Genomic DNA, 72,089 nt, shown 5'->3' with positions numbered 1-72,089 from the left:
TTGTAACAAGGTTTGACATAATTAAGCCACATAAAAATATACACTAAATATCTACAGACCTAAAATTATCCCATACCTATAACTGTACTATGTATAATTGTACAACCTGTTTTATTTCTATATATTTCTATATTATATTCCTATATTTACATAATCACACATTATGCATTTTCCCACAATATTTTAAGGGCTCTGCATGGCTGCTTTTATCAGAAGCCACCTCTACAGTGAAAGGAATACAGGGAGAGGTAGCAAGTATTTCTTGATTTCACATGCCAAACCTCCTTGCCTTGATGCTGAGGCCACCTGGATCCCCTGGGATAATGGGAATCTCACCACATCATCTTTTTCCACCTAACCTGGGCCAGAGGGAGCTGTTGGACGTAGCCCAAAATTGCAGCAACCTCAGCTGTAAACAGAGTGGATGGGAAGGAGAAGGGTTACAAGCAGGGGGTAGCACTGCCTGGCCCAGGGTGCAACAACACAACAGCATTGGAAGAGTGGGCAAACTTCCCCGCAGCTTCATCCTTTGGGTCAGGGCAGAGGTGACTGCCTTGTCCCCAGGATCACTTGGGACATGCTGCTGAAAGACAGGGCCAATCTACTCTCCCAAATCAGAGGGGAGAAGCGCACCCTGAGGATCTGCATGTTTTTCTCTCTGTTCTCTGATCTCTGGGGAGATGGAGGAATGTGGAGAAGGCCTGGTTCAGAAGATACTCAGCAGAAAGCGGCCAAGGGGCCAGGGTTTGCAGGAGAGCTCTTGCAGGTGGAGAAATGGCAAAACCAGAACTGAAGGCACAGCAAGGTGAAAGAGAAAGAAAAAAGAAAGAGGGCAGCTTGAAAACCCTCTGATTATAAGATTATAAGAGCGCTTACGCTGCATCCTGCCCTCACGCCGTCTCCACCCGCACAGATCATGGTCTCCTTTGCCTGGGATCCCCACCAGTCTGGCTGGGAGCAGATCTCGTGGTCCACCACGGGCACCACCACCTCCTGCAGCCTGTCCGGGCTGTCACCATTCACTACACAGAAAAGGGGACACAAGAAAGGGTGACATCTTAGCCCAGCAGCTTCAGGGGTTGAGGAAAGAGGCTTTATCTGAATGGTGGTCCCCCTGGACACTCCTCCTTCCCCTTTACTCACCACTGATCACTCCCCAGCCGGTAATATAGCAGGGATAGTCATTGGGCAAAATTTGTCCATTAGGCGGAAGTGTTCCAATCTCAACGAATCCATTGTCATAGGCATGAGATTTGAGGCGCAGGAGGGCAATGTCGTAGCTGAAACAGGCCACAGGTGAAAGATTCCTTACTGAAAATCCTGGATGAGGCATGAATCAGACATCCTCAGTCCAATTTCAGCACTCACACAGGGCTCTAGCCTCTGCACAACAGACAAGCACCTTGCAAACATAATTAATTATTCCTTACAGCTATCACAGGTGACAGGAAAATAAAAGCAATTAAGAAAGAAGAGGCTATGGTACAGGCTGATAAGGGGATAACAGTCCCCAAAAGTCTCCTATAGGTTTGAGGTGAATTTTGGTGGACCCTGGGTGGACAGGCATGTCTCTGAGGGGGGTTTGAGACAGTCCTTCAGCATTTTCTTGTTGGCTTTCCTTCATCAGATGCACACAGTGCTGTGATTTATGGCAAGTCCACTAATCTTCTGTACATCCTGGATTCATCTGTTTTTCCCATAGATGGGTAAAACAGGCCCATCTTTTCCCCACCTTGGGCAAAACAGGACTGAGATCATCCATGTGGACACCATGGAACACCTCCAAGAGAGGAAGCCATTTGGGGAATCTCCTTTGCAGCATCTCCCAGTGCTTCCCACAAATCCAGCCTCACTGGGAGCTGGACTGAACATGCATATAAACCCTAGTGGGACAGGAAGCTCAGTGTCATTCAAACACCCGATGTCATTAAAAATAATTACCCGTTGGCAATGGCATTGGGATTCCAGCCCTCATGAGTGAAGATTGCATCCACATCAATGTAGTACTCAGTGCCATCCACCTGCATGAGGTTGTGCTCGCCCAGAGCCACCCGGTAGGATACATCTGGGGGCCTGCAAAGGAATCACAGAGTAATTGATGCAAAATCTACTCCCCACTGAGTGGTTTGCAGTGCAAGTCCTGCACCACCCAGACCTTCTACCAGTGTCATCATTTCCAAAGCACCTTCCATCAGAGGATTTCCAATAGACTGTAGCCAAATCTGCTGTGAGTGGGTCTGGAGAAGGGCAGGGAAGCTGGTGAAGGAGCACAAGTCTGATGAGGAGTGGCTGAGGGAGCTGGGGGTGTTTAGCCTGGGAAAAAGGAGGCTCAGAGGGGACCTTGTTGCTCCCTGCAACTACCTGAAAAGAGGGTTCTGGCAAGGTGGGAGTCGGTCTCTTCTCCCACGTAAAAAGTACAAAATGAGAGGAAATGTCCAATAGATATTGGGAAAAATTTCTTCACTGAAAGGGTGGTCAGGTACTGGAACAGGCTGCCCGGGGCAGTGGTGGAGTGGTTTTAAATCCCTGGAGGGATGTGTAGGTGTGGCACTTGTCCACAAGGTTTAATGATGGGCTTGGCAGAGTTGGGTTAATGGCTGGACTTTTAGTGGCCTTTTAGTTAGTGGCCTTTAGTTAGTGGCCTTTTCTAACCTAAATTATGATTCTAAGTGGTTTTACAAATCAGGCACATGCTGTCTGCAGTTTGCTGATGAAGAAACTGAAGGTGAAGCATCAGCTACCACAATGCTGAGCTTGGTCTTGAACAAGAAGATTCATTTTGCATCTCTGCACCTTTCTGGAGCAGTGTGAAGGACCAGCTGGTCACACTTTGTAAGTGCAATCACTAAAGGCAGGAACAATTAAAGGGGACTGTTGGCTTTCTGGTGTCCCACGGCATTGTTGGAGGCGTGCATGTCAGACTTGTACAGCACGGCCTGAGAGCAAGCAAACACCCCTTTTGTTCCATCTTCCCATCTCTCTGCAGGCCCTCGGGATGCAAACCCATGAGCAATGCTCACACTCATGCAAATGCACCTCCTCTTATGCAAATCAGCAATCAGCTTGATTTCCACTCCCAGGAAGTTAGCCATTAATATGTAAAATCAAGGCTAAAGCAGAGTTTTCCAGCGCCCCTGATTAAGTGAGCAGGGAGACGTCCAGCTGTGCAAGGCAGGGCACAACTGGGGAGCTCTGAGGAGGAAAAGGGTCTGGCTCCCATCTGCAGCAAGAATGAGGAGCAGAACAGGAGTTTTAACACTTTTTATCCTACTCACATGCTGACACAGTGGGCTGCAGTCATGACCCATTTGCTGCTGATAAGGGTTCCACCACAAATGTGGCCGTAGTATCCCATGTCCTCGGGGTAGGAAATCTGAAGTGACACCTGGATCAAACAACAACATATTTTACACCCAAGCCATGCCATGCCTCTGCACAAACAGTGTGTGTGGCTTTGGACAGTGGAAGCTGTTATTTTCTCACTGGTTTTTTTTTTCAAATTTAAGGCTTTTTTTCAAATATAAGACACCAGTTTTACCTGCCACTTCCAGCTGTTTGGTTGGGCTTCATGGCCTCCAATTATTCGCTCTGCCAGTGCATCTTTCTGAAGAGCATCCCTCAGGGGAGTCCCAGAGATTGCCCCTAACACAAATAAGGAAGGAGAGCAGTTTGTTGTGTGGATTCCTAAAGAGAAATAGTCACCACAGCCAGCCGGGTCTGAAAGATGGAGTGGTTGATGTTTGCACGTGGTGACACTGTGGTCACTCTCCATCCTGGAGGCTTCTTTAAGCCTCCATGAGTGAAAAAGACCATAAACAGGCTTCAAGATACAGAGCTCTGATATAAATTGAGTTGTTTCCCATACTCCGACCCCACCCTGATGCACCAACCTACATCCTCTTTCTTTCAGGTTGCAGGTTTTTGCTCCCTCAGAGAACTCCCAAACCTTTCCCATGGAGATAATGCTTCCATAATAGAGGAAAACCCTTCCACATTAGGTTTTGCCCTAGCACAGAAACTGCAGAGAAAAAAAAAATCTAATCTTTACCACTTAGAGGCTGAGAGGTTCACCCTTCCCCAGCTCAAATAAATTGCTACTTACCCAGGCAGCCGAGAAGAACCAGAAGCTGAAACATCTTTAATGAAATGGTCACACTGTTCCAGGAAAACGTCTTTTTATACTAAAATATCTGCTAAGCAGCTGTGTCTAAATTTGGGATCAATACAGCTTATCTATACCCATAATTTATTAAACTGATAAAAAATGTTGCCTTGGGAAAAAAACCCGACTGCTCAATGTGGAGCCAAGGCTACACAAACACCTCCACATTGTATGGTTCCCCCAGAGCCACGAGGCAGAAAAATTCTGAGAAATTTGGAGTTCTTTCAGATCAAGTAAAAACAAGGTAGGGCAGATCCAGGCTGGAGAGGCCAATGCTTCAGACCAGCAATTGTGGGTGCACGTGTTGTATTAGTCCCTTGTAAGAGATTTATGTGTCAGTCCAGCTTTGTGCTACTCCATGTGACATGAACTGATCTTTGTAAAATAGATAAACAAAACCACAGCTTTTTTCATATCCTCATTAACTGCAGTCCCTTATATTTTGTGCTGGTGGAACGTCATGATTTATATCCATGTAATGGTTAAAGGTGCAATCAGGGAGCATATTAGATGCATAAGTTCTTCAGATAAATATAAATATAAATATAAATATAAATATAAATATAAATATAAATATAAATATAAACACAGCTCTGCTTTTTGTGTCCAGACAGGAAGAAAACAAGAAATGCCTGCAGCTGATGGAAACCCAGAGATTTGGGTTCATGATCAGGGGAAATCCCCTTGGGACACACAGGTCATCAATGGGTGGGAAGTAAAGCTCACCTTGAACTGCAGTCAGAGAGTAGCTGTCAAGTAAAAAAAGGGAGAGTTAAGGAAATGAACCAGAGAAGACAGCAAGGGTCACCCACCCAGTTGTGTTAATGGGATCCACTCTCCATGGAATGCACGAGCAAGGACCTTTCCCATATAACCCCTACAGACCTCTTTCACAAATCATTTTTATTTTAGTGGGAGCCATAAAAAGTTCAGTGTGGTATTTCAGCACTGAGACCCTCTTTTAGTCATTGAGCACATTTTCCCCCTCACATCACAGACCACTTTTAGCTTCCAGTTGTTTTTGGTAGGAGGTCAGAAAGCAGCCTCCTACCCAAGCAGTCTCTTCCCTCACCTTCACTGCACTCATCATCCCAGTTAGGCCTGGCCAGCTCACTCGTTTTCCACCACTAATTTATTTTTCCAAAGGCTTTATGTGTTCCCTACAAACAACCGTGTTTAAGAATGCAGTGGCTTATTCTCCTTTTGGACACCAGGCATTTATCTCGAGCAGTTGTTTGTCTGTAATCTGTCCTCCACAGCCACGCACATGCTATCATCGCTGTGGCTTTGATGCTGGGCTGTGTTGTAATGCCCAGAGGAGAAATAAATTACACTGGGGATGATGAATTACAGCTGTTTTCAGAATTCCTCCACTCCAGGCATTGTTTCAGTGCAGAGCTCTTGAGGGATGTCTGCGTTTCCCCTTGGCACCCACAAGGATCATCATGTCCAACTCCAACACCACAAAACCAACTCAAGTGGTCCCTTTTTGTGTCCATACACTAAAACTCTTTTATCTCTGAAACAGAAAGGTCTCATCCATGCTGCTTATGCATCCTTATCCATACTGGCTTTCCAAACCGTGTGTAAAAGTTGCTATGAAGAGCATGGGCTGGTGCAAACCAGTGTTATGCCAGAGTGTGTGTGAGCATTTTTCTGTCCAAAAAAAAGCAGAACATCTGAGTTGGTGCTCTAGCACTGTTCAGTTAATTGGACTTCTGGCACTGTTTCATTAATTAGTGATCTAGCACTCTTTAATTAGTATACAGCCTTTTGTCCTTGTTCACACAGGATCAGAATTAAATATTTTGATGACAGAAAAATTTTCTGGATGAGTAGAATATTTCAGGAGTGATGGGAAGCATAAGGGGTGGTAGCATGTGGGATAGGATGGATGATGGGAAAAGATTCTGCGACTGTACAAGCAAATAAGGATATTTGGGTGGACTTGATGTGATCCAGTGAGAGTTACTGAGCACAGAAAAAAAGTTGTCTTTCAGGGAGCCCTTAAAGCACAAGCTGAATTCCAGACATACATATGTATATATACTCACTTTAATGGTAAAAATGTTTATCAGACTTAAAGTTGGTCTCAGGAAATACAGACACTTAATCCACATTTACTGATGTTTCACATGGTGATGTCTGATGGAAAGGGAAATGGGCTGAACAGCATCCCAGTTTAGCACACACTGGGACGTACACATTCATGAGAAATGCTGCCTGATAAATTTATAGGGCAGCTGAGGTGCAGGGAAGTTCTAATGCACACAGAAATTCTAGTCTGAGAGCAATTTTTAAAACAAGTTTGATATACAGACTGTCAGAGGCACATGGAACACGAGAACATGACTCGCTAAAGTTACAAGATCAACGGCTTTTTTAGTACCCAGGGGATAACAAGTAAAAGGGAAAGGGATAAACAAAACACAGGGACACAAGGGATAAACAGGGTGGGGATGAAGAACAAAATCTCCAGACCAGAACTGAGCTTTGGAGGGAGCTAATTGGGAAGGTGCTACTGATAAGAAGGGGAAAAAAAAGGTGAACTTGAGGATTTGAGGTCTTCAAGGGGGATATGCAAGACAAGTGGATGGACTTGATGATCTTAAAGGTCTTTTCCAACCTTAATGATTCCATGATTCTCTGACTAGGAGGTAAGTAAGAGATCCCACAGGCTGAGGGCATGCCAGGCTGGGTTCCAGCAGCTGGGTAGGAGAAATCCCAGGTCCTGGGGGTTGCTGGAGATGTCAGGCCTTATATAATGTTCCCAACATAGACTACTGCATATGACAGTGCGGGAGCTTTGGTGTGTCAGTGGTTGGACGGTCGGGATGGACGGAGACGAGAGATTTCTGAAGTCAGATCTTGGAACATGCGGTTTATTGCAAAGGGCGTGGGTACAGGGGCACTGCTTAGAGCTGCCAGACTCAGCTCGGAGCAGGCCCAGGAGAGCAAGAGAGTAAGCGGGTAAGTAAAGAGAGAGAGAGAGCGAGAGGAATGAGAGTGAAGAAGTGAGAGTGTAGTAAGAGTGTCTGAAGTCCTGGTTACAATACAATAAATCATCTTCTGTACTGAATATTCTAATTGTCACTAACCAATCTAATACAAGATACAAATCCTATAGCATTTACATACAGCCTATAAGAGTTCTTATATTACCATAGAGTGTTACATCTTAACTTCTAAAAACTACTCTTTGGACCCCTTCTGCTGAGCTTATAGGGTCTGCTCTGACCCTTGGACCTGCCTGCAAGCAGAGGGTATTGTTCAATCAAGAGGGGATTACCTTCAGTTGGCCATACCATTGTTTTCCAGTTGTTCCGTAACTAAGACTTGGTATCTCAAAAGGTGGCTTTCATTTCGATGTTGCTTATAGTTTTCATATTCCCAAAATCTTTCGTCAGGCAATCATATTTATAAGGCTTTCCTGTTTCATCTTCCCCAACATGACAGAGTTACTGGTTTTATTTAAAACCTTTCTGCACCATCTGGGGAGGTGATGGATTCAGGACCATCTTTGGCACATGTTCTACTCAGAGAGTAAACCAGTGCATAAGGATCAGTGAACGGGGAGATGAGTAACAACAACCAACACCCCACTTTTTTATCAGCAGCAGCATCTGACAACACCCAGTTTACTTTTGCTAATGGTTTGACTTGAATTCTGGCCTTGGCATTCTGTTTTAAGTATCACACGGACTTGGGTCACTGTCAAAATAATTTGAATGCTTTCCTTCCAAGGAAATAGCAGCCTAGAGCACCTTCCAGCACCTAAAGGAGCTACAGGAGAGCTGGAGAGGGACTTCTGACAAGGACATGGAGTGGTGGGACAAGGGGAAATGGCTTCAAACTGACAGAGGGCAGGTTTGGATTAGATATTTAGGAAGAAATTCTTCCCTGTGAGGGTAGTGAGGCAGTGGCACAGCTTGCACCTGAATTCCTACAGACAGAATCTCATAATATAAATGAATTTATGTATTAAATATTAAATCTCTATATTAAAACTTTATATTAGGGCAACATATTATTGACAAACTAGATGGAATAGATGAATCAAAAGTTCTTGTCATTAAACTCCCTGTAGAAGCTTTTCAGCTTGTCTGAGCACAGAGGATACAAAAAGAAAACCATCTCCCCTGGTACAGGCAGTGATAAAATTTTCAGGAATAACATTTTACAGTTGGGTGCTGTCAGTGTGACAATGTTTACTCAGTGCAGTATGAAGAATTTGGATGGTTAGACTCTTAATTATCCAAAACACTGCTCATCAAACCAAGGTCAAAGGGCTCCTTTAAGCAGCAAAACTTGCTACCTGCTTTAATATGTTTAATGATTGATGATTAATTTTGAGCATTCATAAAGCCCCATTAAAATCATTAAGTGTTCATTTGCAGCTCGTAATGAAATGTTTTGTTGGGTCAGACCAAAGTGCTCAGTTAGCTGCAATTTCGCACTGTTATTTCCCAATATTGATTTGATTACATTGAAAAATCTAAAGAGAGAAGCAAAACATCAGTAATTCATATTGTTTAAGCACCACACAGAACTGAAAGAAAAGTCTTGAGAAATAATGTCTTATTTATTTACTTCTAACAGCAGAGTAACTTGACTGTGCTCCAAATTCTGCAGAACCTTCAGTCCATAACTCAACCTCCTGTTTCAGTATTTAAGTAACCATTGCACTAGAAAGCAGTTTACTGAAATCCATAGATTTCAGTCCCATAACTCTTAAGAGTTATGTGTGTGGTTTTTCTATAAGAAAATAAATTGCATGCTTTAGAAAAAGTACTCTGTGGAACATTATAAACACTCCTAACTCCACTGAAATGAAAGGAAAACTTTAGTATTAATGACATCAGAATCTTGCCCACTGTGCTTACTGGAAAGGTTCACTTTGACTTTAAGTAAAGAGGAAAAAGTACAAGATAAACAGCTTACATTCTGCCTCCGAGTCCTTACTCAACATGGAAAAAATAGTAAAAACATTCATATATAGTATTTTAATATGCTTATTAATTTAATTTCAGTGTTTTTCATTTAAAGTGAAAAAGAAAATGCTATTCACTGTGAAGAAAAAAGTGGAAAAGCAAATCAGGAGCTTATGTGTAATTTGTAACAGAAAGGAATGTGCATGAAAAGATCTAAAGACTATTTTAAGTAATGTTTTTTTCAATTTCTACAAGTAGACTGAGAGCTACATCTTTTCTGTCTGTAGTAGCCATTACATAATATTCCTGTAATGTCTTTAGATGATTTGGGCCCTCTTGCAAACAAGAACAAAACTCCTTTAATAACTTTTCTGCTGTTCTTACAGCCTGTTGCCCCTTTTCATTCTATTTATCTCAATTACTGCAGTGTTAAATTCTCAATGGCATTTCCCGGTTTCTCAAATAGTGACTAATATAAAGCAAAATGCAGCTTTTGTCTATAAATCCTGACTGCCACACGTGTAAACAGGGTGGTTACGCATTTGGTTTTCTAATTATCTCATAAATCACACTGTGCCCCAGACTGGAAATTCATCACCTTAAACTGCTACAACCTGCACATCTGCTCTGTAGATGGTGCCATCCTGGTCTTGCAGCATGGAGGTTTTTAGAAGTGCTGCGTTTTCCTGTATTTTTTAAAGTGAAAAGATGTTAAAAAAAAGAAAGAAATTAATATTCTGTATCTAAGTGGGTTGTCAGTATGTATATTTGTGCTTTTCCTCCATGTATATTCATGCACTCAAGACTGACAAATTTTTATCTCAGTTGTATGCTTAGGGAATAACATCAAGGCACCTTTCTCTTATCTTCCCTCCTCTCTTCTTTCTGACATCGCTCATGCTGGTGTAAAAAGAAAGGCACACACCCTGCCATACCTGTTTTTCTCAACATCAGAATTTCTGGAATATAAAACCCAACTCATGGCCTCAAAGCATGGATGTAGGAACATACACACAAAAACATATCTGAAAGAACAAAATTTCAGCCAGTTTCAGGAAGTTCAGCATAAAGAGCAGAAAAAGGCTGAGTGCCTCCACATGTGGATGTGGCTCAGTTTCCTCTGGTTGGTGTAGTTTAGCTGCAGTTTAACTGTGTTTGCAGTGCCACACGTTCCAGCCAAACCAACAAGAGCCCCCGAGAAGACAGCAGCAGAGGAACACCTGTACCTGGATACCTGCTGAAGTTATTTTTGGCTGAGGATCAGGATTTCCCTTGCTAGGAAATTGCAGGTGTGGTCTAATCCAGCAGAAAAACCAACACCAGCACACTGAACAGGGATGGCAGGGCCAGGGATGGCAAGCCTGGCCTGAAACAAGTACAAGGGCTGGAAGGAAGGCCAGGCCTCTTGGACTCACTGGGTACCCCCAAACCAGTAGGTCCTCAGCCAGGCTAGGACCAGATGAATTCCTGCTGGCAAACCCCATTTGGCAAGGGTTGTGAGTGCACCAGCAGGTGCTGCAGCCCTGCCTTCCCAGCCCTCGGTGCTCAGCTGCCTGTGGAAACTGCTCCATTGGAGGAAATGCTAAATGAGGAGGAAAAGCACCTGAGAAGCCTCATCTGGGTCTGTACCCTGGGACAGCTGCTCAGGTCCTTGCACTTGGTCCTGCTTGAGCTATGTTGTTTAGGATGCAGCTCGCCATCCCTTCTTCCCCCACTCCCCATTTCATGGCCAGCACTTTAAATCAGCACTTTTCACTTGGAACTCTTGGAAAATGAGCTCCTTGCTGTTTAACTTGATGGCAAGTGCTTGCTGGCAAAGAAGATGGGAACCTTTGCAGTACCTTATCTGTTGATGTCACAGCAGTGGGATTACCTGTTATTGTGTAGGGTTGATGGATTTTCTCCATGTAGGCCCTTGTGATATTCCCAAACATGACAAACTTTGAGCTTTCAGATCACTGAGATGAACCTTCCAACCAGACAAAGAGGCAAACATGACTGTTAACTCGAGTAGCAAAGGTAAGATGAAAGGCATTCTGATACACCCTTTCTCCACATTTGCCATGGAGAAATAAAACCCCAGGGCTTTGTACAAAGAGGGATATTCAAGCTGATGAACTGATGAAGTGCTCAGGAGAGCTGCTACACTGACCAACTCCATGCTCTGCATCTTCAACATCACCAATCCAAAACCAAACGTTTAATCCAGAGGTTTAGTTGGCTCAAAGGGAACTTTTCCACACATATCTTCAGACCCAGATCTCTTTCTACACCAAGAACTAAACTTTACCAGAGCCAAGGGCTTGGCATTTCTTTTTGCTGCCTATGTTGTGAAACTATTTGCACAATTCCTGGTGTGGTTTTGCCCCATGTCAGCCACCACAATCCCAGACAATACCTGGTCTAATTTTAGTGCATAATATGGGCCAGGAATGATTCCAGTGGGCAACTGGGTTGCACACACTCATGTTTAGAGAAAAAAGAGTTTAACCACATGGATGTGAGATGTGTCTTGCCAGCTGGACTCAGGAATAAATAATGTGTGGCGCCCATTTGGTTACTAATAGAGTCAGAATTATTTTTTTCATCAGCTGAAACCCTGTTCAGATTCCTCCTTTGTAAGGCTGATGTTGATGCAGTGTTGCAGTTAATCTTTTGACCCTCAAAGTGTATGATGAGCAATATCACCTTTTAAAAAAGTCTGGATGCTGCAAAGCAGTTGAGCAACAGAGCTCTCTACTCATGGTCATGGTTCTGATCCATGGTAAACAACATAATTCAACCTGACTGAGATCAGAAGGCAGTAAACCAATATCCTAGTGGGGATTTCCAATGGCAAACTTTAACAGCAGTTTTTGAATCAGTGTCCAAGTTCCTCAAATCCTGAGTGGTCTCCCAGCCTCCTTTATTCTTTAATAGTAGCAAAAAGCTGTTAGGAATTCTGCACTTATATATTTTTAGACGGGTTTTGATATTTTAGGGTAAGATGTTCACCTGCAGCTGTGGCAAGTCCTGATTGGAATCTCCTTCCTGCCCTGATAAATCCAAGGCAAAGGACTGCAGGAGAACTGAATTGTGCAGCTCCAGGGTAGGATTCTGAACACTTATGGGTCTGGACTGACAGAGCTGACAGCTTTGCACTGAACATGTGCTGATGCAGAGAGGTGGGAATGGAAAAGAAAGAAAAGATTGCTTTGACACCTGGAATAAGAACTCAAAATGCCTGTTCTGGTGCTAAAGGCCATGGCAAGGTACTCAAGGACAAAGCACAGGGTACTGCCAGTACTGCCAGCTTCTAAAAGGTTCATGCTGTTCTTGAATGGCTCACGGTGACTGAAGCAAAGAGAACATTGTGAGCTTTAAAGGAGTTGAGGACGTGGTGGCACATTGTGTTCTCCCTGGAGATTAACAGGATAACTTCTTGGAAGCGGTGAAACAAATTAGTCCTTTTCAAAGGGTCAGAACTTGGCTCAAGCACTGAAAAAGGACCGCACAAATGAGTTCTGTACTTCACAGTTAAATGAAAATGCACAGGAAAACCTGAGGATAGCAGCCAACGTTCCTTATAGACAGCCCTGCATGTACAAGTCTTGGATTTGATAGAGACAAAGCTTGGGAATGTGGTCTTATCCCAAACAATGGAAGGGGTGGTTGAGTTCACCAGAGCAGAAAGATCACTTCCAGAAGTTACAAACGATCTGTCAGCGAAGCTGTGGTCCTGTGCCACATGAAGAGCCAAAGCCCCAGAGGATCTGGATGAATCTGAATCATACTCTTCATAGCTTTCTGTTCTTTCCAGTTTTCCCAAATTATCCCAGAGCTTGACTAAATTGTCCATGTGCCTATTTGGAAAAAGCAGAGGCTGACCAATCTTCTCAATGTGAAGTTTCCATATTTACCTATATAAAGCACCATGAAATAGAAAAGTTGTTTTACAAAAAAGAGAATTCTGAAATATTTGCAGTAAGCATATATCTGCATATAATTTTATAAACAATAAGTGGATGGTTTTCTTTCCGATAGATGTCTAACTTTTTATAATATACTGATGAATGTACAGGTTTTTTCATACATATGCCATCCTTCATATGCCATTTATAGCTTCACAGTTCTTGCAGTTTTACAGATCATGTGTTTGCCAGTTCTGATGCACAGATTAATGCAAAATCAACCACTTTAAAAAGAGACAAATCAGGCACCAAGCACATAAACTCTGCCAAGGAAGAAGTCAGCCTTGGAGGAAAATGAGTTTGTTTACTTTTCCCCAAGTACCGTGACTCTTGCATTGAATCATGACAGCTTAAGTGCCTTGTTTCTGATTATATGCTTAGACAAGGAGTGCTGCTGCAATTAATGAAGTACTTCTGCCAGGCACTAAATAAATTTAAACTCTGTCAAAGGCATGCGTTGCTGGAAATCAGCCAGTTCAAATCTCTCCCTGGGACATAAATGACTGCATTTCTCTAAACTTCTCCGTTAAATCTCCAAGCTGATGCTCCCACTCACCCTGAAATCGCGGCAAACCCCTGAGTTCTGCTAAAGGCACAAAGCTCCCTTTGTTGAGCAAGAGAATCGATGAGTCGCGCCAGGTGTTAACTGAGCTGCTTGACACCATTCACAAAGAGACACCTGCACTACGGTGATGATGACAAATAAAATCAAGAGCAGTGTTGATAAAGAGCAGCATTTCCTTCAACAACCGTGCTCCGGAAGGAACAATCCCTTCGAGCAGCTGGGGAGGATAATTTATCTAGCAGAGGAGCGCAGAGCATTAGGGCACTGACTCGTGGCTCTCCAGTTACAGGCACTCACACAGCTCAGAAGCGATGATCAGCTGTGCCAGGGGTAATGTTACAGGCACGGCTGAACTGCTCTAACAGCTTGTTGCTGCAAAAAGAAGTGACTTGTTATCACTCTATTCCTGGCAACAGATCCCTCACTTGCCTTGAGCTCTGGAACCTTTCCTCTCATGGGGTGAAATGGTTTGATTCACTAAGCCAGGGAAAATGTATTCCTGTTTTTGCTGGTCGTTTTCCTGTTGTTTCAGACAGCTGAATCAGGTGCAGAATTAAAGAGGCAGGTGAGACCCTGCGGCAAGAATTAAGACTGGAGGAGGAGCAGGACTTTCCCATCTCAGTACAGCAAGCTCTTGAGGGGTAGCTGGATTTGTAGCTGGACACCAATGCTCAGAAGTAAAAAAATTGCACATCTAAATAATGACCATTTTACTGTGCTTTTCATCCAGTGCTGCAGGCACAGTCCCGTGCAGGATGGAAGATCTGTGCCATCCACTCTCATACATCCCAGGCCTGTAGAAACCCACCCTGAGCAAACATCCCTACAATCACTAAAGATGGGAAGAGACTCCAGCTACAAACAATCTGGGTTACAAACTGAGCCTTAGAGCAGTCACATAAACTGCACAGAGGTGTTGCTCTGAAAATCCCAAATCCACAAATATTCCCTTGTATGCCTGACCAGCAGTAGAGTCCCTTGAAGTAGTTATAGCCAGATTACAAAATTTATCTTTTCTTCAACATTCCAAAGAATTTATTTTAAAATTTTAAATATTTTTTTTCTAGTTTTATTAAGGTTACTACTTACCAGCAATTTTAATATTTCCAGTGCTGAAAAGTTACCTAAAAATGATAAAGCATTAAAGTACATTTTATCTCTACCTTACAATAACTCAGATGATATCAGATCTGGAAAAATTTAAATATTGACTTAAATCATGCACACTTAATTTTGTTTTGGTTTGTGCCTGTAATTAATCAGATACAGCAATGCTGTTTATCTCTTGGGAAAAGGGTCAGATTTTTAAAAGAAATAATGGCAAAGTCACAGAGCCAAGAGGAATTCAGATGCTGGTGACGTCTCCATGTTCCAGAAGCAGAAAGCTCTTCCAAACCTGTCGGATCTATTAATTCTCCATGTCACACTACAGACACTCCTGTGAAATCCTGGATTTTACCCAGAAGGGGAAAATTTTGTAGGTGAAATTAAGAAAACAGAGTTTTCATATTTTCACGAGTTGTTTTTTTAAAACTTGGGATGGAAATCTGAATGAAATCAAAATTTTTAATCTTATTTAACATTATATACCTATGATTTTTCTACAACATTCTGGTAAAGGTTTTGTCTTGGTTTGAAAGACAGGTGTCTGCCAAGGAAGGCAGGAGCCTCCCTTGAAATGAAAAATGCAACCCCCTTCCCTCTGAATTATTGTAATTTTGAAATCAAGGGGCTTTAAGGCAAAGATGTGGAAAATAGGAATAACAGTTCTTTACTATTATATATCTATATGTGTATAACCAGTCAAACAAACAACAGTAACTATGGCAGTAACAGCAAACACAAACCCAGTCCCAGCCTTCTCGGCTGTCAGGCCCTTTCCCCTCGGGTGCAGTTCCGCTCGCAGCCGGCAGGGGCGCTGGCGGCTCCCGGTGAGCAGGGCAGGTGCGATGGTTCCCCCGCGGCTGCAGGGGGCGCTCCGGAGCGAGCTCAGGGAGCACGCGGCACCGGTGCCCTGGGATCCCGGGAGGGGATGGGACAAAGGAGCTTCACAAACCTCTGGGCAGCCGATCCCGGTGTCCGGCCGGACCCTCGGGAACAGCAGGCTGGAACGGCAGGGACGAGCACAAATCCCAGGTGGCAGACGAGATGTATCGAACTCCAGAGCTGCAGCGGGAACCCCCAGAGGTCTGGGCAGGCAGGGTGAGCGGGGCTACAGAGCAGCGAAGGCTCCAAGCAACAGCAGAGGCAGGGCGGCTGCAGCCCAGCTCCCAGCGGGGCAGGGAAAGGCGGGCTTGGGAATCCCGGGGTTTCTCCCTGAGGCACCCCAGCAGATGGTGAAAAGGTTCCTCTTTTAGTGAGATGGGGTGTTAGGGTCCTGGTGCAACAGCTGCTCCAGTGAGCAGGCTCCACTCACGGTAGAAGGAAGGCAGCCGAAAGCAGACGCCTGCAGTGCTGACGAATTCCCTCCACCATGATGGCAGCCTCTCTCTCCGTCAGAACGCCGAGAACAACACCCCACAGGCCCAGGTGAAAGAGAGCAGCCCGTTGGACCCCTCCATCTATGGCCAGGTCTTTTGTTTCTCCCAAGCACCCAGCAATTTGTCGCCTCAGCAACATATATGGGAAAAATTCCTCAAGAGAAAAGAGAAAACAGAGGGGGACCTCCCAAAACCCCAACAGGTTTATTGCCTGTTCATATTTTTGTCTCCTGAACATGAGATCACTCCTCATCTAGAAGACAAAAACTTGTGAAAATAAAAGGAGATGCGCAAATAAAAAGCCCTACACATGAACTGGCATTAAACAATATTCCAAATTTGCTTACTTTAAATACTATCAGAATAGATAACAAAAGAACTAGTATTACCATCCCCAAAAGCATGTAGAACATTTCCCCTGTTTAGGAAGAGTTCCAAACCTATCATTAGATGTCACACAAGAAAGGATGGATGGATCAGTGTCACCACTTTGGTGACAATTACCCACAAAACCCAAACATTTCTTCTATTTTCAGGTGTGCGTATTGAATAAGTATTTTTTCTGTCCTACAGAGACAGTATTTAGGGGATACCGATCTCTCATTTTCATAATTTCATTCCTTTACTCCTTTTCTCTGACTTTCTCTGGAAAAAAAATTTAGTGATGCCAACCTAACTCATGGAGCAATTTCCTGCTTACTGCTTTTATGTAAAAACAGTGTGCTGGTGTGTAGACTGGAGAAACAGTTATTGCATCTTGACAATCAATCACCCAAATTAAAATAAGCCAACTTCATTATTGTCTGAGAAAATAACAAGTAATTAAAAATGAAGTATTTAGATAACAATTGTAGTAAGTATCAAGAGCCTCTTATTTTCCTTCTACTGAGTTCTATCATAAAAGAAACAGAGTAGATCAATTTTTTTCCCAAAACAATTTCAATCTAGTTTTATAATTAAATCAAAGATAGATTTCCCCATTAGCACAACTATTGCAGTATCTGAGTAATTATGAATAATCAGCCAAGGGTATTCTTTACTGATTTTTCCTGTGCATCATTAATTATCTGAAGTGACAGGCCTAACATAATTTCTATCATGAATAAACAAGTAGAGGAAACACGGAGGAAGTCAAGTACAAATAACAAGGAGATGGCCTCTCTTTGAAAATCAGAGCAATCCTGCAAAATGTTAATGGCTGTTCTATTTAAATGAAGCTGCAAGACATTAAAGCTTGTGATATGTTGCATATCATTAATTCTCAGGAAAAGAGTAGATGGAATTCATACTTAATTCAATGCAATTTTCTGCCAGTTAATGGCCCTGAGAATCAAACATTCACAAACGTAAATGAGAGTTTTTCCAAACCAATACTTCATGGGCTTTAAGAAGTGGCTTTTACTGTGAGTAGAAAACTATACCTGAGCAATTTTCCTTTTTGTTGAGTTTGACCTTATTTTTATATTTGTAATATGATGCTCTCTTCTGATGATTTACTGTACTACATAGGAATTTTAAAATATTTTTCAATTTGATGCAGTTTATTTAATGGATAAATAAGCACAAAAATTGCTAACGTGGCTGGATTTCCTTTTTATGTTCATGTTCCTTTTTGGTTTTTATTCCATTTCAATGTCAGAAATACTATTTTAAAATTCCACCATGATAATTCCATGGTTTTGAAAAATTAAGCAGTATTTCCTTTTCTATATTTTTGAGGATGTGACACCAAAAGAACAATTTCTCTCACCTTGTATAGGGAGATGCCGACTGAGATTTTAAAAAATACTTTCTTTATGATCTGTTGGAGTAGAGGTTAATGCATCTTTATAGCTTTCAGCAGCTCGTACATGGTCCTGGTGCTGATGGTGCTGGACATTAATCACTGCTGCCAAATTCTGCCGGGAAGAAATTGGTCTTGGCTCCTTCAAAGGATCAGGGTTTTGTGTCCTCTGCTGTGTTTCAGAAACCTGCAGCAATGATGAAGAGTGCAAGAAAATGAAGTAACCATCACAACAATTTCTGAAAGTTTTTCAGAGCAGTTTCATGTGTGTCTGTGTGTCCTTTGGAAGGGAACCTTGTGATCACTTTTTCTGGTCCAAACCAGAGGACTGAAGTCAATGACTGGCTGGAAAGCAGCTCTGCAGAAGAGGATCTGGGAGTCCTGGTGAACAACTAATTGGACATGAGTCAATGAGCCCCCGTAGCAAATAAAGCCAACCATATGTTGGGCTGGATCAGCTGGAGCATAGCCAGCAGGTCAGGGGAAGAAATTCCCACTCTGTGTTCAGCAGCTGTTGGACAGAATTCCTGCAGAACTGCGCCCAGTTCTGGGCTCCCCAGTGCAAGGAAAAATACTCATCTACTGGAACAAGTCCAGCAAAGCTACAATCATCATAAAGGGGCTGGAGCCTGAAGAGTTAATCAGCTCAGACTCTTTAAAAGTCCCCTGGGAGTGACTCAGCCACTTGAGCACGGTCTCACGAAGCCTTTGAAGTGCCTTTCTAGGGAAGAGTGCCTGACACATCCTCACTGGGCTGGCAGGCTGACTCTGCCCTGGAGAGTTGGCTCCAGGCAGCTTGGACCAGGTGACCTCCGAGGTCTCTTCCAACTTCAACCATTCCATGGGAGACCCCTTCACTCCCAAAGCTCTGAGGTGACTTATCCCAAAATCCCAGTTATTCCAGTGTGCTGATGGCTGCATTACTGGCTGCTACTAACCCAGCTGAGCTGTTCCTGCATCCAGCAGTGCTGCTTAAATGCTGGAACATTTCCAAGAGCTCCGTTTGCACAGGAAATACCTTTGCCTACCTACCCGAGCAGGTCTGATAGCACTGGAACAGTGGTACAGTAAAGGAGACAAAAGAATGAGCTGTGTAGTTTCTGCAAAGCTTAGTAATAAATAAAATCAGGCTGTTAAAACTCATATTATGCTCCATACAGCTGTACTGAATGTAGCTGCACTCCATAGATTTGGAAGCACCAACTTCCTTTACCATCAATATCTTATTTATAAGAAATAGAAATTCTCTTTTGTGAGTACAAGAGGGAGGCTTGAAACACACTAGTACAACAAAATCAACAAAACTGGATACAGCTGAATCTTTGCCCCTGCCTGGCAACTCTTAAATGTAGAATTATCTTTCTTTATGCTTCTCCAAGGTTAAAAGATTCAATGCTTTAGAAGTTCTGAAGGGTGATACTGTTAACAATATGATGATCATTTAAATTGTTTATGTATGATGCAAATATGAAAATGTTGTCTAATCACTGTTAGAATTCCCATTCATGAGCATCCTGTGCCTGCCTTCCAAGAGGTATAAATAAATATGACTGAAGATCGTGACAGATTTATTAATATTTGCCAGTGAAGTGGATAATCCTGTCGGATACATAATTGTTCAGGATTAAATTCAATTGTTCACATGATAAAGGTCCTGCACATCATCTGCACAAGTGGAAGATGAAATGAATTTCCTTAAGAAAATGTAATTTAAACTGGTTTGATCTACGAGATGCTCTTCCTTTTGATTTTGAATAACCACTTTCTGTAAACATTATTGTCCTCAGTAATGTTTAGTTCCTACTCCCAATTATTTTGACCAAAACATTGTTTAGGGTCAGCTTCTTTGATAATCTTGAAATTTATTATAGGCCTATTACTACACAAATATTTTGCATTGATAATGAGGGAAGAACTAATATTCTGTTAATACTTTTCATCATTCTTAACTAATTAAATTCATTCACAGAATTTCCTCTGCATTGCAAGCTTACTTCTGAAGCTTGCTGATTTTAGACAGTCAATATTTGAAAACATTAATTCTTTGAGATTTTGAATGGTTATACCTTTATTCCTTAATTTCTGGTGAGTTCTACAGTAAAACAGTTCTGAAAGAGGCCAAAGATCTTTATTCATGCTACACAGTCCTTCTGCTATACTGAAAAATTACTTGTACAACAGCTTTGAGAAGTCTTTAAAAACAGCTACAGCCAAGAATTGCCTGAAACTTTCTCCACCGACTGAAAAAAGAAACCTACAACTAACTCAGCTGCAGCTTTTTATACTGTATCTACATATCTAAATGTAGAGCAGTCAGCACACATCTTACATTTACAGAGGAACATTTAGAAAAGACTGATATTTGAGAAAATAATGGTACAGTCAAGATGAAATTGCTAAGCACACAAAGAGCTTTGAAAAATAAGCATCTAAAGTGTTCAGTTCTCTGCAGGATCTGCCAGTTCTGGATTACATTGTTTTAGTTCCATTGCCATGAATGATAAATGACATTTCCTTCAAAATTCGGTATCTGCAAAAGCAAAGACCTGATGCAGATATCATTGTGTGGAAATGTCATAACACTGCAGTATTTGTAGTGGCTTAAAGCCCTGTAACAACCACAATAAATTTCTGATGACCTACCAGTTGTTATGGTTTTAACCTTGCATTACCAGTTTGCTGGTTTTTATCATGGACTGACTTTACTATAACAGGAAAATCCTCCGTTGACAAACGGTTTTGGAGAATACCTAAAATATTAATCCTAGCTATTTATTAACACTAATTCAATCCTATTTCCACTGTCTAATACACAATTAACATAATAAAATTTTAAAAAGTAAAATTTCAATAAGAGTTTGCTCAGAAATTTGACAACAGTTTTCATCCACCATTTATGGATTTACCAGTTTTGATGACATGAAGATGCCACCTTTGTTTAGTGCCACATGGGACCAAAAAATCTCCTTTGCCCGTTTTCAGAAACTATTTTAAATGCAGAAACTTAAACTTTTAAATGCAGACTGTTTCCTGTACAACACGACTAATGAGGAAAGAATAATCACAGAAAAAAAAAAAAAACCCACAGGGAGAAGAGGCTGGAAAATCTTCCTAAAGTCCTCGTATCTTTTTGTCACTAGGTTGGGATTTGCCTCTTAATGGAACAGTCAGTAAGACCTGTTCAGAAAGCTCTTTGATTCCAGTCTCCTTGCCTCTGGCATATAATTACATCAAAGCAATTCCAAAGTTACAACCAAATCAAAGTAGACACAATAAAACAGTGTTAACCCCAAAGATTATTTTATTTTCCCTCCGTAGAAACAAATAAACATTCTTTTTCATCTGAAAAAGTTTTTGAATAATATAGAAATATTCACTAAAAAAAACCAAACAAAACAATGAGTTATTCCAGATTTTATAGTAAACAAGAAATGTAATCTAGATAATTATAAACTTAGGTACAGTATGCATTAGTTTTTACATATTTATACTTATTCATATTTGGCTAAAAGTCTAATGATCTCATTTTACTTTTTAAATAGCGAGGCCTTCTGCCTTGCTATGGATGAACTACCATTGATACACTCCCTCTAAGATCCAGGAGATGTTTCCAGCCTTCTGTTGAGTCCTTCATAATTTTTATCCATTAGCTATAAAAACATTCTTGCATAATATAATTAATTATCCATGTATTCTTCTGGTTTCTTTGATTTTCCAGCTCTAAACCAGCATCACAATCCAAAAACTAAAATATTCAGATTCTAAAGACTAAACCAAAAATGTGCTAAATGTGTAAAATTTTGAAAAGTGATGTAACAGCAACAACATTCAAACGAAGTGAAACCCTTCCAATGCTTGAAACAGACATGCAGGGCTCCTCGGACTGTGGTGCTGAAACCAAAATTACTCAACATTTGCCAGATTGGAAAGCAGAGCAGTAAGTTTTCTCTTTTAGAAAGTATATTTTAAAAAAATTAAATATTTTTGCAAAATGTCGCATTGACTATATAACATATATATTCATACACACACTATATATATAATTCTCCACTGACAGACCTTTGTTTTCCTAAAATTTATCGCCTCTAATCGAATAAATAACTTTCTTTTTTAGTGTCTGAAACAGTTTTGTGCTGATGCTCCCGAAGCACCCATGCAACCATTTAAAGCAAATCTCTGTGCAGCACAGAATCATCCTCAAGGGAGCTACATGAAAATAAAGCTTGATTTCTCTCTGTGAGAAGACACAATGTGTCACTACAAATCCTGCTACACAATGCTGTTCTTTAATAATTTATTGGAGTCTCTGGGCTCTGGGTAAGCTGACAAATTTAATATGGGAGTGCTGCTCAAGTGTTGAATAAATATGAGCTAAAGTATTTTTCCAAACAAAACTGCTGCAAAAAAGTGGCCCAGTGCGGACTAGATTTTTTTTCAGTAATTTATTGACAGCAGCACTACTTTTGGTACCGGTTTCTTTAGTAAATTAGATAAAATAGTAATTAAAACATGCCTACATTTACCAAATCTCTCCTAGATTTCTTTTATTCTACAACTCCTAATTTAACCTGTAGAGATGGATGAAACACTGGAATAAGGGATCACCAAGTTTCAGACTGCTGAAACTTGTGACAAGCAAAATGTGAAAGCATAAGTTAAAAAAAAGACCACCTTATCTATATTTTTACACCTTTTGTCATCTCACTGCATATCTCTCTTTTAGATTATGAGGCAAACCAACCTTTGTTTTTTTTGATAGGTCTTTGGATGATCTTTCAGTGATCATTCACTCCCATTATCTATTTCTTCTATTTTAGCCACTCATTGAAATAAATATAACTCAAAGCATTGCTGCTTAGTTTCCTTAGAAAAACCTTGATAATGCTTTGATGAGGGAGTTGTGAAATCCAAGCAAGCAGATCACTCTTTTCTGTGTATTTCCACAGGACAGCCCTTTGTCAGAGCCATGTTGGCTCTTCCCAGGGATGTAATACTCAGGTACCCACTAAAACTGTTATTTACTGTAGTTTCTATTACTTTATTAAGGCTTACAGACCTCCCCTTCAGATCTCTGCTAGAATTCCTTTTTAAAAATTGTGTTTGGCACTTCCCAGTCCCCTGCAGCCAAAGTGCTTTGAGCAAACGGTACAAAACATGTGCTTGTGGTGTGCCAGCTCCTTCCCCTGCTCCTCCAGAAAGATGGGGCAAGTACCACCTATTCCTGCAAATTGACTGTTTTCTCTGTTCATGGGCTCTTTCACCTCCACCTTAACATAAGAGAATGCAAAGAAAGGTTTGGGAATGGAAACCTCTTCACTGCCTTCTGTGATAAACACAAATGCGAAGAATTCCTCTAGATTTTCCTTTTTTTTGTTGTTATGGTCTTGTATTTCCTAATTTAGTACTGGCATCAGACTCTCTTCTCTGGCATCTACTTTTGGTACGTCTGAAGAAAGGTTTCTCATTTCTATTGTTTGTAGAAATACAATTACACGGCCAGCACTGCAGCTCCTCATTGGCTCACCTGTTACAAAAAACATTCTGAAGAAAAGCAGTTTCATAAAAAACACAACTATGAGATGAGGTTCCCAAATATACACAGCAAAAAACCCCACAGATGAATGCTAGGCATAATTTTATTTTTTTTTCTGAATACTTTTACTTCCCATCTGCTCAATGAACGTGATGCACGGATCTGCAGTCACAGCATAGAGACAACTCCAGGGAAAAGTTACTTAAAAATGCTTCTGAGACTATCCCATGCTTTCTTTGGATAAATATGAACCAATGTCTGTGGATTTTCAAGCATAAATAGCTGCTGAAGTGACAGGGAATGCAAGAATTTCACTTGGAAGCAAAGGCAGAGGATGAAAAAAGCAGCTTTTTTTTTCTCTTCTCTTTTTACACATCGGACTTGAACCAGAGAGATTATGTGGATGGATCCTTTGGAAAAATGAGATCTTGGAGGTGAGAGCAGTACTGCCACGGAGTTTTAATGAAACCAATACTTCTATATGGAAATGAAAATGCTCATGCAGAAAATATAACTAGCATTTTAACGATATTAATATAGTAACATTTCAAATTAATTCTGCTACTTTAAAAACTTTCAGAACTTTTCCCTTCATGAGTTAAGGCAGAATCAGAAAGATCCATCTTAAGTAGAACACAATGGGGAAGACATGAAATACCACATCTTCGTAGTGATCACCTACACCTTGGAAAACAGCAACATTGGACTATTGATTTGCTTCTTCAGCTATTAATGCTAAAAATTGTCTCAGCTGGTAGAAACACTGCTCTTGAGCACAATTCTCTGCCTACAGAGAGGAACAGAAACACAATATTGGTAAAAAAAATAGCAATAATCTCTTTCTGGATTATACTATCAGGGGAATAATTGTTAAAGGCTGTTAAAATGAGAACAGTAGTGGACAGGTTTTGGGTTTTTTTCCATAGTCTTAAGCTGTACCCAGGGAGTTTTAGGTTAGACATAAGGAGGAATTTCTTCACTGAAAGGGTGATTAGATATTGTAATGGGCTGCCCAGGGAGGTGGTGGAGCCACCATCCCTGGAGGTGTCTGAGGGAAGACTGGATGTGGCACATGTGGCATTTAAGTAAAACCTTATAAAATGAAGGCCTTGCTGTCTTTGTAAAACTATGGCTCAGGCCTGTTACTTCGGCTAGAGAAGGACTGTAAGAAAAGTCCATGAGAAGAAAAACAATTAGTTTTTACCCGTGAGAATGTAGTACTAACAGAAGCATGACATTTAAACAACAGAAGGAGAAAACAGCAACATATCCGCACCCGTTATTTTTCTGAATGCTTGAACGCTTATGCCACAGGTAGCCAATGGTAATATGCTGTAGTTAATAACAGCCAATGAGTCTACTGTAGTAGTGTAGCAGCCACCGAATCTGTAACACAAATGATAACATACAAAAGGCGTATAAAAGAGGCTGCTTTGTTTAATAAAGGGCTTTTTGGCCCTTGAAAGAGGCACTGTCCGTGTGTGTCGTGACCGCCCCAACAGCGACAGGCACTCAGTGCCATGGTCTGTCGCCACGGTGGGGCTCGTTGAGAGGTTGGATGCAGTGATCCCAGAGCTCTTTTCCACCCTGAACAACCCCGTGGTTCAGCGAATTTCGGGGATTCAGCGCCGGCCCCGCCCCTCGCCCCTGACCCCGCCCCCTCAGCACTGACCCCGCCCCCTCAGCACTGACCCCGCCCCCTCAGCACTGACCACGCCCCTCAGCACTGACCCCGCCCCCTCCTCGCCCCCCGCAGCAACGCCTCGCTCCTCCCGCCCCGCCCCCGTCGCTAGGGGGCGTTCCCCGCCGGTCACGCGCCAGGACGCGGAGCCGAGCCGCGCTCCCACATCGCTCCGCTGTGTCCCGGCGCTGCGCTCGGCGCTCCGCTGCTCGGGCCTGCGGGAGCGGCGTGAGGGCGATGCTCGGGGCCGGCGCCGCCTGAGGGCCGGGTCCGCTCGGGTCCCGGCGGGGCGGTGGCGGGGCGGCCGCCATGGGGCTGGGATCCAGCTCCGAGGGCCCCGGCGGCGGCGCCGAGGGCTTCCACGTGCACGGGGTGAGGCGGCCGGCACCGGGCCCGCGGGGAGAGGGAGAGAGGGAGGCGGGAGGGCGGCGAGGGGTGGCGGGCGCTGAGGCGGGTCCGGCGGGGTTTCGCTCCCGCATCCCGCCCGCGCTGGCTGGGCCGCCCTGGCTCCCACCTGTTGGCTCCTTCCCGGAGCTGCCACGCCGGCAGGGGCGGGGCGGCCGCGCCGCTCCCGGTACCAGCGGGTGCCCATCCCGGCGGCTGCAGCGGGCTCGAGGCCGGGACTTGAGTGCCGAACAGCCCGGGGGAGCCTGTAGGGCTGCTCTCGGGGAACTGGAAGTAGTTTAAGAGTAGAACAGCCTTTCTTCCCTCCCTGCTCCCCTCCTTTTCTCCCTGCTCGCCTCCCGGTGCCCCTTCTCTTTCTGCTCCCCTCTATCTCTCCCTGTTCTCTCTTTCTGCTCTTCTTCTTCTCTCCCTGTTCTTCTCTCTACCTATTCCCTTTCTTCCCTCCCTGCTCCCTTCCTTTCCCTACGCCCTTCTCTGTTGATCTTCACAGCATCTTGTTAGGGAGTTAATTCCCGCTCCAGCGGTGTTTTCCTCCGTGGCTGCCTCTCCCAGATGTAGATGCAAGTTTGTTGTAACTGCTCTCTTTAGCAGATTCCCTGCACGTACAGTGGTGTAAATGCATATCTGGAAGTTTAAGGATAGGCAGAGCTGTTGCTGATAACAGCTGTTGCATGAGTTATCGTTTCTTTCGTGGCTATTTTCCCTCCCTGGAATAAGAATGGGAGCTTTACTGCCACGTGCTGCTTTCCACTTCATCTGCATTTTGTGTTTCTCAGCATCAGTACAAAGCTGCCTGTTTGTTTTTGATGCAGTTCAGGGTTGTGATAAAAGTTAATACTTCTACTCCAGCTGTGGTTACAGTGCTCAGTCTTGACTGTTTAATAATAAAGCATGATTTTTATTCTTATTTTTGCTTTAGAAGGTTTTGCTGAAGTAGCTATGCTATTAAATAGATAACTTTTATAGACAATTCTGCCAGCAAAAGCACCAATACAACTTTATCTATTAAAAAAAAGTAAAATTACATATCTAGCATTTTGGTAACACCAGACCAAATATAAGATGTATCAATGAACTTCCTTTAGGTGAAGCGTGGGTTGTAATTTTGTGCTTAAATTCTGAGGTAGCCCTCAGGAGTCAAATATATCCAAGGTTAAGGGCTGCTGAGTTAACAAAAAGTGAAGTTAAGAGCAAACTGTCAGTAGGTTTGCAGTGATTCCCTAATACCATCTTGCTTTGTTGGTTTACCTTGAAGTGGGTGGACTCTCATGTAATCTGTGAACTTTTGGTGGGGGTTTTCCTGGTATGAATGTGTTTTAATGAGTATTGTCTATATTTATGACATCTCTCCTACGACAACTTTGGTTATAATGAAATTGAGGTGTCCCAACTCTGATTTCTTAGGAATCTTTTGTAAGTGGTGGCAGTTTTCTTGACCTGAACTTGTGAGCAGGCGTGTGTTTGTAGTGCTCTTGTGTAAGTGTTCCTGTTCCAATGGACTCGAAAGGTGGGAACCCATCTGTCAGTTGTGTTCATGGAAAAATGGCTCTGATGCAAGTGGGGACTCTCACTGTGCTCAGGTTGTTAGAATCAAGGAAGAAAATCCTGAAGCAGCACATTGAAAACCAAGCCTTTCTCCAAAGCATTCAGTATTTAATAATTCCAGGCTGTGAACTCTGAATCACAACATTTGTGTCTGATATGGGGTTCAAAACCTGCTTTTTACAGCTTGATTTGGACATCTGTTGTTCATAGTTTTATAAAAGTGAGGTCCTAATTATGGACTGCTTCTTGAGGGCAGTCATTTGGTGCCTTATCTCTGGCTCAGCTCAAAAGTAAATATTGAATCAAGTGGAAAGATTAACACTTTCACTTACGTAACTGGAGATCAATGTAGAATAACGATAAAATGTATGTTCTGCAGGTTCAAGAAAACTCCCCAGCCCAACAAGGAGGACTGGAACCTTTCTTTGATTTCATCATTGCCATAGGACACACAAGGCTTGTAAGTCTCAAATGATTTCAATGTTGTTTTTTTCCACCCTACATGAAATGTGGGCGTGGTAGCGATGAAAGGTAAAACCCAAAACTGTCGCAAGTAGAGAAACTTTTCACATTGGACGTTAAAAGTAGAGTAAAACTTGCAGGTGTTCAAAGTCTCTTTGGTTAGATCCAAATTTGAGGAAAAGGTTTTGTTTATGCCTTTACTCACCTTAACTTCTTAACAGGTCAGCACAGTGTTTTTTATTGCTTATTCATAGGTATTTTCTACCACGAGGTGAATACTGAACTGGTGAGTCAATAATCAGAGCTCAACATTTGTTTAAACAAGCTTGTTTCAACATTTGATAAAACATGAAAAAGAATCATACTTTTGAGACCAAGAACACAGTTCCTGTGTGTTGGGTTAGGAGAGGAGAGTTGAGTTTTGGTTTGATGGGGTTTTTTTTGGTTTTGGCTGGGGTTTTGTTTCTTTATTTAAAAGGCTCAAAGCTTTGCCTGGTATGCTCCACCCTAACCACATACCAGCTGAATTCATTAAGTTTGTCTTGGTTTTATGAGTGGAGATATCTTTTTTGGAAGTGGTCATTATAAGGGCAGATTTGGGGGAAGATCATTTAATCTTCTAACATGACAGAAATAAAGATATTATTTCACAGTCAGTTTGCAGTGACTTTGAAGGGCTGTTGAAGAGGGATGGGGCTCAGAGACATGAAGTGAAACGTTGCTGCTCATGGTTAGACTACACAGTTGGCATCTGATACTGCTGGTATTATTTAATAGTAGTTGTGAAGGACAGGAATGCCAGTGATGAAATGGAATAATAGGAAGTATTTATGGAAAGGGACGTGTGTTGACAGAACTAACTGCTTTCTAGTAAAAGAAAATGGAACTGTGTTTGTGAACCACAGAGCCTAAACACTGATGGTTTTGGTTCTTTGTATTCAAATTCTGCCACAGATGTGACATGTTACAGGTGCAATTGGAAATAATGCTAGTCCTGTATCTCTGCTCTACAGAACAAGGAAAACAATATGTTGAAAGACCTGCTGAAGGCAAATGCTGAGAAAGCAGTGAAGCTGGAGGTGTATAACATCAAAACAATGAAAATACGAGAGGTGGAGGTGATCCCCAGTAACATGTGGGGAGGACAAGGCCTCCTTGGAGCCAGTGTGAGGTTCTGCAGCTTCCAGGGAGCCAATGAACACGTCTGGCATGTTCTGGTGAGGAGGAGTTCTTGGGTGGCTCGTTATTGTTCATGTAACCTTGTTTTACACTGTGATGTTTAGCAGTAGCTGTTATGTAAAGTACAGTGCTGCAGTCACACACAGGAAGGGAACACAGTCCTGAAGGTTTGTCTGAGCTATTTGAGTAGGAGTGGGTGGTGTTAGTGTTGCCAGTGACAGTGACAAAAATAACTCCATCCCAACTGGACCAAACAGTGTAGGTGGGAAGGGTTTTTTTGTTTTATGTTGAAGACTCAATGGCAAAAGCAAAAAAATTCCAGCCTGATTGGTGTCTCTGTATTGGCTAAACTTCATTAAATTAATACTAATGTTACAAAAAGCATCACAAAATAGCTGACAGAGTAGAACTGAATAAGAAAGAATGTTTATGTTTCTGGTTGTTTAAGTAGATGCAATTTCTCAACATCTTCAGAGGATGTTATTTTAAATTGGTAGCATCCTCATCTTTCTTACTCAGCATGTTTTACAGGATATCACACACAGATGTAGACTATTCAAGAACTTTTTTATCCCATTAACAAAATGTTCTTTCCTTCTTTGCTCTGGAAGTTAGCTTTTCTTTTGGATCTTGGTAGTTTATCCTGCTGTGGGTGCAGATGACTCGTGTCATTCTTTCACAGGACGTTGAGCCTTCATCTCCTGCAGCTCTGGCTGGTCTCCAGCCATACACTGACTACGTTGTTGGATCTGATCAGATTCTCCAGGAGGTAGGGTGCATGTTCCTTCCAGTGGGGAGTGATTATCTTTGTGCCTGCCAAGTGTATGTTGTAGGATTTGTTTTTTTATAAATCTAATCAAATGTATAGGGATGGTGTTGGGGGATTTTGGAAGGTTGATTTTATGACAGAAGCTTTATTGTTAAGGTAAACATTATCTTTCTTTTTAGTGTGACAATAAAAAGAAGTTGCCACTAAAGATCAAACTACATTGGTGATTTTTCTGTCTCTGGGTGTTTAATATCTCACATTGAGTAAATAACTATGTAAAATGTTGACTTGCACATTTGGGTTTATTAACTACTACTTTCTTTTATTTTTTTCATAGTCAGAGGATTTCTTTTCCCTGATTGAATCCCATGAGGGGAAGCCGCTGAAGCTGATGGTTTATAACACTGAAGCAGATTCCATCCGAGAGGTAGTTGTGACTCCCAATGGAGCTTGGGGTGGAGAAGGAAGGTACTGATCTCTGTCGATGACAGGTTACACACTTGCTGTAAATAAGCTCCTGTTAAGAGTATTACTGCTATCAATTATTGGTGTTTCTGATTTAAGCCTTGTTTCCTCACACTTGTCACATAAAACTGTTAATCTTTCCATAAAAAAAATTAGCTTAGAACTAGGAATTGGGCACATTCTGGATCTAATCCTTTTCGAGTTGAATCAAATGGCAAAACCCCTATGTTGAGTTCCCCATTAGCAGATTCATTATCTGCATTCTCATAGTCAAAATATTCAGCTAAAGCAAGAACAAAACCCACATCAGGTCAGGTGAAATATTTTGTAAAGATATAAAATAATTCACTGAAAGCTAAGCTGTGCATGTCTAAAAGTTGATGGCAGAGTGTTCCTTCAGTGCTCTAAGTGGAAATTCTTGCAGGTAGGTATTTCCTGCTATAGATAAAAGACTCAAACTCTTCTTCTTTAAAAGAGTCAAAATTAAAAATATTAGCTTTGTTAAGAGCACCTTTTTTATGTCATTTTACTTCTCTTGTACAGTTTAGGATGTGGTATTGGATATGGCTATTTGCACAGAATTCCAACACAGTCCATAACATCAAAGAAAAAGCCAGAAAGCAAATCACCTTCACCCTCGCCAGAAGCTGGAACTCCTGTGCCATCCACTAATGGTTACACAGAGGTAGGAAAGAAGTAAATTCCTATCTCTGCCATGTTCTCTAGAGTTTCAAAATTTTCTGCTTTTTGGGACATTGGTAAGAGTGTATTTTAATACAGCATTCAATTTTGCTTGAATGAAATGGAGTTGGGTAAAGGGAAAATGAGAGCTGATGCTGCTGAGCAGGTACCAGATCACCAGTGGTGGCTGATGAAAGTTTTTGCCAGATATTCTCTCCCTATTTTCAAGTCTTGCATCCTACAGCTGTGCCAGTCAATGAGGATCATGTTAGAACACCTACCTCTCTAGGAGAAAGATACACCTCCAAGAACCAAGTTCTGAGAACAGACTGGCTTTAAAGGGCTGAACTGGAACATGTCCTAATTGGTGTTTGACTTTCAGCATCACAGCTTCTCTCTGAACTGGTTTATATGGAGACAGGCAGGATGCTTTCTTGGGAAGGTTGGCTTCAGGTGAAACTTCTGATGTAAAAAGATGTTTTTCCTTCTTACTGTCTTATTCCAGACTCCATTATTGGCAGCTACCTCTCAGAATGACAGCTCTGAAACAGTTATGAACTTGGATCATGCCACAGATCAAGAAATAAGTGGTTATTCACCAGAAAGCTCCCTTTCTCCTCCTCCCCCTCTCCAGAGAGTTATGGATCCAGGTATGTTTTCTTAGGTGCTTTTTTCACAAATTCTTTAGAGGACATCTAAAGAAACTAATACGGTCTTAAACGAGCTGGAGATTTAAATTCAGAACTGTGAGCACTTAGTGGTAGTTTTCCTTGAAGTTTTTGACTTCCCTGGATTTCAGAGCTGGAGAATTTGGGTACCACGTAAATTAAATTTATTTGCATTTAGTGGGAAGGGGACTTCACTGACTTCAGTCTGGATATAACATGTCCTTTTGAATCTAGAATTTTGGGTTGTATCTAACTGACATTTGCTTTCTCTTCCAGGATTTCTAGATAGGTCTGGAATTTCAGTTTCTGAGCTCACAAGCTTAACAGAAGTGTCCAGCCTGTCACCATCTGCCTCCTTCAATGTGCCAGCAGCAGCTGCTTCTGTAGGCCCTGAAACATTAATGTCAAATAGTGAAGCCTCTGCTTATTTTGGTAAGTGCACTCAAGATTTCCTTTAGATCTTATTTCTGGAATGGCACCAACTCATGCTTGCTTAACATCATCCCACTTCTTGGAAATAGGCAAATTTTAATAAAAATCAGAAAGAATGGCAAAAGTGAGATGGAAAAAGTAGCAGAAATCAGGTTTAGAAGTGGAAAAATCTAATGCGCTTTTCCTTAAGTTTATAGAATGTGGGACTCTTTAAATGAAAATGCTGATTGATCCAGGTTAAACTGACCCTAAAAGCAGGTATTTCTAAAATCAGTGTAAATTCACAGTTGTAAAAGGAAAACAAAATTGCAGTCATCTCAATAGTGCCTTTTTATAGTGGGCTGACCCTGGCTGGACACCAGATGCTCTGCAAGTCAATCTGTCACTCCCCTCCTCAGCTGGGCAGGGAAGAGAAAATCCAGCAAAGGCTCATGGGTCAAGATAAGGGCAGGAAGAGATCCCTCACCAGTTATTATCACAGGCAGAACAAACTCAACTTGGGGAAATTTAATTTCTTACCATTCAAACTAGAGCAGGATAATGAGAAATAGTCTGAAATCTTAAAAACACCTTCTGCCCCACCCTTCCCTTCTTCCCAGGCTCCGCTTTACTCAAAGTTTTCCATCTCCTCCTGGCAGAGGCGCAGGGGTATTGGGAATGGGGGCTGCAGTCAGCTCATCCCACATCTCTGCTGTTCCCTCCTCCTAAGGACGGGCACTCCTCACACTCTCCCCCTGCTCCAGCACGGGTGCCTTCCACCAGCTCAGTCCTTCAGGAACAGACTGGGTCCCACATGAGGCCACAGGTCCTGCCAGGAGCCTGCTCCAGAACAGGCTTCCCATGAGGTCACAGCCTCCTTTGGGCATCCCCTGCTCCAGCATGGGCTCCCCCCTGGGCTGCAGGGGCACAGCTGCCTCTCCCTGGGCTGTAGGGGAATCTGCTCTGATGCCTGGGGTGCTTCCTGCCCCTCCTTCTGCACTGACTGTGGGCTATGCAGAGTTTTTCCTCTTGCATATTCTCATTCCTCCCTCTGGCTGCTGTTTTGCAGTCCCATTTCCCCCCCTTCTTAACTACATTATCCCAGAGGTGCTGCCACAGACACTGATGGGTTCAGCCATGAAGCTCTCTGGCCTTGGCTCCACGGGAAGCTTCTGGCAGCTCCTCACTGGAGCCACCCCTGGAGCCCCCCACTACCAAAGCCTGGCCCTGCAAACCCAATACACTCTTCTATTTAAAAAAAGTAAAAAATACTTTCACGTGATGTACACATTTCCCTTCTAAAAGGTGGGATGACTGTAAAGTTGCAACACAAAATAACAAAAGGGGCAAGAACACAGCAGAGCAAACGGTTTGTGTTCTTTTAAAACCTCTGTGCAGCATCAGATTTTCTGGATTTGGGGAGAGCTGAGTGAACAGCCCAGGCGTTTGACAGTTGTGAATCTGTTCATGTCCTGTAGGAGGAGTCTCACTCATGCTGATTTTTCTAGATGTAGGGTAACCAGAGGCACTGTCTGTTAGCCTGATAACTTTTTTTTACAAACTTATCTCCATTTCCCAGAAAATGCATCAACATTGGACATTGAAGGTGTAACCCCGTATCCTGACGGATCAGGGAAGCAGCCCACACTGGATGACCTCCTGCCTTCAATTCCATCTTTACCTTCTCTTGATCTTCCTCATGACATTTCTTCAAAAGCAACACCAGGAACTGATGCTGATAACCAGGAATCCAAGCTGCTTGTGAACAGCACTGAGAGCTCATTAACCACTGCTCCAGAGACACCAGAGGATGAAGCAGCAAGTGAGCAGAAAGCAGAAGCAGCTGCGCAAGATCCCGCATGAAATGGACCCTGCTGCTGTTTACAGACTGCTGAATGCTGCACTGCTACAGCTTGGAATATTTTTCTGATCTTGAAAGAATTACAGTTAGTCTATTTTGTTAGTGTAGACAATACTAGAAAAGAAATCACATGAAGTACATATCCTGTTGTCTTTTCCAATCACTGTTTAATGGATCTATGTTCAGAATTTTGAATGCTGTCCAAAGTTACCAGCTCAAGGGAAAAATTGATGCAGAAACAAGGTGGACGCTGGCAGAACATCAAGTTCTGGAATTCACATTTGCCTACAAGTGCTCCTGAATGTATTTATGAAGGCACTGTGCCTAAACAGTGACACTTTGATAAAAATCATCACTGTGTGTTTGATGGCATTAAAAAAAAAAATTACAGTTTGGATTTGTTAGAAAGCTTTTCTAATGGTACACCTTGGTTAGACTGTTCTTGTGACTTGCAAGGCATTTCTTAACACTAAGATACTTTTATTCCTATTTACTACTTTGCAGACTGTCTTGGTTTAAGTCCCTTCTGTGTAACAGTTACTCGTGTACCTCCTCCACACCTATTCCAGCAGGGGTTGGAAGTTGCAGCCCCAAATGGGACAAAGCCATGGTGGTGGGTCCTGTCATTCACTGCTCTTGAAGTGGACCGGGGTGGTGGCCTTGCAGTTAAATAAACAATGAGGGGGGAGGGAATGATGATGGTTACTTGAAACAAATTGAAGATGATTTTAACGTAGGGGTGATGAACCTTCTTGGTGAAGATTGAACGTCTTGGCTGTTGTAGTGACTGAGAAATAGCTTTCCTTTGCTTGTGCTTTTCTATTTACTCATGACTATTTTTATACAAATCACTGTAAGTTTAAGACATGGGGCTGTTGTGCAGCATCAGAAATTGGCTGTTGCAGCTTTTTTTGTTTGCACTTGTCTCCAAATCGCTTCTGAATGTAATGGCAAACATGAACAATGGAAGACATGGGTGGTTTTATAACCTTCAGGGCAGTGATTTAGCATGGAACTTCAAAGCTGATGATAGGGAGTAATTCAGCTACTGTGGTGAAAATCCGTAGTAAATTAAGAGATGGGGGTACAAGGCTGGGGGGCGTTTAGCACAATATTGCCTGATTGCCTTTTCCCTGCCGTGGCTCCTGCTGTGTTTCTGCACTGTGCAGATCAGTGACAGCTGCCTGGCCTGAAATCTGGTACCGATGCAGGGATGGGACTCCAGATCCCCCAGATTTGCCTGTGACAGCTCAGCTTCAGCCAAAGGGTGCAAGCAAAGTTACAGCACACGAGGGCCTCAGATCAGTCCACCCTGACAAAAAATGTGTCCTTGATCTGTTGTTAGTCTGAAATACTGCAAGTACAGTAGTTCTGAACAGGATTGTCGAAGTACCTGTTGCTTCAGAGAATGTATTAAGCTCTAACTAAAGGCAGTAGAATTGACAGTGGATTCTAGTCTGCTAAAGGGTCTGTTAATTGTGACCCAATTTTATTTCCTGTATTGCTAAAATAAATTTCCTCTTTTGTTCCCCCAGCTGACTGTTACAAGGGTGAACAGCCAAACACTAAAATTAAATGTAATTTAAACTAGTCCTAGGTTTGTTTGATCTTGGAGCCTGATGCCTGAAGACACCTAGGTGGTTTTTTATTCATGTTGTTTATTTAGGACTGTTTCTAGTCTTACACCTTTCTCAAAAATGGCTATGAGAGGGTAATAGCTCATTTAAGTGACTCTGTACTCCAAACAGCCGTTAGAAATCTAAGAGCAGGGAATGTCAAAACTCATGCTAGATTTCAAATGTCACCATAATAAATGGCTTAAACTTACTTCAGTCTGTGCACAGCCTCTGTGTGTTAACTGGCTCTGGGAAGGGGTTTGGAAAACCAAGGAGTTAAACCTTGAGCAGGAGGATGTTTCGTTCTCCAAACCTGAAACCTGATCATTCAAATGCTAAATGAGGTGAAGAGTTAGACCTCCTGGTCAAATTTCTTTTCTCTTGCCAATTTGGATACTCCCTCACAGCTGCAGCCCAGAAAGCCCACTCTTGTGAGTGATGGGAATTTTAGTTTCAAAACCTAAAAGAAGGAGGAGAAGCACCTGAGGGTGGCTGGATTCAGAGCCAAAACCAAACAGCCACTCAGCCCAGTGCTGTCCCAAACATCTGTTTCCAGGTAAACAGGAGCTGGATATGACCTTTCTCACTCTCTAAACTTTGAGGGCATCCCTAAACCCGACAGCAGCAGCTCTCCCACAGAGATAAGGAGGATTATCTGGACACCAGCAGAAGGGTAAAACAAAGGGAGGGGGAGGTCACCTTGGACATTATAGCACCAGGGTGCTTTGTATGGCCAGACACAACAGGATGAGCTTCCAGACCTGAGCTGCTCCCTCAAATTAACAGCTGAGCCTGAGGACACGGGTCTGGCAGACGTTAAACCCACAGAGGCTCCCAGCAGCTCAAGTATTAGAGTGAGGATTAAGCAAAGCCCATCTCTGCTGAGCTGTACGCCTGCCAGTGCCACAGCACCCAGGGCTGATGGGGCTGAGCCAGGAGGGGCCTTTGGAGCCACAGAACCTCCTCCCACGGGTAATCAAACCTCTGCTCAACAAGGGCCACAGAAACCTGGCCAAGCCCTGCCCCAAGTGAGGCTAACTTGATCCATGGGAACTTTGCATACAGCATAACCCTGTACTAGGAATGATTGTAAACCCCCAAGATTGTGATGAGGAAATAACCAGCCTAGAGATAAACATGCAAATCTCATTATTAACAGCAATTTGGATGCTGAAATAATTCTGGCTGAACTTAAATAAAGGATGTATTTATTGTCTTTAAGTTGAACACCTACTGGTAAGAACTATTAAAACACCAAATTCAGGCAGTGATGACTTAATTTTCCCTCTTAAACTTTCACAGCAGGCTTGACAATCTACTGAACCTCCTGCTGTACTGCTCTACGCTCTGTGCAGAGGCTGCTCATCCATGCTGTCACTCTTGGCTGAACTTCTCTGAGCTGTAACTCAGAAATGCTGCAGGAAAATGGATCTCTGCAATGCTGAGCAGAGATCACACCACTCACATACTGGTGGGCTTGTGTACTTCCACATGCACTCTCCATCTTCCCCCAAAACTGGGCAAGCATTTTCACCTCCAAGCAGTTACACAAGAACAGGCTCTTTAAAGAAAGCAGCTACAGGTTACTCACTGCATTGATTTGACTGTGTAAATATGTTCCATTTCCTGGGCACTGCCACTGCTGCCCACACAACCTCCTTCTTGGCTTTTGCCTTAAGCAAACACTAATTGGCATTGCTTCTGCTGTAACAGAATTTCAACTGCTTTAAGTTATATTTCTAAGCTGCAGTATGTAACTAAGCATTCAGAATGCCCTGAAAAAGATGGTTAGAATAGTGTGTCATGGCATCTTTGAGCAAGATCAGGCATGTCCCACCCAGTCTCTAATCAGCACCTCTGCTCTGCATGGGGTTTGCACAGCTCTGTACAGGAAAACCTCCACCATAGTACAGGAAGCTATTTCAGTCAACCACTTTCTTGATATTTAAGTGTGCTTGTGCTCCCAACAGCTGGGAGGTGACTCTACCTGGCTCTGTTCAGGAGTCAGCAGCATATCCACAGTGTAAGATCATGTGCTTTAAGATTGATTCTGAATGTCCAGTTAAATACATTTCTAGGGATAAAGTTAGAAACAAACAGGACCTCTGTAAAAGGAAAAATAATACCTTGGTGTAATGTCTCTATACCAGTAAATGCCCTGCCAGTCCCTGGCTGCCCCTCTCCTGGGGAATACTTGGACAATCCAACTAATAAATCCCAAGACCAAGAGGTAGACCTACATTAAGGTCCCTTCCAACCCAAACCATTTATGATTCTACAATAAAGCTCATCCAGTCCCAACCCCCTGCCATGGGCAGGGACACTTTCCACTGGAGCAGGTTGCTCAGAGCCCCATCCAGCCTGGCCTTGAACACTTCCAGGGATGGGGAGTCTACAACCTCTCTGCCTAGGGCTTATTTTGAATATTTTGTCAGTGTTTCTTAAAGTTACTGCTAAATCCTTCAAGCAGTTCTTCTCATCCTAAAATGATACTTGCAGTTCAGCTACAAGTACTGAGCCGAGCTCTCCTGTTCTCAGCCCCACCCCATGCAAAGAGAATAAAAAAATCACCTGTCATACACAATTTAAATGCTTTTCTGGGAGACAGGCTGCATTACTAAACACTAGATTCACAACTCCTTCCCATTATGAACTTGGAAATTAAATAACTTCTACAAATCCTCAGCCTTTCCTATGATTCTGGCAAACTGAAACTGTCCCAGGAGCTGTGCCCCTCATTAATTCAATGCCCTCCACCTGCCTTCAGGACTCTTACAGACAGTACAACCCCAGAAAAGGTGACAGAATTTAAAAGGTAGTAGCAAGAAAATCCTTCTCTCACTTTATACTCCATCTAAGTCAGAGCTGGGAATCTCTAGGAGCACATTTGGGCACTAAATTGTGTCCTCAGAGAGCAGCTCAGTTGACAATTCTCACAGAAAAAGCTCTGAGCATTCTGCTCTGGCATTTTCAGCATCAGGAAACCCAGCCTGGTTTCCCATGTACCTCTTACGACCTTTTCACAGCCAGACAGCTCAGCAGCAACTGACACAAGTCACTGGTTAGCACAAAATACCTTCAAATGTACAAAAGCAGGAATGCCTGTGTGATAGTCTCCCCTCAACAGGACTCAGAGCTCACATCTGAAAGTCTGCTCACCTCAGAAATTCTTATATCCAACCCCATTACAAGATTATCTTCACAGGATTCTGCTAAGGCACTGCCATTTCTTCAGCTATTGCATTACTTGAGGCTTCAAAACACTTGAAGCCCTTTGTTACATTCAACAGCAACCATCCAAGCTCCAAAACTGCACAATTGATCTAGTACACAAAACAACTTGAAAACATTTTAACTAAAGCCTTTTATTCTATACAACTGTGAAACATCATTTACCCTTCTGGCATTGCAGACTCTTCCATTAAAAACTTTCCTGTTACTGTGTTTTGGGATGGTTAGAAAGAAAAAGCAGAAGGAAAATTACAACCTTGGCTGATTTCAAACAAAAAATTACTGTGAGCAACTCCAATGTATACAATAGGACAGGAAGACAACCAGGAAACAAAACATAACCCAAACAGTGCCTACTGGAACAGACAAAGACCCTTGCTATTAATAAATACAAGTCAGGACAATTTACCAATAAAAGTTACAGTTCTGTTTAACCATTTAATTCACAAATAGCACTAAAAATGTGCAGTTAAAGCACAAGTGTGTCAAACTAAGCATACACAGAAATGGGGATAAAGAACTGAAACTGACTTTCAAAAGACAGGGGAAAAGACATGCTAGCTTAATTCTGAACCATGGTTTTGTCTAAGCAATGAGCTTGTTTTGCTGGGTTAAAAGTGCAGAAGGGAATGACTACTTTGACTATTTGACTATATTTTGACTATTTTTTCAAATAAAACATGATGAAAAATATTTTACTTTTTGTCTGACCAATACAATCCCAGTAATATAATTTATTGGGACTTCCCTTAGGCCTCAACCTAAATCTTGATCACAAGATACAGGAAGGGCAAGAGCATGTGTCTCCTGAAGAAACTCCAATAATATACTGCCCCTTGAAGGCACTTGTGCTTCTGCTTCAGACAAGAGTCATTTCTACACCATTTCTCTAAGAGGATTTGTAATTTGCTCTGGCTACAAATGGTTTTCTGGGATATCCCCACATTTTCTCACAAAAAGCTGAAAGGCCCTTACCCTCCCTCCCCCCAATAAGTTAAACTTCTATAAAAGATTACCATGAGCCTATGACAGTCACAGATTTTTAGAAACAGCAGTGAAAACAAGATCTGCCTAAGTCTCTAACAAAAGAACAACTGCATATAAAACCTTGGAAAAGAAGAATCAGTATTTTTATCTCATGAATATGAAATCTGCTGAGAAGTTTCTAAAGTTTAACATTAAACATCTGAAGTTATATTCAGAATGGTTTGAAGTTTTAACAAAATGTCACATACTTTTGGAGCACAGTTACTAAAAATTAGACTAGTGTGTCTTTAGAACACCTAGGACAGTGCAGGCAGTAGTTATATATATTTAGAAAAAAATATCTAAGTTGCTGCAAAGCACGTTCACTCTATTATGATGCACAGCATCACTGGACTCACCCTGCTCTGATATTTTTCTAGTGTTCTTATTTGCATGTCAACAGCTCTCTAAAGCAATTAAAACAACTCTCATGTTAACCCTTGGCTTGCAATTAAATGGGCCCATTCATTCAAGTATGCAATACCTATTTTCTGGTGTTTTCTTTCCCAAATTTCTTTTAGTGGTAGAAATGCTTAAGTAACCCATGAGGAATCATTGCTGGAACTCTATGAATGGAATGTATTAAAAATACCTTGTGTGCAGTTCTTAATTACATTGTGAACAGTGACTAATATGGACAAATCAGTTTGATACCGAGCATGAGCAAGATGAGGGGATTATGTTCTGGAAAAAAACCAAAAACAAAAAGGAAGAAGCAAAAGTCTGCACTGGGTTATCATCCACTCTCTGTACACCTCACACAACACGAACCACTCAGGGACCTCCCATCTCATTGACTGAGACTAGGACAGACTTTAGTTTAAGTCATATAGATTTTTTTTCCTCTATATTACAGGTCTATTAGTCACTTCAATTAAATGTTTACTTCCCGTCCATACTGAGGCATTAGAAGTCTCATCTACCTTAGGGGTTCAGTGGGTTTCTCTAGAACTACTCTTGGAACCAGCACAGTATGGTCAAGTAAATAATGACCCCTCTGGGTCTGCGCTGCCCTCACGTTGATTTCTGGCGGTAGTGAAGTGTCAGGTCCCCGCCACTCTTCCAGATGAAGTGCTTTACAGTTCGAAGGTCCATGTTGGGGTCCAAAACCTGCACAGCAAACAGTCATCTTTTACTCCACAGGTCTGCTACACTTGCAGAAATTCTAAAAACACCCAAACCAAACACTCCAGTTTTCACAGTCCTAGGGGTGAACTGATACCAAGATGAACCATGCAAAGGCTCAGATTCTTCAATTAGCAACTGAACCTGATGCATTACTGAGAGATTTTAGCAGTGTAACATCTAACTTCAGACTACAACCACCTCCTCAGTACTTCATCTTCATGCACTTATTAGGCAATTAGTGGTTTTGGACCAATTTTAAAAACTGCTAAAAATGCAGAATTCAAACCATTCCAGAAACACTAAAAATACAACTCCATGCAATTGTAATAAGTTCATTTGTGAGTATGAGTAAGTAATCCTGTAAAAGTCACAAGTCAGACCAAATTAAACAGGTTTACTATGGAAAATCTTTCACCTGCCTATATGCAACTGTCTGAAACTCGTGTCAGCACTAAGTTAACATGATGTCAAAACATTATCTATTACCTTTAAAACTAAATAATTCTATAGCATTTTTTAAATTCAGTATTCAAAAATTCACTACCAATTCACTGCCACCCCTTGGTTTTGATCACAGGGAACTCACCTGGTCCTGGCACAGAAGTTCAATCTTCTCCTCTGCTAGCACAGCAATGTCCTCCTCCTTTTCTTGTTCTCCTGCTTTCTCATTGTTGGAGGAGCTCGTTGTCTGAGACTCGTTATCCAAGTTGATGATTTTCTCATACACGTGTTCCATCACTTTTCTCACCTGAAGCATGTCACTGGCTGACAGTCGGTCTCTATAGGAGTTAGAGAAGTTTGTCAGGAAAAAACTTGAGAAACTCTACTTCTTACCTTCATAATACCTTAGTGTAGCAAGCTATGCAACTACACACATCATCTTTATATTGTCTAATAGTAATTATCAAGACCATCCAGAATACCATGATCATAACAGCAATTTATCCAGTCACACAGCAAAAAACTCAGAAAAGTGGTTAAGATATTCAAAAGACCAGATAAAAATCTGCATTGATTTCTAACCTACACAGCTCCCAGTTCCAGCTCATGTGACTGGTAGTACTAGTTAGCATTTCCTACTGTCAGCTTTTGTCCCTTTTCCTTGCAAAAAGCAGTTATTCATCTGTTAGCAACAGGAAACAAAGCTGTGGTTCTGAACAGAGTAACCATCTATAAATTCATCTGTTTTCTGATTAAATACCACAAAACACATACTCATTTCAGTAGTTAGTTCTTAAGACATTTCTTAGCATAAACTTGAACAACTGTCTGTTGAACCCAAAACAAATCTACAGTTCTCTCAAATATTCTGATATAACTTAGTGCTTTAGAGCAATGCTGTTAAATGACTAAGAACTTCTAGAAATTCAAGCACAAAACAATTCTCTGGGAAATCAGTGAATTGGTTTGGTGTTTTTTTTCCCTGAGCTTGCAGGTTTTTTTCTACAATTTTGATATTCAATATTGATAGTCATATTTGCATTACTTACTTTTTTAGAGTTTTTGCCCCTGACGATGAATGAGGTTGGAGGTAGAAGGGAATCTTATTGAACTTGGGCATATTTTTCTAGAAGGAAACAAGTTTCAGAAATGTTAATTTAGGATGAACTGTTATCAGCTCCTATTTGCAGCAGCTGCTATGTGAAGTATATTCAGCTCCTAATTATCAAAACCCATGAGAGATTCTTAATCAACATCCCCACCACAGCCAAATTACTCATACTCCTGAGACACTTCAATTTAGATGATGCACAGATCATCTAGCTTTTGAATATAAATTATCATTTATTTCAAAGGCAATTAGTATCAAAAGACAGCAGCAATATGAAGTGTATTCTCTGTTCCTCACTTGAAAAGGATACCAATTACGCACAGGACTTTGAATTCTTTATCTAAGACAGTGTGTCAAAAGAAATGGAGCAAAAATACCTTAACTGGACACATCAAAAAACGGTGCATCTTGAAGGGTCTTGATTACAGACCTTGAGACCACTTATTTTAAATACAAACAGCGCAAAAATTTAAAATGTCATTTCAGATACTGCAAAGTTAATTGTAGTACATCCTAAAAAACTAAAAAAAGGCCAAACTTAGGCACCCAAAACTTACATCCACAGTGATGTCAATTACCCATTGTGGCACCGTTTCATTGAGAAGCATGGATTCGGTTTCACCTCCTGAATCCCGACACAACAACCTGAGACACACAGAAATTACCTTTATTGTAACAACAATTATTGTCATTTGCATTAAAAAGCTTTCAGGAGAGGTCCTGCCCTTTTAATGGGCAGGCAGCTTGAACTGTGTTAGCACCATGAACTTACTAGGGAAGAGATCACTTACTTTCTGTAAAGACCAGAAGGAGCTGTAGGAAGACAGATCCCAGAGCAGAAACAGGGAGTAGGATCTTAGGAGACTATGGCTATGACACAGAAAATTTGGGAAAGTACTTTGCTCTGGATTGTGTTATGTTTGTGTGTTGAAGTACAGAACTGTCAGGAGAAGGGGAAAGGCACCTGGCATAAATTCTCTTCTCCTTGGGAAAAACAAGCTCTGCATGTAAAGCATCTGCTAAGCTCTCACTAAAAGGAAAGAATAAAACCAATTTTAGGAAATGGGCACACGCCATGATGCAAAAAAGCCACATTTAATTTTACAAATTGCAGTAAGGTATTTTGTCAGAGTCCTGCAATCCACCTTTTAGGTCCCATAAGCATGGCTTGCTCCTTTCAATGGGGTCTTTTCAGTGTTCTCTTGAGCAGCAGCTGTGTAGCAGGTAAGATCCAGTACAGAATGGAGGCAGATACTAAGGCCCAGGTACAATGCAAATACATTGATACTGCAGGTTAAAAATCAGTTTTCCAAGCTGAAAATGGTTTCCCTGTTTTACTGACCAGTTTATGGACTGAAAGTTACATCATTCTGGGACCTGTTCAGCCTGGGAAACAAAACCAACAAATCAAACATTCCCCACCCCATAAATCTAAAATCCACTATCTCAGTAAATATCAAACAATTCACAGGGTTTGCAAGCTCAGCACTTGTTCTGCAACACTATTAAAGTGTCTCTGATGTATCACATACCATAGTGATACCAAGAAGTGTCATCAGTACACACCCATTGCAATGCAGAACCTGAGTCCTAATCTCTGGCAGGAAGGAGCATTCCACTGGATCATCAACTATAATTTTGGGAGCAGAAGCCAACTCTCCAGTGAGTAACAGCTCCTGAGTAACTAATACTCAAAGATCAGCATAATACACTCATAGGAAAAGTTCCATAAGAATCCAAAGCAGTAAAACTTCATTCTAAAGCACATCCTAGTTTATCAATTTGCAGAAAGAAGGCACCCAAAAATATCACACACAATTAAGGACTATACACACAGCTCCTACTGCTTTAAAACCCCACACCTTGTTGATGTTCATACTCATAGGCTCAGTTGGATAATGCCACATTATCAACACCTGCTTATTTTGCCTGTTGAGGGCATGTCTTGAATGTACAGAACAGATCCAAATAACATTTTTATAGCATTCCTGCTTGCACTAAGAAAGGGATTGCTCAGCCACGGGATTTATGTTTGTCAGTTTTTATACCTGAACAAAGTGCGTCCTCCAGCCTCACCAAAAATAACTGGTGTATGTGGTGGCACTTGGAAGTATCCATTTCCCTTCTGGACTCTGTTCTCCTGCTCCCCATTAACTGTAGGAAAAAAACCCACATAAAACAGCAGTGAGACTACACTAGGCCTTAAAATTGGGCACACATTCCACCTAGAGCAAATGTATCCAGTAAATTAAGATCATAAGCTTCATAAAAAACAAGAAAAGCCCTATTTCCAAGACAGAGCAAGCATATAAAAAGAAACACTAGAGAGTAACAAGACCAATAAAGGTTTGTGAAAGGCCTATTTCAAAAGCCTTTGAGGAGAATAGAGCTCAGGAGCCCAAAACCCGATGATGAGGTTTTTTCCATTTCTTTTGTCAAACTGAACAATACTAATATTAGAAATCAACTAAGGAGACTCTGCTGAGACAAGACTGTTCTTCCCTCTACAGTGACTGTACAGAACTCTGAAGGGTGTTTGCACTGCTCTTCTACCTGGATTTGCCAGATGTCAAAACAGTGTACCAGGAATGCTCAGACTCAGTGCCTTGAAGCTCCTGGGTTATAAATTCCATTTATTATAGCTAGCTACAGCAGCATGGTCTTCAAACACTGAAGAACCTGATTCCATATCAGGTTGATAGGACAAGATTAAAGAAAAATCAGCATTATTTATGCACCTCTTGAACAGTGCAGCTTCTAATCAGTAGGTAGCTTGAAACAATGCAGAAGAATTTGGATGCCTGACTTGCACTTGGGAAAAATCATCTTCATTACACTGTAGCATCTCATTACTGTATTTGAAGAGATGTTGAATTCAAGCAACATTAAAATTTAAATGGCACAGACTCATGAGATGAATGGTTCCTCAGCTTTCTAACCAGAAACACATGCAGTCAAAGAAAGGTCAGAAATTGTAATAAGCAAAGAAACCAAAACCAAAAATCTATATTGGAACGGGTAAACATGATACTGAAGTTACAGCAAGTGAAAAATCCTATTGTTTGAAAGATTTCTTCATAACAGTTCTCTGAACAATTGAGAGGAACAACAGTGCACATATTTCGTGTTTACTTAAATTTGTACCTCTACAAAAACACCAGTGTCCAACACGTACACTTCACCTTCCTAAGTCACTGCTCAGTGCCAGTTCCCTAAATTTTTTTTCTTTTGGAAGGGCAATTAAAACTGTTTCTGTTGTGAGTACTCCAAACATTCCACTGATCCACAACTCTACACAGGAATAAGCAGTGCAGCATCAATAATCCAACACCACAAAAGCCTGTGGGTGACACTTCTCATACCTTGTCTGGCTCTAAGCTGCAAACTTAGTCTGAGAATCAGCAGCTGAATCCAGAAGAGTCTGCCAAGTGCTCTAACCCTCCATGGGGACCAGTTTTGAAAGAAGCAAGCATCTAATTCTTGGCACAGTCTCATCACAAGTCAGCAAGATATGCTGAACGTACAGTTTTCTTAATTGCATCATCTATCTATAGAAAGTAATTTCTTAATCACCAAATATGAGACTTTTCAGTCAACTCTGACCTGGGTTGAATGGATTTCCAGCTCAGGAGTTACAGTCTCTTATTTTGCCAAATTCAGCCACTTTCCTACATTTCACATGGCTGTGGTTTTCGTCCAATGCCTGATCAGACTCAGCATTCTTACCTAAAAAAGGCATTCTAAGGTGTTTTCTACAGAGCTACTCAATGTATTGTTACATAGAATGTATTTTTTACAATAAAGCTTTTGTTTTATTTTGTTCACAATACCTAGAAGAAAACTGGAATTATGTCAAGAGAATACTTCCTAATGTTAGATAATTGAATTATTGTTCTTTACTGTCATTATCTAGAGTTTCTTTTCCAACTCAAGCTTCAGTTTGCCAGTAACTGTTTTTCATCAAGTTTTTGTAACTTCAGAATCATTTATTCACTCACTTTTTTTACAGACAGACTTAAGATTTTGGCTGATACTTTCAGAAGTACAACACACTTTCTGGTGTAAAGCAAATTTAGAAGTGCTAAAAAATGTTATGTCTATAATGCATAGACAGATAGGTGTAAGACAGCAAATCATGTTATCTATTTAAGAAACAGATATATAAACAAACAATGTGTGGACAAATACTAAAAAAGGAAAATATTAAAGTATTAACCATGGTTTATCTCATTTTCTTCTTCATCCACTGGATTGATGTGTGTTCTCGGCCAATACTCCAGAAGTGCTTGCAGCAGAAGCCCTCCAAGGTTTACTGTCAAGACATAGTGAGGCAGAACTTCAGTTACACAAAAAACATGGGCAACAAAATAATCTCCATTTGATCCACAGCTGAAAATTCCCCAAGAGTTTGAGCAGTTCTGTTCCCAAAGCAAACTATTTATGGGCACAGAAATCTGCTTGTCACAAGCTGAGAGCTGCATGTTACAGTCTTTCAGGAAAAGCTGATTTTAGAATCCCTGCTGTTGGATCACTCACGTGCTTTAACATTCTTTACAATAAGTTATAATTACTTTTTCCCTTTTGCTCCTTGAAGGTTTAAAACAAAATTAAATGTAAAACCTGAACATGAGTGTTTCAGAAAAAAAGGGAATATTGTCTTTGGAGAATTTGCTACAGAATTTAGTATTAAGAAAATAAGCCCCAAAATCCAACCAGATACTGACATACGTGGCACTGGAATACTTCAAAACATATATACTGGAATTCATTCTGCTTCTTTTGTTAAAATAAAACACTGATATTAGTTAAAACTTACATTTTGGATCAGAACCATCTGGACTGCTAAATCCAGCATCCTTTGCTGAAACCCAGGCTGCAAAGCAGTCACTTTCATCCAAAGTAATTGTCAACATCTGTTGGCAAAAGACCACGAGGAATTAATAGTTGTTTTGGATTAAACAAATCTATAAATTTCTAATTTTTTCCATACTTATCTGGGAATACAAACTAAAGAATTTCTAAATGCATGACAGCACATTTTGTTTACCAAACTGTATTAATTCAAAATTGGAATTGGTGGACTATATCACAAGCAAAAAATTAATTAAAAAAATCTGTTATTCAGATTATTACGAACAGAGGTAAAATTTGCTGGTTTACTTAAAAACAAATTTAACCCATCAGACAAGCAATGGGTGTTCTTCTAAAGTTAACAAACTAAAACCTTTTTGAACAAACAATATATGAAAAAATATGAAATATGACATTAAAACAACAGATTTAGGAGTGGTATCTCACCCCGGTTTTCAAGTCCACTGAGAACCAGTTTGGCACATAGACCATTTTAAATCTCTTCTTAATTTCTTCTTCAAAATCTACTTTCCCAAGGTCTTCAACTTTACATGCCTGTCCACCAGAAGAAATGTACAAGTACTGAGTCATATCAACACCTCAAGTCTTTTACTTGATTTTCATATACACTTGGAATGATTGTGACTTATGATCCCTCCCTGAGCACTGCAGTCCAAAACCATACAAGTCAAAGGTTAAACCTTTCTCAAAAAATTGAACGATAGTTTATATGGTAAGCAATTTTTTTTTCTTTTTTTTATCTCTGAAGTAGTGGCATCAAGCCAGCAGAGAGGTTTGGAAATATTACTTCAGATTACTAGAAAATATTTTCCCTATCACTGAGTAGACTGCTGTCTTCTAATACCCTCTGTCATTCCTCTCCCCATCAGTAGCAATATTTCAGTACTCTCCATCAAACACCAGTATTTGCTGCACATCAAGCAACAAATTCAGCTCAACTACTGCAATGGGAACAGCTGTGAGTGAATTTCTGTGCAGATGCTTAATTTCTGTTTTATTTCATATAAAAATGTCAGGAAAATTTTTAATAAAATGTTCATATTTTATTTTAAGTGCTCCTAAAGTAATTCTGTTAAAATCCAAATTATTATAATCCACTTGCTAAGTCATCCTGAAACACTTGTTTTAAGCAAACACTAAGGATTGCAACCTTGGAATTTATTCCCTCAAAATCCAGGAAAAGTTACAGGAAGCAAAGACTGAAGGGTGCAGCTACAGGTAGGAAAATCTCCCTCTTTTCTTCCAGCATCCTCAATAGAGAGTCTCAGCTTCTGAGTGCAAGGATCCTACATGGAAGGCAACACTCTGAACTGGCCAATAATCCCATCTCTACAGTGATTATGTATTTAAACACATTAAGTGACCTTTCTCACAGCCTTACTAAGAAAAAAAAAACCTGAATGAAAGTAAAAATTAACATCAGCATTTGACTTTGGTCCTGAGATCTAACACTGCACACTTACATACACACTAAAATAAAGAAAAGCTATTAACTTTTCAAAAAAAATAATCTAGATAATATTTAGTATAAATCTATATCCTCCAACCTAATTTCTTTTCTGCTTCAGTCAACAACTCAGTAAGTTGCCTGAGCATGCTTTACCTCCTTATTGATCTTGGCTGGTGCACTGCATAGTTCGAAATGAAGAAAATATTTAGAATTTAAACAGGCTTTTGCCAGAGACTAAATCCCACTGGTGTGGGATTTGAGTCCTTCCTTTCTGCACTCTTTCCCCTCTCCTCTGACCAATCATTAGGTAAAGCACCTTAAAATGTCACATCAAGTCTCCCTAGGCAACACAAGGCAGGAGCCAGGCTTCCTTCTGTTCACCTTCCTGCCATTCCTGCCTTACCAGCTGACACAAGCCCTCTTTGAAAGAAAGCCCCATCAAAACAGAAACATGTCAATACTGGATCGGATTCAGGTGAATGCAGGTATCAGCCTCACATCAGGGACAGCTACAAAAAAGCTCAGAAATGCCCCCTCCTTTTTCAAAAGGCAAACTTTCCATGATGTCCTGAGACAGAAAGATGATTGACTTTCTACCAAAGACATCTCCAACACTAAAAATACATACATTAAAAAAGCAGCACAAAATAATTAATCATCCAACAGTAGAAAATCTGAAATTACATCCTTACCTTCAAGACATCCCAGTATGCCACATTATTATTTGTATCTTTGGTTAATATGTGTCTCTTGTCATTAAGAATGTGGCACTGAATAATACTAGCACCCCCTGGCAAAAAACCAAGAATTAAGGTTAGTACTGCCATTATTTTTTCCTAATATCACATTAGATTAAATTGCATAGCATGACATACGCTGTTCTTTGGTTTCAGTTTTTTTGTGTAAGGCTTGGATGTCACCAAGGTTTAAACACAATGTTAACTGTAACCAACACTGGATAGACAATAACCACATTGTTCTGCTTGAAATCATAGCATCAAGTTTTTAAAAACCGGAGTCAATCTTAAAGCTCTATCACTTGTCCTAATGATAACAGATTTTACAAGGTCTTCTGAAAAACAGTTGTTTACCTTTTATAACTTGGTCAGGCTGTGTACACAGGGGTGGTATGGGATTGGTACAATCATTATCATAATCTCCTGATGCTCTAAAATTGTGGATTCCTTTCAAAGTCTAAAGAAAGAAGGAAAATAGTAACATTCATAATCCGCTATAAACTCTGCTTTTATCTGTGAGTAACAACTGCCAGTTCATGCTGCTATTCAGATGTTAACAATCCAGTTTCAAGAAAGATAATTTATTCCTAAAAGTACCATAAATAGAGAGCAATGAAAGTAATTCAAAGCTTAATACCTTTTGATCAATTTCAATATTAGTATTTTACGATTTAAAGAAAGCTAACAGATCACAGCACATCCCAGTCAAATTGAAAGCAACAGCCCAACAGTTCCCAAACCAAGACTGCAAGTTCCATACTCAACTGAACTCACAAACTGAAATATATCACTTACCCATTTATTCACAGAGGATTTAGTTGTTGCAACCCAAAGTGCTGGAGGAGGATCAGCCGATCTATCAAGTTCCATCTAAATAATGAAACAAACTTTTAGTCATGCTTGACTTATTTTCCCTTTGATAATTGTCTTGCAAAGATCTGCTCCCATAATTGAAACTGTCTTAGGAACAGCACTACTTTCAGTTTACTGCAGAAATACAAAGTTTAAAAGATGAAACTTCTGAAAATCAAGAGGAATTATTACAAATATTCAACAAATGAATTGTAGACATGGGTAATAGTAGATGCAATGTGTATTAACACACAGTAGTTAAAGCTGTTTCCAGCATGATGCAATCTTGTCTAATGGACAGTTTGGTAAGTACAGTATTTTCTCAGTTACTTTGTATTCAGACAATTCATATGGTTAAAATGAGAATGTGAGAAGTTCTGTACTAATAGAAAAAATAGCAGAGCTTTATATACTTGGGTCTGCCATTACATTTCTCAGATTAATGAATCACTGTAGCCAAGATTAGAGGCCCCTGAAATTTCTTATATTCTGACTTTTCCATAACTAAATTAACATATACAGGATTTTTTCTTAACACACTAAGCTAGAGTTCACTCACAAGGAAGCCAGGCTGTTTGTATCTATTGGTATTGGTTTCAATTGAACACTCCTTATAAACCTGCAGGTTCCAAAGGTCATGTCACTGAAGTTACAGACAGCAAAAAAATTCAAAAAACAGTCTCTTTGAAAGATTCACACTTGTGCAGGCAAACATCATGTTTAGGCATTCAAAAAACCTATAATCAACTTTACTCCTGGTTCCCATGAGTATGTAACAGACCCTAACACAGTCCTGTGCACATATGCTGCTGCTAAGAAAAACCAATTTTTGTACAAAACCATGGCAATGCCAGCTCAGGCTTCTTAAAACTATACTAAAGCCTGGTAAACCCAACTTCTCATGTCTGAAGCATATTTAATTTCAGTAATATTTGAATTTGCATATTTTAAGTAGCTGCCAGGCATCCATCTTCTTCAGACAATTCAATAGGTGTAATTTAGGAGACGAAGCCAATCTGCTGAAGATGTGGTATAATAAACACTTGTTAGCCAATGTGAATTCTTTAATCAATTTATACCTCAAGCCACTGTTTCATGAGACAACATACAAATACCCTTTTATACTGTGAGGATGACAGAACATTGGCACAGGATGCCCAGCAAGGTTGTGAATTCTCCATTCTTGGAGATACTCAAAAGCCATCTTGATGTGGTTCCAGGCAACTGGCTCTTGAGCAGGGGAGAGGGAGTGGACCAGATGAGCTTCAGACATCACTTCTAACCCCAAACACTCTGCAATTCTCTGAATTAAACTCAATTACCTTAAGAACTGGTGCCTTTTCTTCACAGATCAGCACATGGATATCAGGATTTCGTAGATCTGTACAATAAATCTTCCTGTCTCTTCCTCCTGAATAAACATGAGTGAAGGCTTCATTGACCTGCAGAGCCCAAACACCTTCATCGTGGACTCGGTATGTGGCTATGCATCTCTGCTGCCCAAGGGACCACAGGCGAATAGTCCCGTCAGAGCTGCCTGAAAGACACTGAGCAACAACGAGCACACTTCAATTAAGCAGGTATTTAAGTCTTTGAAAATACTTTTTCCCCATAAAAAGCTTTTATAATTCATATGGTTATTTTTCCATTAAGATGGTGCTAAACAGGTACCAACTCTAGTCACAATTTCCAGTATTTTATGTAAACAACCCACTCCATACCTAGATGAATCTGTAATAAAAACAACTTTCACCCATCCAGCCTCACTGCCTTAACCACTAAATACCTGTAATACTTGTTAAGCTACCTTCTGTAACCTATGACATTAAATTACATTGATATGGACTAATGATGTTTCTGCTCTCTGTAAAATGCCTTCGTCTCAGGTTAAAGCACATACCTGGGTGCCATCTCTGTTCAACAACAAAGCTTTGACATTGTCTGTGTGCCCTTTGAGTTTCATCAGTTTTGCACAAGTCCTTGGATCCCACACTCTTAGAACCTATGGAAATAGACATTGGATAACTGGCATTAACACCATTCTTCCCACCAATGTGTTACCCCTGCAGTAATTAAGCCTTTGCAAATGAATCAACCCTTATTTTGAACATATGGACATCCACCACAGAAAATATATGTCAGAACAAGACAGACACAACTATATCTTATGCAGCTCTAATAATCAGATTCTCTTGATTTTAATTGAATTTGTTCTGGTTTCTTCTGTCTAAAAGAAATTAAAGAGTGGAAGTGACTGGAAACAGGACAGTGTTTCCAGATGCAGGCAAAAAAAAGCAATTCTGAGAATCCTCTAATATGCTTCACTGGTGTATCCTATTTTCATTTTTATATTGTCTTGGAAATAAAATTCTCTCAAGGTTAGATTAGGTAAAAGAAAACACCACATAGAGACTTAAGCCTGTTTCACCTTCCTTTACAACAAGGAGCAAGGGCTGTCTTTTGGGAACACTTGAGCTTCATTAGCTCACTTCATTTCCCACTTCCTGCAGGGATCTCACAAATTGCTGGCACCTTCTCTCCTACCTGCAGCAACTGCTTCAGTCTTGATAATCATCTGAGTCATGTGCCCTCAAAATCAGAGCTCTTGTGGGGAAATGTAACAATCTCTGACAAAGAGGGTTACACAAGATGATCTGATTGTCTCCCCTATGTATTAAAGCTCTATGGATACATCACATCTTCAGCCTGAGGCAGGATTTGTATCCTACACTTGGCACTCCCACTTAAGAGAAGCGTCTGCTCTCAGTACTGAAAACACAAAAGCTGCTACAGACATGACATTGAAAATGAATCAAATTGTCTCTTTGTACTGAAATCAAACTGAAGTGAAATGAACCTTAACGAATTTTGCTTACCTTTTCAGTGGACCCTGATACAATAACTGTTCCCATTTGATTCATTGCAAGGCTGTAGATTGAGTCTTTGTTCCCACTCAGGGAAGAAGCTATTTCAAAATAAAATTCACATTTCAATTTTAACGCTGTCATTTGAAAAACATACTTATTCACTCAAAATGGGTATTTTAATACCCTTTGACCCATGAAAATAGTGCTTCTCTGCCCTGTATATAGAGCTGCTTTAAGAAAGACAATGTCTTTTTCTAATGCTAGAAAAACCCCATTCCAATTCTTCATCTACTACTGCATAAAAACAAAATAACCCCTCAGATTTATGGTCATTACTATCTTGGCACCCTTTTGGCACCACAATTCTGTGCCAGGGCCATCAAGCTACTCTTGGTCAACTATTTTATTGGAGTATGACACTTTGTGAGCTTGTAATACACAGCATTTGGATTTAAAGGCAGAGATTTTTTTCCAAGCCAAGTATCAGTAAAATTCTACATTTTGTATTAAAGGCTTCTCTCCTAGTTCAGCAGAGATGCAGAGAAGTTACACTGCAGCACTGAAATGTGGTGAGTATGGATGCTACCTCTGCATTTATGAAAGCCATATGGCAGCTCCTTAGCATCACACCTACCATCAGAGCTGAGGAATTCTACACCATCCAGCCTAACCCACTTTTGGAGATTAAAGTACCAGTCCCTCAACTGGGAAAAGCACAGACACAGCAAATGAAAATCATCTATTTAGAGAGCACAATCAGGCATTTCATCAAGCCTCAAATCCATACCATCAGTATGCCAAGAAGGCTAAGAATAGCAACAAACTGCATGGCCAGCAAAAACGTGAAACTTCACACAATGATTTATTTATATGATGGAGCTGAGTTTCCAACACAGGCTTTGTAACCTAATATCATAATGTAGTATCACATTTTGTCACAGCAGAAGAACCTGTGTCAGGGGAGGCTTAGGCTGGATATTATGAAGAATATTTTTCCCCAGAAGGTGGTTGGGTACTGAAAAGGCTCCCCAGGGAACAGTCACTGCCCCAAGGCTGCCAGTGCCCCAGGAGCATTTGGACAACACTCACAGGCATAGGGTGGGATTTTTGGGATTGTCCCATGCAGGGTCAGGAATTGAACTCAAAGATCCTTGAGGGTCCCTTACAATTCAGGATATTCTATGACTATGAAGAATGATGCAGCTTTACTTCAGGGTCCTCTTAGCCACTGGTTATAGCATCCAAATGCAAACTGTCAAATGAAATCTATTATTTGGAGCTAAAATAAAGTGAGTCTTCCACTGTCCCCAGAGAACAGCTAAAAGCAAAACACAGAACTGAAAACTCTTGAAGGTTAGCACACTGTTCAACAATCATAATAAATTAGGAAAGGATAATATACAGAGTTATCAAAAGCTGGATAGCAGGAATAGGAAAATCTCAAATGTACAGAAGCAAAATTTATGCCAGAACAAAAGCAAAGCTCAACTCCATCCTCTTCTGGAAGGGACTACCTCTCAAAAGCTAAATCTCTCCACTTAATTTGAATTATAGCTCTGCTGACTGAGACACTCTTTAAAAATGGGCTTCCCTCTTAATGCTGGCTTGTGTACACTGCTTCCAGGTAATCAGATAGGAAACTAATGCACAAGAACAATTTTCATTTGTAATCTGAAAAAATCCATACTGCTTGAAAGGACTCGGGAAAACAGGTTCTGTGAGGACATACACTGTGTTCTTTCCAACAGAAACACTATTACTGGGGAGCACTAAAATGAAAGAAAAAACTCCTCTGCTTCCTCTTCTTGCCCCTTATGAAATATTTGTGTTCCTACCCTAGAAATGCAAATTTCTCCCCATCACCTTAGAGGTAATGTCTCCACTCCCATTTGATCTTGGGTTCAAAACAAGCATCAGCTCCTCAGTACTCCCCATCTCCCATTTCTGATTCACTTGAATAATTTAGGCTCTGTATCACTGTTACAGCGTACAATAAATGTTTTTATGTTTTTTTATTATCCCACTACTGAGTTTTCCTGTGAGCTCACAAATAAGTTCTTCCTTCAAAAACTCTTTGTTCAAGTAGAAGACAGCAAAGCTGACAGTTATCAGCAAAGTTCGGCTATAAAATAATTCTACTTTCAGTGAAAATAAGAAAGAAATAGAAGCATTTTATACTTCTGGGAAAGATAAGGTAAATCACTTTAGTCATGTGCCATCCCAATACCATTCTGCAGTGCAACACAACTCACTAAAGCCATCTCTCTTCCAACAGCTACTCAGACATGTCAGCACAAGGCTATACTTGAATTAAAAAGTTCTTCAGACAACAAATGCAAAACTGACAGTTCTGCCCAGCAGATGCACCTTTGGTTTTAGAAGCTACCAAATCTTTAAAATTAATCACACCTTTCAAAATCAGCCCAACACAGTAAATAAAAAAAGCCACACCAACACAACTACATGCCTGCCTCTTATTTATAGAATCACATATTCTTGAAATGTCTTAGGAATATGTTGTGCCAATTCCAAATTTTAGTTTTGCAGATTTTCCTTGAGTCATTCCTAACCTATGACTGATGAAGCAACTAGTCTTATTTAAAAAATTAAGATGTGGTAGTGTGCAAGATAGTTCTGCTCTTTCCCAATGCGTTTGAGAACCTGCTATTGTTTAAACACCTACCAAAGTGTAAAATGAAAGAGGTCTGTCACTGTAAACACAATTTTTCCAACCTACCTAACCAAGCAGCAAAGTACACTGTGGTCACACTAGACCCTCTTTTTCAAAAAAAAAATACTGTAAAATAGCAAATACAAACCAGGATGCCATGACCCAGATCTATGCTATTCACTCAAATCCAACTGAACCTCACGGCTAGTGACACTTCCCAGAAGAGAAACTTAACCAGCTCTACCCTGACCATTCTGAAAAAGGCAGTGGTGGAATTGCTGTATAAAGAAAGATCTCACAATTTATGTAATGCCGTTCTGGGAGAGAGAAGGAGAGGTGACTTTCTAAAAGATGATGGTGACATTGAGAATTAACCCTGATGAGGAGAATCTACAGTTTGCCCTTGCCTTTTAATCTCCAGTGAGTTAAATCTCACCAATATGTCATCCTTGTATCTAGTCAGTGCTGTGTGTTACTCTGTATGGTTTTTAGTCCAGTTTATATAGAAACTATTCTTCTGACAGATTGGATAAATGTATCAAGGAGCTGTACTGCCTGTTTTTTCAGCATCTATACAAGCAAAAAGAAATCCCAAATTATAATACATAGAAAAATATAGGAGCAAATAAGCTAAGGAACATTCATATAAAAGGTTGGTTGAGAAGCTAAAAGCTTCTCAAGTTAAAGCTCTATCAAGTTGCAGAGAAACCAGCATGTCACAGTTCAGGAGAAACAGTTCAAAGAGACTTGTCCTCCATTCTAAATGCCATGACTGTTGGCTGCTCTAGATTTCCAGCTATTACATAACACAACAAATGGACTGATTGCATACAAAACCCACCTTCAAATTTCTTGCCCATTTTTTATGTACAGATAGAAACAGCACCCACAGTTTTAAATTCATCTCACAGATCACCCTACTCAATAAAATGCATTGCATTTGCCTCCCCTGCCCAGGTACCTACTTGTGACAGTGTTATTTGAGGCAGTCAGTGCTGTGAGAGTATTTACATCCCAGAGGAATATTTGTCTGTCCAGCCCAGCAGATGCTACCAGCTCCTTATCTTTTGCATATGCTAAGGCTTTCACATAGTCCTACGATAAAATGAAAGTAACAATATGAATCAACAATGTTATCCTTTTGAAGTCTACATCTCAATAATTGTAAGAATGGCAGTGATCACACACAGTATTTACAGATAATATTTTTCACCTTATGCGTCCTTAGTGTTGACATGCAAAATCCCTTATGTGCATTCCACACTTTAACAGTAGTATCTGAAGAAGCAGATATCACTAAATTGGAAAGAATAAAGACTAAATTTTAATGGCTTATATATTACTTTAGGGCATATTCGTAACTACTCTAATTTGCTTTTCAAAAAGCAATTTATATACACATTTCAATTTTCATTAAAACAGCTGCTCACATAATTTAAAAAAATTTACAATATACATCACAAATTAATTCTACATGCTAAGAAAAGATGGAAAATAATTAAAGCAGCAGATAATTTACTTGTATACAGTTTCTGAATACTGTAGTTCTGAAACTTTTAAGTACTTACATGTTTTGCCATTGCAGCAGAGCACAATGTCATTTACCCAATCTGTGTGATGTTCCATAGATGCTATATAAGGGTCTTGCTGCAAATTAAGAAAAAAATAAGCTCATCACCAATGGAGAAGATTGTGACTATCAGACCCTGTCGTGATATTATCTTCAATCTGCATATGGATCCAAAGTTCCCTAATTGTTTGAAATCACTATTTCAGAACCTTTTTGTGATAGAACTATACAGTTATGTAAGATACCACAGTATGAGCAATTATCAAAAGGATTTTGTGATCACAGTAATTGGCAGCTGTTAAAAACCATCACATACAGCCCTGGAGGCAGCTTACCAGCAGGATAATTTGGAAAAAGTAGGTTTAGACACAGGAACCCCCTCCTGACTGACCTTGTGCTGATTGACACTCCATATCCTTATGATGGAGTCCCGGCCTGCCGTGAAGAGTCTGTTTAATGCTGGGTCCAGCTGAAGCGCATTTACCCCGTTGCGGTTGTACTTCTCCACTTCATCTCTAATCACATAGGAGACCTAAAACACATTTGCACAAATCCAATTATGGTATTAAGATACTGACCTGGTCATAAAACCTGAACATCTAATTTCATCTTTGTGAGGTTCTTGAGTAAAAAAATATGAAGAGTTTTACAAGCATTGTCTGTCAGTTTGAGAGTTACCAGCACCAAAGTCATTTGGCCCCAAAAATGGGGAAGAGCCACAGAGAAGACTCAGCAGTGATAGAACTGGAGCCCAAAAGAGTGTTTTAATCGTTACAACTTAAGCTAAGTTAGACCCAGAGAATCCTCAGCTCAGTTCCCTGCTGTGTGTGTATATTCTGGGTGATCTCAGACAACACACTGAGTCTGTGTCTCACTTCCCAAGTGGGTTCCACAGTTTCTTTACCTGGGATGCCAGTATTTCCCAGCCTCACAAAGGAGAGGATATGGTCACCATGGCTTACAAAGCACTGAAAGACTGCAGATACAAATTCAAGCTATTTCAGGTGTCACTATTATTTTTAAACCAATTTTTAAAGAACTACCTACCTGCCAAAATAATAAGAAACTCAAACCCTTACTGCTCTTTCAGGTAAATTATTCCATTAGTTTCTTCCCTCCATGTTTGACAGTACTGTGTGTAAAGGTTATTTCATGGATTTGTTCAGAAAAACTAAAAGGAAATTTCAAGAGATCCTGAAAGGCCACAGCAGTCTCCATTATTAGTATTCAGTAAATACAATTCTAAGACACTACAGTTTCTTCAGAGCTACTGCACTCATTTTCCTGATCCCTGCATTTACACAGGGCTTACACACTACTCTGAGGAAAGCCCTCACACTGAAGGAAAAGGAGGGGAAGATGCCAGTTATGCATCTTCCCAGATTCTGTAAAATATAATCAGAACAAGGTAAAATTTCATGCTTGGTATAATCAAATCTGCTCAAAGCAGGAATAATTTGGATACACAAGTGCCAGTGTTTTGAGAATGCTTATAAGGAGTATTCCTGGGCTAGAGATCTGAAAGCAGTTTGTCACTTCAGTAACTGTGTTAAAGTAGTATAAAGAAAACGTTTTCCAGATCAGATCTCAGTGACACAAAATAAAACCAACAAAGGAAGATGTTCAGTGGTCCTTATCACTGAAGAAATATTTTACAGCAGCTCGGATTCCATACCATGAGAACTGACAGGTCCATTTGGTGAATGTGGGCAACACCTCCACTGAATTATCCCATCCCCTGGCAGCACAGCCAGAGAACTAATGCTTCCAGAAAACACGCGTCCAGTGCTATTCTTTGTTTGAGAAACAGCTGGAGCAGCTCTACAGACCAACACTGGATGATGAAAATTAAGAGCTTCCTGAATCCTTCTGCCTCAACACTCTCCATTTACCATTCCACAAGTCCTTCACTACATTAATGTTATGTCCCAATGCTCTTAAAGACCCTCTCAGCCACTCTCAGCCCTTTTAGTATCACAGCTCATCCTCACAGTTTTAGATCATGCCCTCATTGCTGATACTTTTCAGCTTCTCTCACCCATTCCAGACTCATCCATAACGTTCTTGCTATCCAAGCTCAAGTTTCCACCTACACACAGCTCCAGAGACACTGCTGAAAGAAGGCACCATCAATCACGCAGAAATGTTATGTTAAAACACTTCAAGTACTTGAGGTATTATTTTTTTGTGAGATGTAGGGAGCAAGATGTTACGTACCACTCCTTACCTGGGCTTAATCATATCACGTCTATATTGCTGAAAGACCCGCACAGAATATATGCATGAAATAATGTTAGAGTCAAAGTCACAGTTTAACATGATACAAACACAAGGCAAAGGGATGGCCATCAAATTCATGCTGCTGTCAAACTCTTTGAATAAAGCCAATGAAAACACTCAGTTAAAAAAACTAAATGTGAGCAGCTAAGACACAAACACAGAGGTCAGTAGATCAAATGTGATGTTACTTATTATAGAGAACAATATTCTCCTGACACAGTATCAGGCTCAAGATCAGCACGGCCCTTCACCTCTTGTTTTCCCAACTGCTAGCAGGATATTCTTTGAGAAATCTGCAATTTTTGGATTTGTTCCTCCTCTGCCGGTCACCTCCCATATTTGTTATATTTTCAGGTATAATTTAAGAGCTCTTCATTCCACTCCTAAGTTAGACTGTCAAACTATGTTAGTCACCTAAGCACGGTAACACTTATGCTTTTTGCACACAACAATGTTACTCTTTCTAATTTAACAGAGCTAAAGAAAAACACAGCCATAAATATTTAAAAATGCAAAAAAAACCCCAAATGATGGCTTACTTTAGTAAATAAGGTACTTTTCATATATGATTAAAACTTTCACAGGACTTTGGAAACTGAGTCATATTTCTACATTAATCTTGATGGAATTAAAGTCAACTCAACCAAATGCTGTTTTTCCCTCACACAAAGACATAAGAGAGACTGACAACCAGTTCTCACTACCACCAGTATTGAAATATTCAAAGTTAATTTGCCCTTTATTCACTTTAATGACTTCCACATATTAATTTAGTCAAACATCTCTTGGCAAGTATTGTTTTTATTTTAAAAGAACTGGGACAAACAGAGAGGTTATATTGTTTCAGGGTTATTGTTCCATGGTAGATCTGAGCTGGATCTCAGCAGCAGTTGAGCAGGAAACCCAACATCATTCTTCTTTCTCCCTGTGAGAAACTTGAGAAAATAACTTTGCTGTAACAACTGAATTAAACAAGATTAAAATCTTGGGAGTAAATACAAGAGATATTTGATGGAAAAAAAAATATGGCAAAACAACAAAAAGAGCTTGACACAAAATTCCCCAGTAGTGACTGCTACTGGTCACAGAATTCAACCAGTTACATTAGTCTCTCCTCAGACTTATAATTTTACAAAGTATTATTTACTGTCCACAGAAGGAATAGTATACTCGTACTGATAAACTGTCTTAAAAACTGAAGTAGTATTGGTAAGAAGAAAAATAAATATCTATTTTATTAGGTAATGATAACTTCTTCCATGGCAAGAAACAATGACAGATATTTTTCAATCATAAAAGTAATTCTAATCCAAATTAAGCATGGTCTCTTTAATTTTTTATTTTTTAAATTTCTAATACTATGAGGACAAAGAGAAAATTAAAATGAGAGAAAATTATTCTGTGGTCAGCAAGTTGATGGGACACCACACCAACATTTCAAATGAACACTGCAATTTGAGCAGTTGGCTAAGGACAAGGCAAACCATTTGTCCTGAAAACAGTATGAGCTGAAAAGGATTACAACAAAAAATGTGCTCTCCAGCTCATTTTGGAAACCTATGGATATCCAAGTAACTGCCAGTTGCTTACCCTTAAAACACTTAATAAATGTATTTTCTCATCCAAATAAAGTGTTAAATGGTCCACTCCTGCTAACCAGTCATTGAGGCTGAAATAAATGTCTTGTATATTAACAAAACAACAAGAACAAAACACACAGCACACATGGCTGAACTAAAAATAACCCCATGAGACATTTGATGCACACCACATGGAACCCTTTGGAATGGGAGGTATAACATGAGAAGCATCCAGGCTTGTACTTAAATGCATTAATTCAATATTAGCATAGAGGGGAAAATTAAGGGCTCCACAAAATCTGTTGAAAGGCTGTTGAAATGCATGGGGTACTTAAAATACATCAATAAGAGCAACTTGACTAAAAGAGCTGACACTTGTATAACAATGGTGGACACGCAGCCAAGCCCACAAAATCAAAACATTCACTAATAAGAACAGAAGATTGCTGATAATCCATATGTGGTTCTCCATTATGTTCTTATTTGGTGGGAAAAATGGTGAGAAAGTGCTTTTTTGGTTGGTTTGGTTTTTGAGTGTCACTTAGCATAGAATTAAGAAATATTAGTAGATTTAGTATGTATATGAAACAAATACAAAAACAAAGCACATATTCAAGCATGTGTGTACACAAACTTATCTAAATAATACAAATGCAGTAAAGTTTTGGTTGAGGAGAAACTGCTGTGATAAAATTCACCTCTGCTCTTGAAGCACACAGATTTTCTCACTGCAGATAAAGTACCAGATTCTGTCTGGAAATGGTGATCCCCCAGGAAGTGAGAGCTCTGAGTTCTCAGTGGCATTTGCTCCACACAGGACAGGCTGGAGCACATCCCTGCTGTGCCCTTTCCATCAGAGCACACAGAGCCAGGGGCAAACCACAGACATGATAATGGCTGGGATATAGATGACCATGGCTTTATTGCCACCATGGTCTGGGAGGGGCAGGGTTTGTGGGATATGTAAGATTTTACTACCAACCAAAGGCTTTCACATCGACGCTGCTGCAGCTTTTAGAAACCCCCATAATGAGTAAGAATCTTCCACAGCATCCGTGCACAAACATCCCAAACATCCACTCATTATAAAGAGTTTATGAGATTCAGTACACTAAGTGGATCAGGATTAACCATTTTAATGACTACCTAAGAGCTCCAGAGATAAAGCTACTGCCAACAAATACATTTTGGCACAGAAAGCCAAGTGAATTTCTTGCAGGACTTACAGCGTGTTTCCTGCATGGATGAGTGTATCAGATGATGTGGGCTCATGTTACCCTTGCTACATTACATGACTTATAACAGATTTTATCTTCATAGTGGGTAAAATCTGCTTTTAAAACATTTCACCAAACCATGTGGAGGAAATAGGAACCAGCTGAGCTCCAAGGACACTTATTCCTTGTTTCTAAGTGAGCAATTAAAAAAAAAAAGGTATTTCTCAAAATCATGGAAGGGTTCCATGAGATCTGAATTGCATCAAGAATGAGATAAGCAGAGGTAAAGCACCTAGTAAAACAAAACAAATTGCTTTACTATCTTGGTGGAGCATATGCATCCCTAAAAATATGGCTTTTAATTAAGGTGACTATTTGAATTTTTATCCAGGTCTCCAGGCTCTAGAATAAAAGTAATGGAAGGCATTAAGAAGCTCATTTTTATCCTTTTATGATGGAATCAACATACTGGCTATTTGTTTGCTTAAGCATTATCTATTAAATAAATATATTTGTAACTATAATTTTTACATTTATTAAGTAAAAAATATAAAAATAACAGATAAAATCTAGTAAGCTGCAGTATTAGTGCACAAATATGAAAAATTCAGTTCAAAAAGATCATAATGGATTGGGTTGGAAAGGAACTTAAAGACCATGTCATTTCAACCCCTGCCACAGGCAGGGACACCTTCCACTAGACCAGGTTGCTCAAGCCTCCATCCAGCCTGTCCTTGAACACTTCTAGGGATGGAGAATAAGATTTTCTTATTCTGTATAAGACTTAAAGACAAAAAGTCCTTAAAATTCATGCAATCATAAGGGTGCTGATCCTTATATGGCAAAATTCACATGTGTTGTCAACAGGTTTTGAGTGCAGGGGTAAATTTATTCTGGTCGAAGCAAGTTTGGGAGAGCAGTTACAATGCTACCCCTCCAGGGCAACTACTTCAAGGCACCTGCTGAAAAGTGGCTTCCCCTTGACTTAATTCCCAGGACAACATCTGAAAGCTACAGCACACAGACAACAGCAGTGTCTGACACATCTCTGCATCCTCCTTCCCTTCCCAAATCACACAGCCTTGCTCCTGCATCCTTCAGAAAGGCAGGGCTAAGCTTAACAAATGCCTGACTCCCATTTAAAGAGTTAAACTTCTTTCCTTTTTCTATGCATGGAATTTACTTTGAGGCCTAAAACATCCACTCTGATTAAACCCTTAGAAACTACAATTATATGCAGAAGCACCCTAAACTGACTATTTTGGATGGCTTTGCTTACCAGTAAAACAGGTGCATCCAAGCTAATAATAGTTCTGATTTCCACAAACTTCAACCAGCTCTCCTACCACGTAAGGAACCAAGTTCCTCCATGCTTGAGAGGCGTCTTTTGTAAAAGCCTCTTCTTCCAGCCTCATAGGTTGGGAACAAATTTCTCCAACTCTATCTCAAAAACTTTATGTAGAAGCACCCTAATGCTCAGCCATTGGGGAGTAAAATAAATCACGAGTGGTTTTATCATTCCATTAGCAGCTGATGGATAAAACAGCCACTTAAAATTCATTTCCTGACACTAGCCAAGCAGGTGAAATAGTAAGAATCAAGAAAAGAATCCAGCTTCTAGCCAAGCTTTATAAATGTTCATCATGGAATTGTTTGGGTTGGAAGGCGCCTTACAGATCATCTCATTCCACCCCCTGCCATGGGCAGGGACACCTTCCACTATCCCAGGTTGCTCCTAGCCCTGTCCAAATTGGTCTTGACCACTTCCAGGGATGGGAAGCTTCTCTGGGAAACACAACCAATCTAGATCTAAACTTACAATGCACTGCTGAGACACAGATCAGTGTCATGTACATCCAGTGTCATTAGTATGTGAAGTGAAAAAATACCACACAGAACAATAAGAGCAGACAAAACATCGTAAACCAGCACAAAACCACCTGTAAAAACAAGCTTTTGAGCTAAGCAATGCCTGGAGAACAAATGTAGTAGTAAGAAAAGATAACAATGAGCTCTTTGATGCATGCTGTTGTCAGGGAAATACTACTTCATAAATAGGAGTACATCAAACAAATATCAAGATATAATAAAATCCCCCTCCTTAGGGGTGTAACCTGCAAAAACTCGTCTATAGCACAGGCAATTAAGTCAACAAAGGGATATTATACTCTAGATTCTTTGTATTTTAAAGCATATCCAGTTTTTTTTCTGGCAAGGTAAGGGAATTCTTTATATAGAATTGAGAGTGCTTCCCTTAACCACAGAGAACACTAAATGCTCTGAAGAGATGTACATTTCCTCTGTGTGATAAATGATGTGTCCAAAAGCCAAACCCACCTCTGTTTTGAAAGCTCCTAATGCTATTTCAAGCCTAATCAATATGTCATTTGATCACACTAGATATGTACAGCTCAAACTTGCACTTGCCACTAGGCAGCTTTGCACATTGATAAAGCATTAAGTCTCTTCCATCGTGAAAGCTGTAAAAACATTTAAAGGGCTGGCAGTATCACAAACAAGAACAAAAGTGTTGGGGACCATAAAATAAAACCATTTTCATGACTTTTACTGTTAAAGAGCCTTGACTTTTTATACACACTTCGATAATTTCAGTGTCCACCACGGCTACAAAATCTACTCGTAGCTATACGTGAGCCTGAACCACAGGATTTAATTCTTCCTCAAGTGTGCTGAGAATGTCTACACCCTGTAGACATTCTGACTGCCTGTGCCATGGGTTTCCTTCAACAAATGCTGCCTGGAGCAGGGAAGGAATACTTCAGAAATTTGAGAAGATAAAACCCTGGTCCTTGCTCGTGTGTGCAAAGGGCCAGAGTGTTTTACACAGACTAAGCAGAAATAGGATGTGAAGCAGATCACAAAGTCATGGAATGGTTTGGGTTGGAAGGGACCTTGAAGATCACCCAGTTCCAACCCCCTGCCACGGGCAGGGACACCTTCCACTGGACCAGGTTGCTCAGAGCCCCGTCCAACCCGGCCTAGAAAAATTCCACGGAAGGGGCATCCACAGCTTCACTGGACAAACTACTCCAGCGTCTCACCACGCTCGCAGTAAAGAATTTCTTCCTAAAATCTAATCTAAACCTACTCTGGCACCGGACACAGCCGAGACAGCGGCGGCAGGACCCTGCAGCTCTGCCGCTGCTGGGAATTCACGTTACACCAAAGCAGGTCCGGGGGCACCGCTCTTTCGGTCTCAATTTACCTCCCCCCGTGCTCTGCCGCTTTTGATCTGAGCTGCTTCATCTCTGCCTTCTGCGGGCTGCAGAACTCGACCCTGTTCGGCAGCGAGCAGCAGCTCATCCCCCCCGGTGCCTCAGGCGGCCGCTCGCCCCCGCCACAGCGGCCAGCGGAGGCGGGGGAGAGACCCTGGGGGTGTGCGGCGGTGCCTCCCCTCACCGCAACGCCGTTGTGGGAGAGTGGGCGACTGCGCTGCCGTAGAAACCCCCAAGACCTGACACCCCGCAGCCGCTGGCGTGGCCCGCGAAGCTCCGGGCTCCCCTTGAGCCGTCCTGGCCCCGCCGTGCCCTCACCTGCACTTTCCGCCGCCCCGCCGTGTTCTGCCGGTGATGCGCCGCCATCTTGCATGTTGACACTGTGGCGTCATGTCCGACCGGAAGTACCAGCCCCCTCACCCGGCCCGCGCGAGGCTTTTATACGCGAGCAGCAGGAGGGGGCGTGGCCGAGGGGGCGTGCCCGAGGGGGGCGTGCCCCGCGTTCCCGCCCTGACGCGGCGCCCGCCATGTTGCCGCCTCATGAGGCCTCGCCTGAGCCGTGCCTCAGGGCGGGTCGGGTCGGGTCTGTCCCCTCCCAGGCCCTGCTGCTCCTGCGTTGTCCCCGTCCAGCTCCCGATGCTCCTGCAGTGTGTTCGTCCCGCTTAGCTTCGTTCCGAGTGGCAGCAAAAAGCTTACGTTGAAATAGAAAGGGCCCACTCGAATAAACAAAATCAGCGGTTTCAGCTGTCAGTAATAATCAGACGGTCTTTTATCAATAGTTTTGTACTTCATTAATAGTAGCCAGAAGTTCCTCTGTGTGGGACGGACAGTGTGGGTCTCCTGTCAAATAAGAAGTAGGGATGTTGGTTAGAGTGTCGTGCTGGTTACTCTAAGGTTGTGGGTTTGATCCCCGTATGGGGCATTTTCTTAAAAGTTGGACTTAATCATCCTTGAGGATCCCTTCTAATTCAGGATTTTTTGTATCTCCTGTATCTTCTGGGTGAAGAGCTGTATGAAGTTGTGTGCAGAACTCTTGTTGTTAGCACACGTTTTTGTTACACTGGTTACTTCCTTGTGGCAGAACAGTAAAGGTGCTAGTAGTTAATTAGTGAAAAAAGAATACTGTGAGAGATAACATGTAAAGGGTTAAGGATGAAACAATGCATTCAGGTATTCCTATTGTTCAATGCTGGCTGCAAGGCTAAGTAGAAGATAAGGATATTTATTAATTCTGCTGATTTAAACTTTGCTTCTTTTGATACAGATCACTTTTTCTAGCAGTGCAGAATGCAGAGTGCCCTCATTGCAATTGCAAATGGAGGGTATGGTTGTGAAATGAGACCTGCCTTGGCCAAAGTCCTTCTTCAACTGCAGTGTTTCAAAGAATCATGGAATGGTTTGGGTTGGAAAAGACCTTGAAGCTCATTCAGTTTCAGTCTCCTGCCATGGGCAGGGACACCTTCTACTGTCCCAGGTTGCTCCAAGCCCTGTCCAACCTGGCCTTGGCACTTCTAAGGATGGGGCAGCCACAGCTTCTCTGGGCAACTGCCAGTGCCTCACCACCCTCACAGTGAAGAATTTCTTACTAATATCTGAACTGTCATCCAGGATTTACTGGTTAGATTAAGAAAATTTAAGACAAAATTAATGCTGCAATAATAATTTCTCTCCTTTAACCCAGAAGCAAGAGTTGCAGTTACAGACACACACCACTTCCACAGAACCACTGCAAGGACTGGGCTCATTGTACATTGTTTTATGAATGTATTTTTGTGACTTTTACAGCAGATTTTGGACATGAGGGAGTCTAAAACAGTGGGTTGTATTACGTGAATACCTTGCTTATGCAGACGTAGAATATGGTATCTCAGGAGATTTTAGTCACACAAAACATTTAAATTGGCTTTTAGATCACCACGTTTCACATCCCATAAAGCACAGCCTAAATGCAGTAATTTCAAACAGTTGCATCTGAGTCATGCCCATAAATTATATACAGCCTACAATGCTTTTGTTTTCAAGCTATGTAGAATCTACCATGTCCTTTGGGAATTTTTTCAGTGATTATGTGATCTTAAAATGCATGTCTATTTCTTGAATTTATGCAGCTCTTATCCCAAGTAGAGAACCTATTACTGCTTTTCCTGGAGGATTAGAGAGGCCTTTCTTTATGCAAAACATTTTCTTCTTGTAGTTGTATAATTATGTCTTTTAAAAATGGGGTTGGAAGTGATGTCCTAAAACCAATTAGTTAATTTATCCCAAAACAGCATGAACTCTACTGATGTAATTCCTGGAGATATCTGTTTTGTCCCTAGCTGCAACAGATGGTGATTCCAAAACCTTCATCTCCAACATATTCTACTGCTTCACTGTTCTCACTGCCAAAAAAGGTTTCTCTTGTGCTTCATCTCAATTTTCTGAGCTGCAGTCTCAGCCTGTTACTTCTTGTTTCACTCCCCGTGGACATGAAGATGAGTTTGTTCCACATTTCTTCTTAACTATTTGTTGTGCTGTTGTGTTTCCTTCCATCTTCTCTCCACTGGATAAAATCATACTTCTCAGGCTCCAAATCATTCTTACAGTGTATTTCTAGTAGCTTTTAACATTTTATTTTAATTCCGTGACTGCTAAGCCTCACGAGAGAGAATGCAGCAGCACACAGAGGAAGCTGGGAAACCCCTCAGCAATCTAGAAGTTACTATTATTAAGAAAATATAATCTTTATGGTCTTACTTATTATGATGTTCATTCGCTCAATGCTTACATTCTGGGCATTTCCATTCTTCCTTCTCTCCTTATCTCAACATCCTGGCTTCACTCCTGAGACTTGTTTGGTTCTCCACCACTTCCTTTTTGGCTCAGCAGCAGTTTGCTCACTGCAGTGTTCTCAGAAATTCACAATCTAGCTTAAGAAGATCAGATCTTCGTGGAAATTGAAAAATAATCCCTAGACTCGTATAAACATCATATTCTTTCTCTTCCAAAACCTAAAGCAAACAGCTAATATTATAGACTAGCTCATCTTACCACTTTCCTACTAGGAAATGACACAAACATGATGAAAGGCTGGAACGTTTCCTGCATAACAAAGAAAACCTTACCTACCATGTTTCTTTTCTCTAATACTGCCTTTAGTTCAGGCTTGATAAACATACACACAGAAACCAGAAAATGATCCCTGTTATGATACTCATGTTTTCAGCAGCCCTCAGTAAATGTGATCTTTGTTGGACCAGGCAATCTCCAGAGATCTCTTCTGACCACAATGGTTCTGTGATACAAAGGGATCACTGTACTTTTTTTTTTCACCTTAAATTAATGACCTGTTGATCTGACAGGTTGAACAAACACTGCATTATATACATTAATAGCAGCCACAATCCGCTAAAAGTTCTTTGATGCATAACGTAAAAAAAAAAGAGGAAACCACGTTTTTAAATGGCATAGAAATGTAAAAAGCAAAGGTTCTCTGTTTATAAGCAAAGTCAATTTCAAATCAAACGTGCAAAAGATGCTGACTGCTCTTAAAGACAATATTGTCTTTATTAAATGAATAATCCATTGCTGATTATGGATAATGATATGATGGCTGGGGTTTAAGAATGAAATTATTTCATTTTGTCAAAGACTAACACAAAACTAATACCAGAATTTCAATACCTCTAAGACAAGACAATAAATCACTTAAGTGTATGCATGAAAACGACTGTGTTAGGAGAAGTCATCAACTTCTTAATGGACTAATGCATACTGAAATGTAGTCAGGCACTTTGCTCAGTATTTACAGAGAGAACTTCTCACTGCCTCATTCTTCTCCAACGCAGAATCCAATAAAACTCCATACTTTGTGCATGACAGCATCTGAAACACTTCAACAATTACCATTAGCCTGAAGCCAGCACGACTAAACTGAACAAAACAAGCTTTCATCTTATATTTGAAAAAAAAACCAAAACAATAAACACATTTCACATTTGTCTTAAATCACACACTTCCCACTGCTGTAACGAATGCTTCCCAGTGTAAGTAACAATCAGATTCACGACACCTGAATGTACATAAGTCTATGGGACCTGATGAGATGCACCCCAAAGCCCTGAGGGATTTGTCTGATGTAGTTGCCAGGCCTCTCTCCATGGTATTTGAAATGTCCTAGCAGGCAGGTGAAGTCCCAGCTAACTGGGAAAAAGGAAACATTTTGTGCCCATCTTTAAAGAGGGTACAAAGGAGGCCCCTGGAAGCTCCCACCCTGTCAGCCGTCCCGCTGTGCCTGGGAAGATCACAGAACAGATCCTCCGAGAAGCTGTGCTGAGGCACACGGACAGCAGGGAGGTGATGCAGGAAAGTCAGCACGGCTTCACCAAGGACAAGTCCTGCCTGACCATCCCAGTGGCTTTCTGTGATGGAGTGACCACATTAGTGGACAAGGGAAGGGCTCTGGATGTCATTTCTGTAAAGCCCTTAACGTGGTCTCCCACAGCATCCTTCTCTCTGAACAGGAGAGTGATGGATTCAGTGAGTGGATTGTTTGGTAAATGAGTAATTGTTGTGATTTCACCCCAGCCAACAGCCAAGCCCCTCAGAGCCACTCGTTCACTCCCCCACCAGCGGGGAGCCTACAAGAAAGATGGAGAGAGTAATTACAAGTACAGAAATTCCTGTCACATGTAGTGACAGGAAAAGGGATGACAAGGGGGAATGGCTTCAGACTGAAAGAGAGCAAATTTAGATTAGGTACTAGGAATAAATTCTTCCTTGTGAAGGTGGTGAAACACTCACACAGGTTGCTCAGAGGAGCTGTGGAAGCCTCATCCCTGGAAGTGTTCAAGGCCAGGTTAGATGGGGCCCTGGATGACGTGCCCATAGGAGGGCACTGAAACTAGATGATTTCTAAGGTGCCTTCCAACCCAAACTGTTCTATAATTCTATGGTTTCTTTGTTTTTAATTTGTTAAGCTGTTTGCTTTTACATAGATTTTTATGAGTCGCATTCTTGACATGTTGAAGTTTAGACTTTAATCTTTCAGGGAGGTAAAGTAAGAAATAGGTGTGAAACCAAATACATCAACCTTTGCTAGGGCTCTTGCATTTTCATTTCATGGTTGTGTTTGGGGCCATGCAATAAGAGGTGAGACTTCATAAACTGTGTTAACGAGACTGCATCAGAAGTGCTGCAAATCTTTCAGAGATTGTAACAGCAGTATTTTGCTCTTAGCATCTTACTCTGGAGAAATGTAAAATGCTTCAAAAAATACTAATACTGTTTTTCAGAACACTGAGAAGAAACAGATGGAATAACTTGAACTTAAGGCACTGAGATAATTTTCAGACTTCTTCAGTGTGCATTAGGTCATTAGGCAGAAAGCTACTTTGTGTAACAATGTGTTTAATGTGAACTTACCATAAAAGCTATTTCCTGTCGTTCTGTAAAGTCAATTAGCTATTTACCAAATACCAAATTTCATGTCTGTCGATTTCTTACTTCATTGTGCAGCATGAAAAAAGGGAAATGGCAATCATGCACATTATTGTCTTGATAAATACAGCATGTACTTTACACTGTTAGATTATTTTCTAAGAGAGATTGAGTTGCTCCTTTTGTTTATCTCACAGTTAATTTGCCAAAGCCCCTCATTTTTTCTGGAATCACGCCTTTGGAGATTTTTCTATATTACTTTCTCTGTGTGCTGCTTCTGGTTTTACTGTATAAGTAATATTTAGTTAATCTGTGTTCCAAGTGTAACAAAGCAGTTGTATTTCTGTATTTTCTTACCTTTTTTTTTTTTTTTTTTTTTTTGCCTGATGTCCCTTATTATTTTTGTTCTCGTTCCAGGGTTATGATATTTTATAAGGCATTCCTGGAATCTCATCTAGGAGTTGATATTAGTCACCCTCAAAATTAAGGGGAATCTTGAAGTTTTGGCCAGCAGCTTCATTAGTTCAGCCCACGAAGGATGCATTTGAGTTTGCACTGTAATAAATGTGTGTGCATTACTTAGAGATCACTCTTAATGTGATATTCCAGAGGTTATAGTGCTTCCCAAATTGTGGGCACTGCACTCCCTGTATGCCAGTTTAGGTTACAGACAGGAAGGACAATTGCAAATTCTCTGAAGTTGCAGCCTCAGTAAACAGAAATCTCTGCAAATAGTTTTCATTTCAAGTGTCTCCAATACAAATCCTTGAATTACCAAGGAGTATGAAATTTTATTGCTGAGCAGTGAAGTACCTTTTTAACATAAATTTGTAAGAAACATCATTTATGAGTTGTTAGCATCAGAGTTAGCAACTGCTGCACAGCTCCAGATCTGTTATAATAAATCATTGCCCTCTGAAAATCTGCTCTGAATTCCTTGTGCACATCTGTACATAAAGCAAGGTGGGGATGCAAAATCAAAGGTCAACTGTGATCAGACAGCAATTATTTTGAGTATTTGAGAAGGCCACAGGTGTTTGCAAGTTTTTTTGGTACAAAATTATCCATCCTGTTAAATACTTGTGCCATTTTATTGGTCTACATTTGGCTAGTTTTAACTTCAGCTTGAAGAACCATCCAGTATTAAAGGTCTCATTCATCTGCAAGTCTTTATGATTTTCTGTTGAGAAATTCTGTCTGTCATGCAATCACTTGTGCAGGTTTACAACATCTAAACAGCTCCTCCTCATTAATG

General features: G+C 40.8%; 3 protein-coding genes across 3 annotated transcripts in view; 1 reads left to right on the top strand and 2 right to left on the bottom strand.

The window, feature by feature from the left end:
* Nucleotides 1–3,772, bottom strand: part of LOC121671346 (elastase-1-like) — a 4,096-nt gene extending 324 nt beyond the window's left edge. Inside the window, exons 1-5 of the mRNA XM_042042809.1 lie at nt 3,539–3,772; nt 3,276–3,385; nt 1,942–2,073; nt 1,144–1,280; nt 877–1,022 (exon numbers count right to left, since the gene is read on the bottom strand). Of these exons, the coding sequence (XP_041898743.1) occupies nt 877–1,022; nt 1,144–1,280; nt 1,942–2,073; nt 3,276–3,385; nt 3,539–3,772 (759 nt within the window). The remainder of the gene's footprint in view (nt 1–876; nt 1,023–1,143; nt 1,281–1,941; nt 2,074–3,275; nt 3,386–3,538) is intronic.
* Nucleotides 3,773–25,273: 21,501 nt separating this feature from the next.
* Nucleotides 25,274–35,358, top strand: GORASP1 (golgi reassembly stacking protein 1). Its single transcript, XM_042043159.1, has 9 exons — nt 25,274–25,457; nt 27,415–27,495; nt 28,511–28,714; nt 29,359–29,445; nt 29,783–29,913; nt 30,454–30,595; nt 31,097–31,241; nt 31,536–31,691; nt 33,250–35,358. Exons 1-9 carry the CDS (start codon nt 25,395–25,397, stop codon nt 33,531–33,533), a joined length of 1,293 nt encoding a protein of 430 aa, XP_041899093.1. The 5' UTR covers nt 25,274–25,394; the 3' UTR covers nt 33,534–35,358.
* On the bottom strand, nt 33,883–65,839 carry WDR48 (WD repeat domain 48). The gene is made up of 19 exons (XM_042043158.1): nt 65,735–65,839; nt 57,495–57,635; nt 57,102–57,180; nt 56,747–56,829; nt 56,499–56,628; nt 52,872–52,960; nt 51,896–51,997; nt 51,318–51,542; nt 49,939–50,013; nt 49,498–49,600; nt 49,099–49,196; nt 47,383–47,490; nt 46,901–46,997; nt 46,301–46,396; nt 44,133–44,238; nt 42,642–42,729; nt 42,023–42,099; nt 41,119–41,311; nt 33,883–40,514 (listed from the first exon to the last, which is right to left on the bottom strand). Exons 1-19 carry the CDS (start codon nt 65,780–65,782, stop codon nt 40,419–40,421), a joined length of 2,034 nt encoding a protein of 677 aa, XP_041899092.1. The 5' UTR covers nt 65,783–65,839; the 3' UTR covers nt 33,883–40,418.
* Nucleotides 65,840–72,089: the final 6,250 nt, after the last annotated feature.

The sequence above is a fragment of the Corvus kubaryi genome, unplaced genomic scaffold (assembly GCF_017639235.1).
Source record: "Corvus kubaryi isolate FWS band 111438036 unplaced genomic scaffold, C.kubaryi_AGA036_p1.0 37398, whole genome shotgun sequence".
In the NCBI taxonomy this organism is placed as follows: Eukaryota; Metazoa; Chordata; class Aves; order Passeriformes; family Corvidae; genus Corvus; species Corvus kubaryi.
Note: the sequence above shows the minus strand (reverse complement) of the source record. Positions and strands in the feature narration are given on the sequence as shown.

Excerpts from the sequence above, each read along its gene's own strand:
- WDR48 (XM_042043158.1), bottom strand. The coding sequence starts at position 65,782 with ATGGCGGCGCATCACCGGCAGAACACGGCGGGGCGGCGGAAAGTGCAG. Across the intron at positions 41,312-42,022 it reads GGGGCAAAAACTCTAAAAAA|AGACCGACTGTCAGCCAGTG; the intron begins GTAAGTAATGCA and ends TAACTCCTATAG. Across the intron at positions 40,515-41,118 it reads AACTTCTGTGCCAGGACCAG|GTTTTGGACCCCAACATGGA; the intron begins GTGAGTTCCCTG and ends TTTGCTGTGCAG.
- GORASP1 (XM_042043159.1), top strand. The coding sequence starts at position 25,395 with ATGGGGCTGGGATCCAGCTCCGAGGGCCCCGGCGGCGGCGCCGAGGGC. Across the intron at positions 29,446-29,782 it reads CTGATCAGATTCTCCAGGAG|TCAGAGGATTTCTTTTCCCT; the intron begins GTAGGGTGCATG and ends TTTTTTTCATAG. Across the intron at positions 30,596-31,096 it reads CCACTAATGGTTACACAGAG|ACTCCATTATTGGCAGCTAC; the intron begins GTAGGAAAGAAG and ends GTCTTATTCCAG.